This window comes from Balaenoptera borealis (assembly GCF_965194805.1).
Source record: "Balaenoptera borealis genome assembly, chromosome: 4".
NCBI lineage: Eukaryota > Metazoa > Chordata > Mammalia > Artiodactyla > Balaenopteridae > Balaenoptera > Balaenoptera borealis.
The window spans coordinates 133,598,764-133,670,852 of NC_138861.1; the positions used below are offsets into that span (position 1 = coordinate 133,598,764).

The following is a 72,089-nucleotide window of genomic DNA, read 5'->3' on the forward strand; positions in this document are numbered from 1 at the left end:
ATAGACACATAGACCAATAGAACAGAGTTGAGAGGGTAGAAATAAACTTCTCATTATATAGTCAACTAATATTTGACAAGGAAGCCAATAATACTCAATGGGGAAAGGGTGATCTCTTCAATAAATGGTGTTGGGAAAACTGGATAATCACATGCAAAAGAATGAAATTAGACCCCTGCCTTGCATCACTCACAAAAATTAACTCAAGATGGATTAAAGACTTAAACATAAGACCTGACACCATAAAACTCCTAGAAAAAAAACATAGGGAAGAAGCTCCTTGACATTAGTCTTGGAAATGATGTTTTGGGTATGATATCAAAAGAGTAAGAAACAAAAATAAAAACAAGTAGAGCTACATCAAATGAAATAGCTTCTGCACAGCAAAAGGAACAATTAACAAAATGTAAAGGAAACCTACAGAATAGTAGGAAATATTTTCAAATCATATTTCTGATTAGGGGTTAATATCCAAACTATATAAGGAACTAACTCATACAACTCAATATCAAAGAACAATCCAAATAAAAAATGGGCAGAGGAACTGAATAGATATTTTTCCAAAGGAGACATACAGATGGCCAACAGACACAGGAAAAGATATTCAACATCACTAATCATCAGGGAAATGCAAATCAAAACCACAATGAGGTGTCACCTCACATCTGTTAGAATGGCTATTATCAAACAGATAAGATATAACAAGTGTTGGTGAAGATGTAGAGAAAAGGGAACCCTTTTCTGCACCATTGGTGGGAATGCAAACTGGTACAGCCATTATGGAAAACAACATGGAGTTTCCCCCAAATTAAAAATAGAACTACCATATGATTCAGCAATTCCACTTCTGGGTATATACCTAAAGGAAATGAAATTAAGATCTTGAAGGGATATATATGCACTCCCATATTCATTGCAACATTATTCACAATAACCAAGATGTAAACAACCTAAGTGTCTATCTATCTATGGATGAATGGATAAGGGTGCGGTATATATATATACAGTGGAATGTTATTCAGCGATGGGAAAGAAGGAAATCCTGCCATTTGTGACAACACAGATGAAATATGTGCACATTATGCTAAAGGAAATAAGTCAAACAGGGAAAGACCAATACTGTATATCACTTATGTGTGGAATCTAAAGAAGCTGAACTCATAGAGTGGAACGATGGTTGCAGGGGCTGGGGAGTGGGAGAAATGGGGAGATGTTGGTCAAAGGTACAAACTTCCAGTCATAAGATGAATAAGTTCTAGGGATCTAATGTACAGCATAGTGATTATAATCAACAATACTGCATTATATACATCAAAATTGCTAAGAAAGTAGATCTTAAATGTTCTCACCACAAAAAAGAGGTGGTAATTATGTGAGGTGATGGAAGTATTAATAATGCTACTTTGGTAATCAGTTTATAATATATAAGTATCAAATCAACACAGTAAGTATATCTTAAACTTACACAACGTCGTATGTCGAGCATAGCTCTTTAAGTAAAGCTGGAAAAAATTATTGACAGGGGGTTGTTGAGCTGCACTTGGCATTGATTATATATGTATAAATGTCTGCTACTTGCTTCTCCTCAGTCCTATACTTTTATTGGTCACCTTTTCCTTTAATAGCAAAACAAAACAAAACAAAAAGTTGCAAATCCCATTCCACACTAGACTACAGCTGCCAAACTCTCCCTTTCCTTCCCGAAGAAAGGGTATAAATTGTCTTTAGAGCACACATTGTTCTGTTCAATTCATGCTGTTACAACTTCTCTCTTTTCACCTGGTTGCTTGTGGTTTTTCAGATTATTTTCTTCTCTCTATGCATGAAAGATAAAGCCCTCTCTGCCATTTCTTACACAGAGCTCTGCTGAACCAAGGCTAATACATAAGACAAGCTTTAATGAAGTTTTTGAGGTAAAGGAAACCAATTAAAATGCAAAATAACACATGACAGATTCTGTAAATGTACTTTTTTTAATGGAATTTATCATGGACTCTAGCCCCCAACTATGTTGCTGGGATTTTACTGTTTCTGGACTTTTTTCTTATCTTCTATGCCAAGACATTGCTTCTTTTTCTAGGTACCAGCAGAAAACTCCAAATTCCTTGTTATTATTAGTTATCTAAATGGCACCTATTTGGCTATACCTAATGGTCCTTGTTGTTCTTAACTGAAAACCAAACCAAGACTTTTGCCTGTTAAAAGAATTATCTCTTTTAGAGATAAATTATTGTCAGTCTTTTAGAAAGCATATACAACTATGATTTAACAAATACTACATTGTTTTTAGTATTTAAAAAAATACTAAATTGTTTCTCTTTACCTATTATTTTCATATTTCCAACTGCCTCTAGACTTTACCTCTTGGATGCCCTATAGTTAGCTCAAATTGACAGTGTTAAAGAATAAAATTCAAGATGTTAAAAACTAAGCTCATTATAAAGACCTTCAAAACCTCTTCCTCCCTTTTTGTCTCATATCTCAGTGATCAGCACCCACCTAATTGTCCAGATTTACAATCTGGGCATCATCCTAGATTCTTCCCTCTTAGTCAGTCCCCAAGTTCAATCATGATATTTTATGCATTCCACATGGTAGAAATTTCTGGAATCTGATAAAGTTTTCTTCACCTCTCCTGTCTTTGTGTAGGTTAGTATCAACTATACATCTCAACTCCATGTCTCCATTATTTTTTCCCTCCAACTGAGTGAGATTCTGGAAGGCAGAATCCAAGGTTGCCTCATGATATCCACCTCCGGGTGTTTGCAGCTTGTATAATCCCCTCACCTCGAGTTTGGTGGGATCTGTGACTTGCTTCACGATAACAGGGTAAATGATATGAATAACATGAATAACAAGAATACGGCAAATGTGATGGGATGTCACCACTTTGATTATGTTAACACACCTTAATTGAAGCCTTGTGAGACCCTAAGCAGAGGCCCCATCTAAGTCATACCTGGATTTATGAGCCACAAAACTGTGAGATAATAGTGTGCTTTGTTTTACACTGCTAAGTTTGTAGAAATTTATTATGTAGCAATAGATAGCTAATACATATTTCTTACGTAAACTATGTGATCAGGTTACTCCTCAGCAGAAAAAGTCTATTAATGACTTATCATTTCCCCCAGAACTAAGCCAAGACTCTTACCAAGACCCTTCCCTCCCTGACCCTTACCTAGATTTCTATGAATGCTGAATTTCTGTTAGCTTATTGAATGAGGCATTTTTCTCCTCTTTAGATCTTTGCACGTATTCCTCTTTCTACTTTGACTGTTCTCCCCTGGCTGCTTCTCTTTCCCTAATGGACTTCCTTCTTTTGTTAACTAATTCCTTCACTTTAATTCTGGTTTAGATCTGACTATTTCTGGAAAGCTTTCTCTGACCAAGGAAGCTGGAGGCACCCTTTCCTTGTTTTTTCTATCAAAATGCTTTCCATACATCATTATAATTGCTGGTTTAATTGTCTCTTCTTCTCACTGGAGTAAATGAACCATGAGAGAAAAGATCATGTCTGTTTTGCTCATAAATTGTATATCCTCTGCATCTGACCCAGAGTTAAGGCTCATTCATTATCTATTTCATGAATAAATGAATGACTTACTACAAAATAGAGACTAAATTTGGCAAATATCACATGTAGTACCAATAATTAGAACCACAGGACACTGTCTTGTTGGGGAGTCATAGAAGCATCTGTATTATGCAGCCTTAAGGTGACGCCTAAGGCTCAGACCAGTTTTCCATCCTCTCCTATCTTTCCTTGTAGCCTCGGTTAGCTTTTATCCTTGCCTCTAAAGCTTCTTACATCCACTCTGTTCTTTGGTGTTCTCCCTACTAAGGCACTATCCATTTCTCCTACAAAGCCATATCCATACATCCTTTTTTTTGTTGTTGTTACAATTATCAATAGTAACAAAACCTGGGAAGTTGCAAAACTTAGTCTGATTTATACAGTTCATACACTCATATTCCATGACGAAAATTTACGAACTCCCTTTTGGAATAATAACTGGAACTTCTAAAAGTTCCCTTTCTAGTCCACTTTGTACTTCTAACTTTCGAGTCTATTCTACAGACAATACTCAATGAAACATCCATCCTTAAATTCTGATTTCAAAGATAAGGATGTACAGATTCTTTCTCTTTTCCTGTCTTTACAATAAGAAATCAAAATAGATCATTAAGTGACTTTTTATCTTAATGGATAATTTGCATCTCTGAAGATTTCTGTTTTATCAGGACCTCTACTTTACCCAGAACAATCATTTTGAATCATTTGTCTTGAACATTTCCTGGAATTACTGCTAAAATTTATGATAAATGGCCTATCTAATCAGAATGTACTTAGAATTCTTTGAATAAACTGTGATTTTAGTTATATCTCAGTGATATTGTGATGATGGAATTATATTAAAGAATATAATTAACTAGCATAATTAGGGACAGATAGAAATACTGTCAAGCATATGATTTACCCCCCAGTGGTTAGAAATCAAAGGGCTATTAAATTAATAAAGTGATGAACTCACCTTTGAAAACAATAACATACTTTTCTATGAAATATAAAGGGAAAAAAATCACATTCTTTGTTATACGAGCAGAATGAACTATTCTCCTGGTAACTAACTGTGATGGTATTACAAATCAGTCAGGTCTGGGAAGGGCACGTTAAATCAGAAATAAATAAAAACCTCATTACAAAGAATTCCCTTTCCTATATGTTATTCTTGCAATATTTGAAAAATAAAAAATACTTATCTTAATCTTCTAAAGTGTCAAGAGTTTCATACTACAAAATAAAAATTACATATCTTATTTTTATTGCTATCATTTTTTTATTGGTGACATTTTTGAATATTATTTTTCTTTTTGACACTTACCAACATCTGATAGTCTAGCCAGTAAGATATTGTGTTTCCTTCTTTCCTGTTTCAATAGTTAAATATAGAGATGCATATTTTACCCTGCCTTTACTATGAAGGGCCTTCTGTGCCATGATTTATTTTATATATATAAAAGAGCCTTGGCCAGACCATGAGGGTTATATTTTTAAATAACAAAGGGATCAGTGTGAGTACCTTTAGTTTTCTACTTTGAAAATAAATCATGTGAGTCAGACTTCTTAAACCACATACTAAATTAAAAATATCATTGTCCTGGTAATGGATATTAAATAGCTTATTGACTTAGTTTCAACATTACCATTTTTTCCTAGAGGATTCAAATACCCTCAGTTGTGATTTGTAGGCAATATGCTAAGTATTGATTGCTACTATTATAATCTGTAAGTATGTTCATTACCTAGCATCAAAGAAAACAAAAACCCTACTAGAGTAAAATCTATTTTCAGATTGTTGTGATTTATTTCAAATAATATTTTATTTGAATATATTCACTGAGCACATATTTTATACCAGACACTCTGCTACCTATTGCAGATTTCAAGCCATATGGGACATGATTCAAGCATTGATGGGACTTTTTAATCTGGGGAAGTAGTAAAATTACTCTGATGAAAGGCAGTTCATACCTCTTGAGTAGTTTAAACTGTGCATACAGAAGAGAAGGAATGCATCTAACTATGACAATTCAGGAAGCTGCATTGAATCAATGATAATCTGAACATTCATGGCACCTTAAGAGAAAGGGATGGGACTTCAGTGGATGACTGTGGGAGCACAGTGACAATTCTAGGTAAAGAGAAAGGCGAAAGCAAAGACGTAGAAGTGGAAAACGTTGTGGAATGGTGGATTTCATTAACTGGTTGACACACAAGTTATTTGCTCTGACGTAGCATTTAAATGAATCATTTAAATATAATGGACAAAGCCTTATCCCAGCGCATAAACAGAAAAGCCTGTGTCAATGGCCTGATCCAGTATTTCCTGAGACTTAATCAAAAGAAATCCATGCTTTCTACATGGTAAGAAATCATTGTTTGTGTCTATAAATGCATACTTAGGCACAATTATAGAATATCAATAAAAAATGCAATAATCTATGGACTGATTGGGCATTTAGAAGTCAACAATTTGGTACTCAAACCCCAATTCTGAATTCACATCCCAAATCTTTCACAGGTTCAGACTAACACCAAGGCCTAATAAACCCATCTTGGTTGTTGTAGGATAAACCAAAATGTATGCCAGTTGAACAGCTGTTTTGAAATCTGTTACTTTGGAGACCCCAGGGGGCTTTCTGACCCCTAATCTTGCTGAGTTACAATGGATACCCTAACTGATGTCTGTGTTGCCAGTTCCCTTGTAAAGCAGGATAATAAATATCAGGATGAGGCAGGATGTTAACAAAGGTCATTAGCTATACTTATAGGATTGGAAAACATCCAATTGTCAAGCAGAAGTATGGCACTCCAACCAACACTATATCCTTTTTCCACATGGCAACTTCCTTGCTTTCTCATGGAAAAAGAACATTGGAACATCACATAAATTGGCTTGTTAAATCTAAAGGGATATGCAAATGCACAGTGATCCATCGAAATATTAATGTTCATGATTGTGGTCTGCCTGTGTGTTTTAAAACCATTAGCTGTAGAACAAGCCATTATATAGTAAATTCTGTATAATCAGGAGGTAGTCATAATAACCTAAAACTTCTATTTAGTTTATATTAAATTACGGAGATGGATGTAGTATTTGTACATACATACCCACCCAAGCTGAGATTTTTTTGTTTTAGAAAAAATAATTAGTTTAAAATTCCATTTTTTAACTAATATTTTACAGCTACTATGTCTTTTCACCAAAGTTAATTGCAAATTATTTTGCGCTACACAACATTAATTTGTCATGCTCTAGTTGGGCAAATAATAGTAAGGCTTATGCTTCTCTAAGTAGTAATTTTACAACCTATATCTGACAATGTCTTTTACTTTTGCCCCATCCTAAGTTCCCTAGGAAATATTTGAATTTAGGATTCATGCGTTTCTCAGATATGGAAATAAACAATTCATTTTGGCCTGACAAAAAATCATTAAGCTATATTCAGATTACCTAGTGAATAACTCACTTCAACTGAGTGGAAATTAAATTAATTGACATCAGGATTCATGAGTCCTTGCTTAAAATAGCTAACCTAATTAGGATCACTAATATTTTATAGTAAGCTAGAGATATGTATGTTTGCCAAATGGCATATTCATTCTTGACAAGTTCTTTTCATGTGAAAGCAATAAGATTCAGAAAGTGTTAAATCTAATTAGGATATAAATCTCTGGCAACATTGCAATATAATATATGTTATGATCCATAATTTTGCCTGAAATATTTTTATTATAAAGATTCAGGTTTCAACTTATATTCAGATTGAACTCTACCTCTACCATCTCCTTTTTAGTACTTTCAACTAATACAAAATAAGTTGCTATCCTTTCCCTTTTGCTCATTGTTACTTCTTGGAGAAGCTATTATTTATGAGTTTATAATGAATGAGTCTGTAGTTCTCAGAATATCCACCATGGTAAAATTGGTTAATTTAGTAGACATAATTTTAGTTATGAAACATCAACTTATTTATTAGCTAACACTGTGATGTCCCAAGGACAAGAGTCAGGTCTTTTTTGTCTTTGTGACTGAAGTCCATGCTAAGCACAAGGCCTGCCACATGGCAGACACATAATTTGAATATTCAAAATACCAGAGGCACACATGTTTAGCCTATTTCATAATATTTCTGAACCCATATAGGCTCAAGACAAAGCTGGCAATTGTCTTACTAATGTGATGGGTAATTATGGAGTCACCAGGAAGTAATTTAGAAAGAAACACTTTTAGACATAAGTCCAAGTCTTTGTTTCACAGATAAGGTTTTTTAATGTTTTCTGCTTCTTAGGTTGCTCAATTTCAAGGGCTCACTTAGAGAAAATACACTTCCTGTACTTCTACTTCAAGATAGCAGCAGTGAGAGTCTCTAAAACTTGGGTTTTATAAATTATTGTACTTGGATAAGAGCTTGATATTGGCAATGAAAATCTTTGATGAATTATCAATGACCTGATGTATATAATTACTCATTTCACAGTCAGTAACATAAATTGGAAAATATATTCTCTGGAATTAATAATCTTTATTATAAATATATGACATTTGCTTATGAAAAACCAGCTTTGAATCTGGTGCAACACAGGCTTATTTTTCTGCTTTTAATTTATTTAAGATATTTAAAATATAATTTCACCCAAGAGAGTATTTTATTGTTATAAATAACGTTGTATCATATTTCAAATAGCATATGATTATGATTAGTCAAATTCAGTAGATAGAATTCACTTAGAATTGTTATTTTTTAGAAATGACATGCCAAGTCATTTCAAAGGCTAATTTACCCTAGAAAACAGGGAAAAAAAGTTCATTTACAACTGCATGATAGTTTAATATTGTTTCAGTTTAACATTTTAACTCATCTAACCATATGCCTTTGTCTCTGACTCAAACAAAACAAAGCAGAATGAATAAACAAGAAAATGACGAATTCTTTTTTTGTGGAATTATTAAGGAGAGGAAGGTATTTTTGTTTGACTCATTAAACTTAAGGTGTCTTTGTTTTTTCAGTGAATCTCAGTCGTGTGTAGGTTGTAGGTGGTGCTGGGGACAGAGATGAACCTGCCTCGGTCCCGCTGAGAGTTCACACTACAGGAGGGACGCTTGCATACACATGACAATATTAATAGGCAGACTGTAAGGGCTTGATGGGGCCACAACAGATACTGTGAAAATGTGATAGAGAAGAATATGAAGTTATGTCAGGGAAATCAGAAAAAAACTTCTTGGAGGAGGTAGGGTATGAGTAATAATATATGTAAGGATAGTCAAATATAGAGTATGTTAAGCAAGTGAAAGCTATGATTCAGATTGGGAAAAAAACCCCAATGCATGTGTATTCTGTATTCTTCATTGGGACAAACAGCAATAAAAAGATATATAAACCATTATTTTCCAAAATCTAGCTTCCTTGCTGCTGAAGCAGCATAATTTGTTATTTTCCTAATAAAAAGAATTTGCATATGGTTGGGGAGGGTGAGAGGAGAGAGTTGAGTACACTGAGTTTAAAACCCAATAATTTTCAATAATTGCCACAATTTTCTCCCTACGTAGTGAATGCCAACTGGAATCAGCATTACCTATGAAGTACAATGGTGGAAAATGTAATGTGTTTTAGTCTAATTATTATGCTTTAAGCCTTTAGATAAAAAATTTATTCAAGCAAGTGTGGTTTTACTGTGTGCAGTCTATCAAGCAGAAACGAGCATGGTTCTTAACAAGTTACACTACAGGAATACTTTCCAAGACCAGAATAAGTACGTTATTTGGTCAAGTTCATTTTTTATGTACTTCTGCTTTCAGAACTCATGCCTCCCAATTTTTAAGCAGTTTTGTGAAAACTAAAATATTTAACAATTACTTATTTCCCAAATTCCTATTATATCTAAAGTATCATAAATTGTTCCTAACCCCAATATGACAACTACTTAAAGAACAAATAAATTGCACTCATTCATGCTATATGTAGAAAACATGATTGCTATTTAGTTTTTCCTGGTCTTTAGCCTGTGATAATTCATTGTATTCAATAGTTTCACTAATATCAATAGCTTCGATCTCCAAGGAAGAAGAAAATATGCTTATCCCACTTGAATAAATGTAAGAATAGTTATCAGCTTTCCACATACATTATTTCTCTCCAGTATTTTAAAAATGGTCTCATTTAGTGTTTCATTTGATTACCATTTATATATATACAAATATATTTATTTATAAATATATAATTTATGTATATACATATATGCATACACCTACATATATACATACATGCTTATACATATAAATATACATAACATATAAATATGTGTGTATATATGTAAGTGTATGCATATACATAAATCTATTTTAATATGTTATAAGTAATGAATATTTATATTTTCTGTATAAAACTTGGAAAGTTTGGATAAGCATGACAGATAATATAAAGGTCATACATATTCCTACCATCCAAAGATAACCAATCTAGACATTATATTAACCCAGGTAATGCAAATGGAAATCTCAGTATTAGAAATGGTATTTGATAACACAAGACCAAATGTGTTAAATCAGCTTCTTCTTTATGTTTAAAATAAGTTAAGAAGGAATTTTGGGCTAATTTAGATTAATATAGACTAATATTGTGTAGAATTTTCTTCCTGGTAGAAAATTTGACCAGTGTCCCAATGTGCAGTGATCAAAATTGCTTTAAGTGTGGACCAGCTGATTTTCACAGACATAATGACACTTTTATCCCAGCTGTATGTAATTTGTTGTAATTACAACTTCTATTTAATGAACAATATTTCTGACTGAAATGCATTGACTTTCAACTTTCCCATTATGGCATACTGTTTTTGTGTGTTTTTATCTTCTGTGACACGTGTCACAAATAATATGTTATTAATAGAAGTTAAAATACTTACAAGTACTATTCACAAACAACTTAAAGCTCACCCTAAAATAATGTCATTCTTAGTTTCATTCAAGTGTCCTTTCTTGAGAGTAAAAGAAGGAGTAACAGAAAGAGATGGAATGTAGTGTAATCCACAGCATGTCCTAATAACGCTACAGCTGTTAATATATCAATTGTATTGACAGTTGCTTACCAGTAGTGATAACTAATTATTACAGTGCTGGGTGTTCTGTTAAAATCTTGGAATGCTCATTGGATTACATTTGCTCCTTGTGACTATTATGTCATATGTATTGCAGTAGGAAATTCACTATTCATGAGTGCTTTTCAAAAAGATTGAATTTTGAAGGAATCAATACAGTGAACACAAGAGTTTAGTTGCACAGTGTTCACCATTCCTTTCTGAATTCAGATCAGGCTATTTTAAGTTGTGTCCTAACCGAAATGTAGAATGATCCAGGATAAGAAATAGCATGATGGTGCTTTTTAATGTATCTTTTTCAAAGCAGAAATATTATAATATTTGACTTGTTAGTCTTTTGTAATTTAATCTTATTTTCCATTATATGGCACAGAAATAACAAGTGTTCCCCTCATTTTGAGGTAATGAGACAGAATGCCCCTCATGCCTGTGTGATTAAGTCCTCCAAAGTAAAGATGATTTCACCAGAAATTTTAATCTCTATGTAAATCAAGCCATGGCACATGGTAAAAGGTAGTCCTTTCCCCTTGGACAAAAGAAGCCAAATAGTGGCCAGCTGTGTGTTGGTTTTCTCACTACATTCATTACTTAGTCATCTTTCGGACAGCCCTTAAACTTAGTGTCCCTTATTACGTTGAGTTATTTTCTGGCCAGTGTGGTAATCTCCTTTTCTCACCTTGGGTGTTACACCTTATTCTACATCCAATACTGTATTAATGTAAAATTTGAAATTTATTTCCTTGTGGCAAATTATTGAATACCTCAATAGAGTTACATAGATATGTTCAGATTTTCACCGGATTTACTCGAAACAACATCTGTGTGTTTTGTTTTTTTTATCTCTTAAAAGCACAACTTGAAGAAGTGTTCCATAAAAAGCAAACCAAGCTATCTCCACAAAAATCACAAGTCCCCAAATCCTATGGATATAATATCCATTTTTGTTAAGGAACATTCAGATGAAGAGAAAAGACTTTTCTTGAAGGATTCCTATAGTAAATGGGAAATAAAACTATTTTCTTTTTTGTGTGTACACACGACCTTTTCTATCATACACACAGTATCCTAGATATGATTGTTGTTTCTCTTATTCTGTCTCCTAGATTTAAAATATTACTCTAGAATACAGCATTTGATTTTCTTAGAATTATCATTTATTTCAAACTCATTCTGAATTGATGGTAAATTCAAGTCAGTTCAAGAAATATTTATTAAATGCCTTTATTTATGTACCAGCTATTGTTCATGGCATAGGGTGTGCACTAGCAAGATGAAGTCTCTGCTCTTACTATCTAAAAAGTTTTTAATTAAACGTTTTAAAAGTTATCCTACTGGGGTCTTCCCTGGTGGCGCAGTGGTTGAGAATCTGCCTGCCAATGCAGGGGACACGGGTTCAAGCCCTGGTCTGGGAAGATCCCACATGCCGCGGAGCGACTAGGCCCGTGAGCTACAACTACTGAGCCTGCGCGTCTGGAGCCTGTGCTCCGCAACAAGAGAGGCGACGAGAGTGAGAGGCCCGCGCACCACGATGAAGAGTGGCCCCCGCTCGCCGCAATTAGAGAAAGCCCTCGCACAGAAACGAAGACACAACACAGACATTAAAAAAAAAAAAAAAAAAAAAAAAAAAAAATCCTAATGTGATTTATTAAAAAAAAAAAAAGTTATCCCACTGAACATGTTACAAATCAAGTTATAGAAATGCTTATGATTTATTTGCTATAGTTTTATGATTTACAAGTAGCATAGAGAGAGCTTTTAAAAATTGATAAGTGGCTGCTTTTTAAAATAGAGGTTTACTCAAACAGTAGAAAGGAAACTGTCTTAAAGTGCAAATACCGTTTCAAGCTATTTGGCAATGTCTTGACACTCCCAAGGAAAGACTAAATATCTCTCGTTGACAGTTAAAGATGTTGAACTGGAATATCCAAGTTTAGAAACAGAAATAGTGCCAAATAGCACAGTTCTGAACACTGAGCAGATGCTCCACAAATACTTGTTGAAGCGGACTGCAAAGAATCCCCTCTTACCTTTAAAAGGGGAATTTCCCCCAGTATGATCCCAACAAATGTGCTTTACCTCTTCTATCATCTGTTTTTGCTTGGCTACACCCACAGTTACTACACAGGCACATATTCAAAATTACGGGGTGTTCAGAGACTGAGGGGGTGCTCAGATTATTTATATCCCTCCAATTAGTACATAAATAACATATCCCTAGGTGTTTCTAAGGTAACTGTGTGATTTGTGAAATAAATTTCACACCATTAGACCTGTCGTTTTGCAAAAGCAAATACATCTCATATGATTTTATATGATTAAAAAAAGAGTTATCAATACAGTTAGTACGTAAAGTAAATCTATAGTCCATATAGCTCAACTTTATTATTTTAGATACCTTATATTTAACAAATTAGTATGGCATTTTTTTTTCATCAAATTCTTTCCTTTTAATCTAAGTGACTCCTGGCTATTTCTTGTTTAAAAAAAAAAATCCACCCATAAAATGTGAATATTTAATACCACTGGACAACTTTAAAACAGTACTGTAAAGGAAATTCCAAATGAGAATTTTCAAAGTTATTTGCAAATGTCAATGTCATTGGAACACAAGTAGCCCCTAGTTTTTGAAAGTTCGCTTTATGCCACTTCACTTTTACGAAAGACCTATACAGTAAGTCCCTAACTTTCAAGTTTTGAGCTTTCAAAGTTGAACATGCATTTGGGTTCAGCAAGGAACCAGAACCTGTGCCATCAACATCAGGCGTGGGTGAAATTGCAGCTTGCCCTCCGTCTCCTATTGCTGACGATCCTTCAGCTCTACCATCTCCCACCTCCTCTCCCTCCTCTAGTCAATAACTCTTCTTGCCTGTTCACTTGATGCCAGCCCCTGTATGCCAGCTGTTGTACTGTCCTACTGTACATTTCAAGGTACTGAACTGTAAGATTAAAAGTGTTTTCTTTATTTTTTGTGTTTGTTTTTTATGTATTATTTGTGTGAGAAGTATTATAACCTATTACAGTACAGTACTATATAGCCGATTGTGTTATTTGGGTACCTAGGCTAACTTTGTTGGACTTACGAACAAATTGGACTTATGAACGTGCTCTGAGAGCAGAGCTTGCTCGTATGTAGGGGACTTACTGTATTAGTAGCTGTTTTGCTAACCAAAAGAACTCCAAAGAGGATTTTTGTTTGTCTGAAAAAAAGGCAAAAAGTGAAAATAGTATTCAGTGTTTGTTTTGCTGGGAGCCATCATAGAGGCGTGGCCAGCCCTGACCAGCGCTGAGATTGGCACCCCCAAGCCTCTCCAGGAACTGCACTCAACATGTCAACATCAGGCCGCCATACACTGAACTGTGTCTGTGAGCATCTGCTTTATGTCAATTTAGTATCCTAAGGTAAGGGCTTCTTTGCTCTATGTCATTTTGGCTTACTAAAGTTTTCATAGGAACACTCTACTTTCGAATAGCTGAGGAAACCTGTATATGACTAATGTCCTAAAGTGATAACTGAAGGTAGACTGAATAGCTGTTTGTGTGTGTGTTGAGTTTCATTACCTGTGTGTTGGTAAATAAAAGTAGTTAAAAAAAATTAAACCCATGGATTTCCAACCTGAAATTTGGATGATAGGATACCAAAATTGTTTAAAAAGTAAACAATAAAGAAAAGCACAAATTTTTCTCTATAGAAGGGAAGGATAGCTAATATTTATTGTGTGTTAGTTGTGTCAATTATCCTATTGTTCTGTTTGCCTTACAAATGCTTTTTCTTTTAATTACAAAGGGCGATTTTACCCTCCATTTTACTCTTGAGGTCTCAGATAGTTGTATGGGTACCTGTAGGCTGTATGAGTAACTGCAGCTAGTCATTGGAGCTAAGACTGAAACTCAGGTCTTTTGGTCTCTAAGACTCTTGTTCTTTGAAGTATCCCAAGGAACCCCTTGAAATGTGAATATATGAATCATTGACAAGCCTATACTTATTAATAGGTCCTGGGGTCTAGATGTATTAATTTTTTAAAAGTTGGCCTAAAATTTGACAGAAATACTTTAATAACAAAATCTTGCAATTAAACCTTGAATAGGTTTTAAAGGCTGGAATCCTAGATTTATAATGCAGAATATTCACATGTTAATATTTTATGTTGATCACCACATTCTCGTGATCTGATTATAAGAGCAAATTTTTCTGAGAAAAGGACAGCAGTCAGGCAGTAAAGCAATAGTCAGGATAAGAAATGAAGAATCCTTGAAAACCTTGAAGCTATATGTGATGACAATGGGTCAGCATAGGTGGAAGAAATAGAGAAACAACAATTACGATTTTATCTTGAAATTTTAACTAAAACCCCTTCTTGTCCAAAGCCAGGTTTCTTGGTCTGAACACGCAGGCTTCTGCTAATTTGCCTATCTCTTGTACTGAGTTTCCTTTCTAGAAAGATAATTTTAGGAGTTCTATAACACTGAAATCATTTTCACACATATACCATCAGGGAAATTCTGTGTATCAGCCTGTTTATTGCAAATGATATACCATATGTAAAAAAAAAAAAATCTGCTTTGAAATATTCTGAGTGATTTAGCATTCACTTAGTAAAAGTTGATGACAGCTTATATATCATATATATACGATTCAAATTTTTATTTCTGTCAGTCTTAATCAACGATGATTTCTTGTTACTGATTGGGATTGTGTAATCCAAACCTAAAAAATTCATATTCAAAAATTTATTTTATGTCTATGTTGAAATAGTTTAGATGTTCAGCACAGAAGTATGTTTTGAAATTTGTTAAGTGCTTGCTAAAATTAGTCCTGTATTTTCCAGTTTTAAATTATGTTCTGAGTTCGTGTTATTTTTCCATTAATTTTGAAAATATTTTTCTTAAAGCCCATGCTATTTGCCCTATGAGGAATTACTTTCCTATTTTTCTCCTTGTTTTGCTAGAATCATTTTAAACCCCACTGCTTTCAGGAAATCCCGACCCAGTTTCTTTAATCTCTTTTTTTTTTTTTCTAATTTCTCTAGTGCTTTGCCTATACTGTACTATCAAATTATTAGAAACTATTTTTAATTATACCAAATGGAGAAGTACAACTTTGAAATAACTTCATCTAATTAGAATAGGTTCTTCTCTACGGCCTTACCACCCTGAACACACCCTACCTCGTCTAATTAGAATAGCTTCTTGAAGAAGGAACTTTAGGAATCAAGAGAACTATAGGGAGACTTTGTAAGCTGTGTATATTGTTAGCCCCTGAGGACAAGGAAATTGTTTTGTATGTAATAGATTTCTAGTGTTCAGACTTCTGAAAATGTTGTCTATCCAGGAGTCTTTTAACCCAGAAGAAGATAAAAAGTCACATTGAAAACAAAGGCAAATAACTGTATAGAGAGGAAGAGAGTTAATCATTGAGAAGCAAATCATTCTCCAGAGTTTTTGACTTAGATTATATTAAGGAGTGTAGGAGTTTTAATTTTAGTTCTTCAGTACTCCAGCTAAAGGCTATAAATGATATTGCAGCTTTGAGGAATGGGAGTGGGCACTACTTGAAGCAGATAAAATGGCTGTACAGAGAAGTCTATGTAGAGTCTTTGTGTTTTTTCTACATGTTTCATGCAACTGTAGAGAATTTCACAATATAATTATTTTGTGATGACACTGATGGCAGTTTTATAATGATTATATGGTAATAAATGTATATCATATATTATTATATATAATAAATTATAATGAAAAATTTAACTATATATTAGATTATATATAATCTTAAAATTAATATTTTGAGGGTTTATATATAATCTTAAAATTAATATTTTGAGTGTTTATGAATTACCAGCTATAATCTTGAATTAGTATAGATTACTATTTCTGATACAGAGAAAGAAACAGAGTTGAAATTGTTTTGAAGAAGATAGCATTCTCCAATAAAATCATTAAGATCTATGGTGCTATTAGTCAAGGTAGAATATGAGTTGCTGTAAAGAGATTCCAAAGAATAATGGATTAACAGAGTGGAAATTTATTTCCTCTGATGTAACAGTTTGGCATCTCAGGCTTCTGGAACAACTCTGCTCCACAAGGTCATTCAGGATTTCAAGATTTCTCCATTGTATTATGTCTGTCTACACCTGGGCCATTGGCACCTCCATCTTGTTCAGTGAGAAGAAAGGAACAAAAATGGACCTCCAAGAAAAGTCATTTCTTCTTAAGCAAACAATGTGAAAATTGTAGATATCACTTTCCTTCCCATTCCACTGAAGAACTTACTCACATGGCTACGTCTTCAAAGGAGGCTTGAAAACATTTTGCCTGTAACTTGGTAATTATGGGAAAAGAAGTCAATAAACTTTGGAAAAAAACTAGTAATCTGGTAAAAGGAATATTGTTCATTTGCTTTCTCTCTTTAGAAGCTGTTAGTTCGAATTACAGTGTTGAAGATTGGGCAGAAAGCTTGTAATTCATTTTAACATACTTTTCTCCTGGGATGCCATTTTTAATTAAAATATTTAGGAAATCTATTTGATGTTCTTTGTTTCACGTTGTGTACCATAACTGCAATAGAAAAGTAGGAAAGAAAATGGTCACCTGGAAGACTACAGCCTCTTTTTATATATGGAATCCAAAGTGAGTTGTTTTATATCAATTGGACAGAAGAAAGCTTTTATATAATAAATTTTCTTGAAACATTATAATTATCTCCTTTAGCTCTAAGGTAACCCAGGAAAATCACTGTTAAAGGGACATCCTATAATTCTGTATTCAATTTTAAAATAAATAATAGGTTATAATAAGTTATAATTAACTTTTTGTGACTATGTTTCACTGTCATTCATAGATGTTCCTGAGTCTGTCTTTGAAAGCTATCAGTTCCCATGCTTGTTTTTAGCATGAAAAAGAGTCATTTGGCAACATTTCAGACAGAAATGGAAGTTCTAAAATAATAAAATACATTCTTATGCTTTCTATCTAAGCTGACTCAACTCTAATGGTAAAAACAAAGGTGAAACCATAAACAGTTGAAATGACTCACAGAAAAATAATAAGAAAGAAAATTGGGAAAATTAAAAGTTCAACGGAAAATAGTCTAATTAGAAAAATCAACAGAATGAGCTCTTATATAACTTAAGACCTAAAAAGTAAGCACAACCCTAAAAATATATGTATGTATAACTCTAAAAATATCTAATAAACCAAATGAAAACATAAAAGGATAGATTCCACATTCAGATAAACTTTCTACTTTGATATTTAAGGATCATAATCTGCTATATATAGTCTACCAAGAGTTCATCGTGAAAAATCAAATTATCAGAGTCATTTGGGAGAAACCAATCTAGATAAGTGAAATTATTCTAGAAACTTAATATGCAGATTTTTTTATTCTCAACATGTACATTGATTAAATAAGGTAAGCAATTTGGACTTTTATTTAACACAATAACATTTGTAACTACGGAATCTCTATTTACAAATATATCTCAGAGATATTGCAGGTTCAGTTCCAGACCACCCCAATAAACTGAATATTACAATAAAGCAAGTCACATGAATTTTCTGGTTTCATAATGAGTATAAAAGTTGTGTTTACACTATACTGTAGTCCATTAAGCATGCAATAACATTATGTCTAAGAAAACAATGTATACACCTTAATTAAAAAGCACTTTATTGCTAAAGGTTGTTAACTATCATCTGAGTCTTCAGTGAGTCCTAAACTTTTTGCAATTGTAATATTGAAGATCACTGATTACAGATCACCGTAACAAATACAATAATAGTGAAAAATTTGAAGAAATGCAAGAATTACCAAAATGTGACAGGAGACACAAAGTGAGTAAATGCTGTTGGAAGAATGGTGCTAACAGATTTACTTGACACAGGGTTGCCACACACTTTCAATCTGTAAAAAATGCAATGTATGCGAAGTGCAAGAAAGCACAGTAAAAATGAGGTCTGCCTGTACATGATTCCTGAAGGATAATTGTACACAATAACAAGAGTTGGAATAAATGTACTATGACACTCAAGAAGTAGAATAAGGTATAATATATAGTGGGAAATATTACAAAGAAAGGGACTAAACTTTGCTTTAGACACAAGAAGAAATGACCCTTGTCCTTATCAGGACTAATCCCTCAAGTGTTCTTCCCTCGATCTTCTTCCAGTGCCTGTCTCAGGAACCCTATCCCACTGGTCAGGACTTATTCAAGATGTTAACTGTTCCCTTTTTATTCCTCTCCCTCTGACTTTTAACATGAGTAGGTTCTCTGTTTTCATGAAGTGAAAGGACTTTGGAGGACTTTCACCAAATTTAAGCACCATTGTATGAAGGGCTTTCACTGTCTTGTTTACCAGCTGTATCCTCATCTCTCAGAACTTGACCTTCACTGTTCAGTTAATACTGAATTAGTAATACAATCTTACCATTCCTTCTTCCTTAATACTAATGCTGCTCACATGTATGCCTATACCTTCCGATTCCATTCATTCACAACCGATTCACTTCTGAGAGCGAATCTGGCGTTCCTCCTCCACTCAATGGGAAATGTGTTCTCCGCCATCACCCAAATCCTCATGAGTTACAAAAAACTTCTCAGCTCTCCTCCTCCAACGGTCCTGCTGCACTTGAAATTAAATTTAATTTTTCTAAATTATTTTCTATCTCCATGTTCCAACAGCCATTTCTTGTAGTTCGGTTTCTGATCTTTTGTTCTTCTCTGTATTATAAATAACTCAGAGTCCCTTTTATGTAGTTGTCTTTCAAATCTAAATGTCTTATTCTAGTACAAGTTGATGAAGCATTATGTATTTATATTTTTTCTACTAAAAATTCTATCTCTACATTGCAAATTCTTGCTTCTTCACTAAGATTTAGATCAAATAATTAAAGCATCAGTTTCATTATGAACCCCTTGCTTCATTATGGGAAATCTTGAAGGAGTTTTAAGCAAAGGCTTGCATTATCACATCCTCTGCTTCCTTTTGCTACCCTAGTGCTTCATTATTCCAGTGTCACTTTCTCCAGGATGCACCTGCAAAATTCTACAGCTTTTTCTTTATTTGGAAATTTATAACACTGATTGCCAGCAATGCTCTTTAGATATTTATTACAAAAAGCTTACATAGGGACTTCCCTGGTGGCGCAGTGGTTAAGAATCCACCTGCCAGTGCAGGGGACATGGGTTCGAGCCCTGGTCCGGGAAGATCCCACATGCCATGGAGCAACTAAGCCAACGCACCTACAGCCCGTGCTCTTCAACAAGAGAAGCCACCGCAATGAGAAGCCCGTGCACCTCAACGAAAACTAGCCCCCACAAGCTGCAACTAGAGAAAGCCCGCGTGCAGCAACGAAGACCCAACACAATGAAAAAAAAAAAAAAAAAGCTTACGTAGATTTTTAGTCATACCTGTCCTCTCTTTCTTAGTGAATTTTAAGTTTCTTAAAGTTTGTAAATCTTATAATGGATAGCAAATTCATACTAGCTTATCAGCTGATACTTCTTGTGTAAATTACTTAATGAATAAATGAGTGAAGGAACTCAAATGTTGGCCTCTGCTATTCTTTTTTTCTTACAATATAATATAACCTTATGGTTATGAATCACCTACCTCAGAAATACAGATCTTTAACCAGATCTGCCAGCTGGGCCTATGTACACACAGCTCAACACTGCTTTCCCCACATTTCTCTGGCAGTGAGTGAGAGGGAAGCAGAACCACCGCAGTGACTCACCCCATTCCCTACATGTCCTAATACAGCCCTAACAGTCAGGTTTAAAATCATATATATTCAGCCACCATTATTCCCACCTGACATGTCTTCGTTTCTCTCTCTATCATAGTGTAAGCTCTTGCTTATAATTTCCGAAGGTGATGGAAGGCTAGAATATTTCCTAAAGTAGGAGCAGGAATTCAGTAGCACTCAGTATCCTGCATAAAAAGGATGATTTCTTGGCCTCCTTTATTGTATTAATGTACCTATTCTTTTTTTAAAAAATAAATTTATTTATTTATTTTTTGGCTGCTTTGGGTCTTCGTTGCAGTTGCTGTGCACGGGCTTTCTCTATGGCGAGCGGGGGCTACTCTTCGTTGTGGTGCGCGGGCTTCTCATTGCAGTGGCTTCTCTTGTTGCGGAGCAGGGGATCTAGGTGCACGGGCTTCAGTAGTTGTGGCATGTGGGCTCAGTAGTTGTGGCGCACGGGCTTAGTTGCTCTGAGGCATGTGGGATCTTCCTGGACCAGGGCTCGAACCCGTGTCCCCTGCATTGGCAGGCAGATTCTTAACCACTGCACCACCAGAGAAGTCCCTAATGTATCCATTCTGATTCTCAAATTTTTCATGATTGTCAAAGCACCCATCATCAGAATAATTTAGGAATTATTTTCTATATTTCAGTAAGAATTGAGGTGGAGGCTTGCAGATAGATGTGTTCACAAATGCAAAATCGGAAATGTTACATTTCACAGCTCTGGGGGATGGAGGGTAATCAAGACCTGCCCATCACAGCTGCAGCTGTCCGCCAAGCTTTGTCCTCCTGGGAGGCTTCCTGGAAGGCCAAGCGAAACTCATGGCTATTGGACTCTTCTGCAGATATGACAAGAGCTTTGGGCCAATACAGCGTTGCATTGCAAGGCTTCCTAGGTGCTTGCACTTGAATTCCTTCTCTTGCCTGCTTTGCCTTTCGCTGACCTATGACTCATTTTGTTCTCAACAAAGGTCCTTTGATCTCCCATTTTGCTCTCTGTCTTCCTTGTTCACATCTATCTCCTAGTTTTTACCATTCACAAACACCCTGATTCTACAAGTTATTCAACTCTATGAAATGAGTCAGAGGCTCACATGCCTATAGGCGCTAGGTAGGTGATATAAATAAAGAAATTCGGCTTGAGTGAAAACAGTGGAAAACTAAAGGGGACATGACTGCATTTATTTCTGATTGATGGTTGCCACAGGGGAATATGGGCCAAATATAGCCAATATTAAAAAGGAATTTTTTAAACTCTGCAGACTAATTAGAACATGTTTGTGGGCACCTTTGGCCTGTAACCGGCCTTTTTTTTTTTTTTTTTAATTTGATACTCTGGGATTAATCCCTGAATTACACCAATACAACTGTAGGGATTTATGTCTCAATGCCAACTTTATTTTAGCCAATTCTCTTACTCTTATTGAGTCAGGCAATTAGGTTTCTCACTGTTCAAAATTATTTTTACCTTCATATTAGAATATCTTTTTGTGTCCAAATCAATAATTATGTACTTTAACTTAAACATAATTAGAGTTTCTGATACTCTGTTATAGGCACCACTTTAGCTAATATTTACTTCAGCTCTGATAATTGGCATCATAGTTGTATTTTTAGATGGGGAAGGGTGATTTTCAGTGTCACAGACCTGGCAGTACTAAAGACATCCTGTCTGAATCAAGGCTCAGAGCAAGGTCTTCTGTCTCTGGTCTACTGAGTTTTCTATTCTGCCACAGTAGTTTCTCAGCTATTACTTTCCAGAGTAATTTACCTTTTTGTTAGATCTTAAATATTGATACTGGAGCTCTGTCCTGTAATTCTCATGCTTTTTTTTTTTTTTAATTTCTCAAAAATTAAGATGAAAACATCCGTCATAGGTCTAAGACTCTTAATGATATTCAAGTCATTGACCCTGGTGATGAGATGTGTACAGATGAAGTTCTCATATCTGAAAACAAGCAAGATAAGTCAAAGATCTGATGCATGGAAATTGCTACATCCTTTGCTTTTGTGCTATAAGAGAGATTTCTAGTAAGAGTCTTTCATTCACAAGATAATGTGTTAGGTTGGATTTTAAAAATTCCTATCCAATAATAATTAAAGCCTTAAGTGAGCACCTATTATGTGCAAGGCATATGATACTTTGTAGAATTAGCTATTTTATCTTCACAACAACCCAGTAAAGATATGATATGATAAAGATATGAAGACTAATACTTTCAAAAGATAAGAGAGTTGCCAAAGAAGTTTGCTTAGTACCTGGAATTAGCCAAACTTGAGGTTAAGGGTACAGTCCTCCAGACCACTGAGTTTTCCCAAGACTTGTGACACCAACTGCAACTTTGGCAGTTTCCCAAAACCACAGAGAGTCTCTATAATTTGCTAGGACTCACAGAAATCACTGGAACCTACGATATTCGCAGTCCTGTTTATGACAAGCAAAGGATGCACATGAAACAGATGCCTAGGGTGGAATCTGGGACTGAGAAGGGTCCAAATGTGAAGCTTCTGAGTCATCAGGGAGGCTCTATCCTCCTGGCATCAATGTGTGGCAATACATGCATGCAATATTGCCAAGCCAAGAAGTTTTTATTGAGGCTTCATTATCTAGACAGGATGGATTGAATCTTTGTCCAAATGGTTGAACTCAATATCCAGCCACTCTGGAGGTCAGGCTGATATCACAGTAGCTCCAAACCCCATCTCTCTCTTTTTTTGTTTTTGGCCTGGCCAGCTCCACACCTGACACATCTCATTAGCATCCACTTTCCTTTCTAGGGGCCCTGGTCAGTGTAAACTTTCAGATGTGGTCCTAGGGGCCCACTGTAAATAACAGAGACACTCCTATCACTCAGGAAGTTCCAAGGGTTTAGAGGCTACCTTCCAAGAACCAGAAACAAAGATCAGACACATTCCTTATAACACACTCAGTTAATAAATATCAGAATCAAGATTTAATCTTAGATCTGTTGGACTCCAGATATTAATATGTGCATTTTCTTCTCATTCTCATCAGCATAGTACCTGACACATAGTAAGTGCCCAATAAATCTTAATTAAATGAATGAACGAGTCAGATATTTTTTCCTTTTGCACAGACAGGGTAAAATTTCATGGCAATGGTAGATACTCCCAAGGGTGGGTAATTTTGTCATTTTATGAATGATATTCTCACAGGCAGTTGTTAATTATAAAACCCTTAAAACGAGCTTTTGTCCTCCTGAAAACAGCTTGCTGTTGCTAAATAGAATCACCAAGAGATGAAAGAGGGGCTGGGAGCGGGTGTATAATGCTTGTGACTTAAGTGATTACATAAATTGGTTTAAGGCTATTCTTTTGTGGGAGAATATCATTTCTTAAGAGATGTTACTCTCCTGCGTAATGCTTGTGTGATCACATGAGATTTTCTTTTACATAAGATATAAGCTCTGCCATGTCTCTGAAAAAAGAGTACTTACACTGAAGTAAGATAAAAAGTATATTATGAAAAGCAAACTAAGAGTCAGCCAGTTAGGGTTTGTGTGTGAACACAACGGAGAAATGTGAGTGAGGAAAATATTTTTGGTGAGGGAAATCAGGATTTATTGAAATTACCAAATTCAAATCTATGTTAAAAATCTCTATATATTACTTTAAATAAAGGGTCTGATCCAATTTAATTAAATAAACTCTATTAAGTCCTTAGTCAAAAACAGATTATGGGAAAGCATTTGTAAAGCATTTGTCTTTTATCTTTTCTGTGTTTCATCTATTATCCTTTTCATTTTTCTGGATATTAAACTATCAAAATGGCATTAAAAAGGAAACAAAACCTAACCTGTAATTCAGAGTGGATGGCTCATTTTAAAGTAATGGCCTGAAAAAGAAGAAAGATGGATGGAATAACCTTTTTTGTGTGATATATCCTTGGAAAATTTTCTGACTATATAATCATGAACATGGGAAGTTAAAGAGATAGTGTCTCTTTGGGTGTGTTCCCAGACTTCTAATAGTTATGGTTTTTTATTTCTTAGTGTATTGAAATTATTTTATTTATGATTGCATCTAAAAATACATCTAAACATGAGGCTATGCTACTGCTATTTTGTTCACTTTGCCTACGACAGAGAATGGAAGTTGGAAATGTTGTAGTTACTGAACCATATCTCTTACACATTTCACATAATTGTACATTAACCTAATGCTGCTTTCACTGAAACAAAATGTAGTAATAGTATATTATTAGGAGGGAGTGAACTTATAATGTCAAAGTAGAGTCATATTCACTTAAATCTCATGTAAAGACAGAATTCACAGGACCACATTTACAAGTGCAACTACAGGAGATTTTAGGTCCTTGAAAATGTTAACTAGAAGGAAACGTAGTAAGATACACTCACATATTATTTTACCCAAAATGAAGAATCTGTTTTCCTTTAATGTTCAATAGATAGCTTAATTTCTGCCTGTGTTAGCAGATAATCTATGAGTATGCCTTTCTGTCAAGCTTCTTTCCTTTATTTCCGGGAACCACAAATCAATTCAGGACTGATTCCTCAGTCCTGACCTCCTGAAATGGCCTTCTAACCATAGTCTTGGACATACCTACCTTCTACTCTCCTATTGAAATGGCTTTATAAGTAGGCCTGTATTTAAAAAATCTGTAGTATCATCTCCCTCTACAAGAAATTGATCTTAGAAACATTCATATACCTCAGTATAGAATTTATTCAATAAATACAACAGTCCCCGCTTATTCACAGGACATACGTTCCAAAACCCCCAGGGGATGCCTGAAACTGCAGATAGTACTGAACTCTATACATATATTATGTTTTTTCCTATACATACATACCTACAATAAAGTTTAATTTATAAATGAGGCACAGCAAGATATTAACAACAATAACCAATAATAAAATAGAACAATTATAACAATATACTGTAATAAACGTCATGTGAATGTGCTCTCTCTCTCTCTCAACATATCTTATTGTACAAATTTGGCAACTTTTCCATCCTAACTAAGCACTTATCTGCACTGTAACATTTGCAGTTTGAGGTGCGACAGCAAAACTAACACACATTTCTTTTTCCCCTCCACAGTTTCACAGATAGAAAATTTGTTCTTACCATAGACCTTAGCAATCTCAACATACGATTTTTATCCTTTCCTTACTGGATAGAGAACTTTCACCTTTTCACTTAAAGGAGGCACTTCATGGCCTCTCTTTGGCATATGTAAATTGTCAACATCACTCATCTTGCACCTTGTGGTCATTATTAAGTAAAATAAGTGTTACTTGAACACAAGCACTGTGATACCTGGACACTTGATCTGATAAGTGAGATGTTTACTAAGTGAAAAATGGGTGGGATCCTCTGGACAGAGGGATGATTCACATCCCAGGCGGGATGACATGGGATGACGAGAGATTTCATCACACCACTTAAGATGGCACACTATTTAAAATGTATGAAATGTTCATTGCTGAAACTGTTCACGTAATATTTTCAGATTGCAACTGACCGAGGGTAACTGAAACCTCTGAAAGCGAAACCACAGATAAGAGAGGACTACTGTCCTAAGGAAAAATAATTATTTTAAAAAATACTATTTTAACAATTCCCCAAATTCTCATTAACTGATGCACCCTGCAATGACGTTTCAGATAGCTGCTACTACAGCCGTTAACAGGTATTTATTGCATTGTGCTAGGTATTTTAGAGTGCAAATAAAGATCTGTTCCCTGACCATAAGGAGCTTGCAGGGTTTATTTTGCTAAAGTATATGTCTTTAGTCTGAATCCAAATACAAAAAGTAAATTCTCAGTGCTAATGATACGTGATTTGGCGTCTGGGGTATGTAAAGGCATGGACAAACATTGGAGGGAGGTGTATTTTAACAACTAGGAGTACGTGTAGGGGAGGGAAAAAATATGTTTTTCATGTACGCAATTTAGGTTCTCTGGCTGGGACCTTGTAAATTAGACTATTGAAAGACAGATTAACGAGAGAAAAACAAGCAGAATTTGATTAACACGTGCATTACACATACGCATGGGAGCACATGGAGATGAGTAACCCAAAGGGCTTGTTAGCATTGTGCTTAAATACAGTCTTAGGCTAAACAAAGGAAAAGGGGTTTGGAACTTCTGGATGGAGAAAGCAAGTTGTGGGAAGGTGACCAGGAAGAGTATGGTAAAGACTGGTTGTTTAGTAAGGTTTGTTTTGCAGATTTAACTTGGTGCCTTCTCCATTAGTAAGTTATTAAGAGTTCTTCTCCTTCTAGGATAGGAGAGGGAGAGAGATACCTTTACAAATGTAAATTTCTTTTACTAAAGGAAAACTTAGGTACTGTTTTGAGAGCTTTTTCTGCATCCACCTCTTCTTCATGGCCCTTAGCTCAAAAAATCCATATGCCAAAGAGGCATGTTTTGGGGTAACATATTCTGGTACGCTTCATATGGAACTGGTAGAGTTGTTTGCCAGTTTATAATGAAGGGGCATAACTTTGGCCCAAACACAGTTCACCAATTAGAGTTTAATTCATCTTTTTTTCACTTTTATTTTCACAAGAGGTAAAGGATTTTTTTAATCTCAATCTTATTTTACATATGTGTTGTGTCCATTAAATTTATCTGAATCACTTGAAAATGAATAGAGAAATTTTGATTCTACACAGCTGATTGCATATACCAAACTACAACTGAATATTTAGCTAAAATGACTAATAGCATAATATAAATGTATGTGGCAAAGAGAAAGGAAACAGAAAACTGGACAGTTTCTATTGCAATATTTGCAAGTTTATCTTATGCAAAATATTCAGAGCAGTCTAGGTGCTTAGTGAGTACTGGTAAAAACCATATAAACAAAAACAAAATCAATAAATTATATTTAGATCATCACAAAGAAGAATGACACTTCAGAAATTGTTATTATTATTGCAGTTTTTAGTTGTCATCTTACCAGTAGGAGTAACAAGACTGATGAATATTGTTATTGAGACAAGGTATAATTTTTGTCTTATTAAAGGCATATTCTAGATGTTCATCAGACCGTATTAAGTCTGTTCCCTGGTGTTTCTGCTATAGTAATTTTTTCCCATTATTTTTCTGTTGCTAAGAATGCACACTGTGTAATGATGGTCTCTTTGTGACCACTGGCTGTCAGTGCCAATTATAATTTAAATAGCCCAGGCAAAGAAAATTTAAATTTGAACCAGCAAATAGCTGTCATCAGCACATAAAGTCATTTAGACTCAGCAGGCTAAAAATGAAAATAGCTGAATTTAAAATAACATTTTTTTCTTTTAGTAATCTTGATAAATGTATTCGTAAGTGAGATAATTGGGCTTTGATTAATCAAAAAATGTTATCCATAGCATGAAATAAATTCAGGTAGGCTTGAGGGATCTTAGTTCCCCGACCAGGGACGAACCCGTGCCCCTGCAGTGGAATCTCAGAGTCCTAACCACTAGATGGCCAGGGAATTCCCATGGGTAGGGAAATAAGAGGTTTAACATAGCAATATTCAAGGAATAATAATAATTTTCCTAAGTTTCCACAAACAAAGCTCGGTTTCTTTTTCTACCTATTAAAACAAACAAACACTGCTTTTAACAGTGAAAAGGATGCTTTGAATCTCTGTGTAGAAATGCTTTTAGCATCGTTTGTCCAGTAGGGGTGATGAATTTGCATTCAGCATCCCCAATCTCAACTCATTTCCCTCATTTTAAAGACCAATGGCTATGGAGAATCAGCTATTGAGTCAGGGGGGGCATCAAGAGATTGCAGAGGACCAGACTAGGCCACCCCAAATATGCCACTTTGGAATAAGGATTATGTTGAGCTAAAGGTCATTAAAAACCACAGGTGCAAGAAAAGCTCTTTACCTCCCTGCTAACTGCCTAAAAATAAAGCATAAATTTCCTCTTTTGTTAAGGACATTTACATTAGTAGTAAAATAAGTTTCCATTTGTAAATCTATCTCTGTACCAGGAGGAGTGCTTCTCTTGGAGACAACATTTAACACCTGAGAGGCTCCTACCTGCATAACAAGACAACAGTTACTTACCACCCATTTTCTCCCCTCACCTCCCCATAACTTGCCTCTCCCACCCCGAAACCCCAAACCCCTCTTCCTTTGTGTAGCCTATAGTGGTGTACTAGTATCAGTCATCTGGACTCCTCCATTTGTCTAATTTCTTTTTGAAACTCCCATGCATAAACACAAAATTAAACTTTTTTTTCCCCCTCTTGTTAATCTGTCTTTTAACAGTTTGGTTCTCAGGCCCCAGCTATTGAACCTAGGAGGGTAGAGGGAAAAAAGTTCCACCTCTCCTATGAGTTCAAAGCACACATGTTACATAAAAAGGGTGCTTCTAGAGGTTGTCAGGGAGGAGAAAAGGAATTCCTAAAGAAGAAACCCTCTGAGCTGGGTCTTCAAGATTGACTAGTTCTCCAGCAGGCATATTAGGGTAGGACCTAAGAGAGGAAAAGCATGTTGTAGTGGCATGAAATCATGCAAGGGCATGGTATGTTTAACCCGTTAAAGAGAAACACCACAGACCCCCAATGGCGTCACTTGCGCTAAAAACCCACGTTAAAATCTAGATTTAATACCTAACTTAATTAAGGTTTTCACCTTCCTCAGAAATGTAATCTTAATCAACCATTTTCGAATTTTCTGGTCAGCACCAACGTGGTGATCTGTCACATGGGCCCTCTCCATCCTCGAGGAAGAAGAGACCATCTGCATGATTAAACCCCTGCTGGTCCTTTCCCCACCCCCCGAGTAAGATGTCCTGGCCTAAAAATAATCCTTTCTTTTCTTTTCAGCTCCCTAACCCCACCCTTCTTCCTATAAAAACCTTCCATTTTGTACAATCCCTTGGAGTGCCCTTCTAGTTGCTAGATGGGATACTGCTGATTCATAAATCGTTGAATAAAACCAATTAGATCTTCACATTTACTCTGTTGATTTTGTTTCTTAACAAAAGAAAGCTGGCTGTAGTTGAGGGCCTCTGGGGTGGAGGGTGCTGGGAAAGCAGTAGAGACTTTTTAAGGTTATACGTGCTCATACAGCATCAAGAAGATAATAAGGTCTTTTGACCAAATTATGTGTGTAAGTGGTTATATGATAAATTTTTATTTTATGACTTTTATATTTTATTAAAGTTACATATATAAATGCTATTAAATGACAATATTTCTATAAAGCTTTCAGTAATAAACAAGTTATTCTTTGTTCCATCGTTCTCCACTACTCCTTTCCCCTCCCGTCTCTACCACTCCCTGGAAGTAACCCTGGAGGTGACCATCTTCAACTCTTAATTGTTTCCTTTTGCATTTGCTGTGCTTGCTCTAAATTCCTAAGTAATATGCTTATGTTAATTTTTAAAATTAGTTTTATATATTAACTTTTGATTTTTACTATGGAAGATGAAAATTTAAGAGTTGTCTTTTTTTTTTTGAGTTCTTGTGATATTTTATTTAGAAAAACATAGGACCCCCCCCCCCAACCGAAGCCACAAAATCTTAATTTTTCTCTTTTAAATGTCACACTAGTTAGATATAAGGCCGTCCCGAATAATAAAAGTATTTACACATTGAACATAAAATAAATATAAAACAACTGAGAACAAATTAGTTATCCATTGATTCATTTGGCATTCCCACGGTTCATCTTCTGTTTCATCTTCCTTTGCCTTTTATAAATCCTTTTCTTTCTTGCTTTCAAATCTACTTTTGGCTCTGGTTTTACCCGCTGTATTTCTATCGGCTTTTCCTCAGCTGATGTAACAAAAACATCTGCAGTGGGATTATGGGGAAGAATAGTCTTTGGTTGTTTCTTTCTCAGCTTCTGCACCTCTTTCACTTGCTGCTTCTCTCTGTATTTTGCAGCTGTGATGGATCTTATGACACGCCGACACATGTTTGGTGACTGGTAGTGAGGATTTTCATACAAAGTTGGTCCTCCAAAACTTCCCTGGAAAATCTTTATGAGATTTAAGACAAAACGGGGTCCTATTTCTACAAGAGCAGCATCTTCTTCTATGATCTGAAAGTTCCGAAACTATATCCTATTATCCAAAATAGTGAACGTAAACACATGGTCCACAAATGGTTGACTTTTGGGATGATACCGTGGTGTACTAAAGATCTGAATTAAGAGTTCTTTTAACAAAGCAAAATGTGGTAATTCATCAAAAGCAGGATCAAAAGACAAGAGGGGCCGAGAACCTTTCAAACAGTTTCCAGTCATCTTTAGCTCAGCTAGGGTATGAATATTTTGAACAAGGAATTTAGCAGATGGTCCATGAGGTGAATTTGAAAGCCACATATAGAGATCTTGTTTTTTCTTAGCTTCAAAATAGATACATTTATTGCAGTTTTTCATTTCACAAACCTCGTTAATCACAAATAACTTACCTTTACGATCCATTTTTGTATCTGCTTTAGAATGAGGCATCAACATTCTCAAGTCTTGCATTAAATGTCTTGTTCTGAAATTTATTGCTCTAGAAGAAAAGATGAGAATCCGTTCCTTATTTTTCTACTTGCCCTTGCAAACCGGGCCTGGGATCCCATCTCTCTCTTCCTCCTCCGCCTTCTCTGCTACGTCGCTCTGCTTAGCAGGCGGCTTAGCATCTTTTTCGTTTCTTTTTAGCTTTTTCGCCTGAAACGCCGGGCCTCCACGCTGCTTCCTCTTCATCACCGCCATCTTGCTCCAAGAGTTGTCTTAATTCATTCAGTCTGCTCTAACAAAACACCACAGACTGGGTGGCTTAAAAACAATAAACATTTATTTCGCACAGTTCTGGAGGCTGTAAATCCAAGATTAGGGTGTCAGCATGGTCCAGGGAGGGTCCTCTTCTGGGTCCTAGATTTATTGTCGTAGTCTCACATTGCAGAAGGGACAAGGGAGCTCTCTCAGACCTCTTCTATAAGGGCATTAATAATCCTAGTCACCCTCCAAATACCCCACCTACTAACGTTACTGAATGCAAGTTCGTGGGCCCAACGCACAGTGAGGCCAAACAAACCTAAATGTTGGAGTTTGCAGCAGAGAAAGGTTTATTGCAGGGCCAAGCAAGGAGAACAGGTGGCTCATGCTCAAAAACCCTGAACTCCTCAATGGTTTGTGGGGAGAGGTTTTTATAGGCAAAATTTGGGGTGAAGGTTGCAGGGTATGTGACTTTCTTCTGATAGGTTGGTGGTGAGGTAACAAGGTGATGATCCAGGACTCATGCTCAGCCAGGGTGCAGGCAGGTTCCTAAAAAAGAACTCAATGATTCTCTATTAAGTATATTCCTGGAGGGGGAACCAGGACCCTCCCTCTTTTCTGCACTATGGTTTATTGATTGCTCCTCCCTTGTTTCTACTTCTCGTTTCTTCCCTGATTAGCAGCTGTTTGAATCTGCCCATTGGAACTCAGGGAAGGTCAAGGAGGCTCCATGAAGCCTATTTCCTACAAAAAAGAAATTGGGGACATGGAAAGGGTTTGTACCCAAGAGGACCCCACAGGGTCCTGCTCAGTTTCAATCAGAGTAATAGTTTGTGGCGAATCCAATCTCTAATCTAGAAACATGAGTAGATAGTGTTTATACCTACTCTCATATTCAGCCTCATCCCAAATGTGCCTTTTACTACTCTATTCTGTTAAATTTTTCTTCCACCTCTAAGAAAGCAATGATCTTCTAAAATCAAATTCCTTCTTGGCTCATGATTCTCTCTTTTCCTGATTCCTGAGTAGACTTCTTTGATTCTAGCATCTTCAGGGACATGATTGGAACTATTTTTAATATTCAAAAAACATATTTCAAAAGCATAAACCTTTTGTTAAAAACTGTATATAGTAAAATCTCATAAGATGAAATGCAAATTTTATAGCCTGGCAATTGTAATATCTATAACTTCTTAAAAATTAACTTATTCTATGGATTTAACATATTGAAATTTCTATAGGGCCACTCAGGGTTTATAGATAAGTAAAACCTGTGGAGTGTAATAAAAATTGGTTGGAATAGTGGACAAGTGCAGAGTGAATGCTCCATCTAAGAGTGGACAGCCTCTGCTTAGTGCCAGCAGATTTTTGACATGTGGGAATTAAGCCTAATTTTTTCAGGTACTTTGAGAGCTAGGTAAAGTCTCTCTCTCTCTCTCTCTCTCTCTTTTTTAGACATGTGGGCAACTAGCAAATATTTGAAAACTACTGTGCTTGCCAACAAAACCAAAGGTAGGATTCAGCTACCAGTTGCATCTTCTGCCTGCTCAAAGTCGGTTTATTGACTCTACCCCAGGCAACTCTTCATTCTTGTTTCCTTAGCCTTTCTCATGATATTTATTTAACTTTAAGTATTCTTCCTCTGTACGTATTCAAATACACCATTTTTCAAGTTCTAGGTCAATTTTCACCTTCTCTCCCCTACACTTTCCGCTTCAATATCACCCTCCACTGGGATAATATACATTTATTACATGATGATCTAATTTGTGACTAATGAACTACCTTTAATTTTACTGTTAGTTCTGCCACGATTTTTTAATTAAAGGTGAAAAAAACTTTTTTTGTGGAAAAGACCTTAGGATATTGTAGCCCAACACTTATTATGTAGAGACTTGAAGAGGATAAGTAAATTCCCTAACATCATATTGTTAGTTGGTTACAGATTCCAGAGGCTGTTTTAATTGCCTTGAATATAGTAGGTGTTGGATACATATATGCTGATTGACTAAAAATTGTCTATCATTGTAATAAAGGCCTTCTTTAGACTTTTGTTGCAATTTCTTAACATTTAAACACAAAATCCTAGATTCAGCAATGAAATCATGTTTTATAGAGTGTTATCTTTAAACTATAATCTTCCTCAAAAAAAAAAACACAACGGTTATTTCTCAAAGAAAAAAAAAATCCAAAACAATGGTATGTGTTTGCATTCCATGTTAAACTGAAGAAAATAAGTGTGCAAATTGCTTTTGTTTATAAAATGCAGCTGTGCCTCTGTTTAGATTTAGGCAGTTTTAACTGAATTAACCATTTTTCCTTCAGAATTTTAAAGTTGCTTACCCATTGAAAATATTGGTATTGAATTTTTTCCCAGGTGACAATTTGGTAGTGATAGATGTTAGTTTTTAAATCATGAAATATTTCTAATGCATAGGAAATTATTAAAATCATATCACATACGCCCATATAAACACTACTCAGATCTAACATAAATTAAGATTTTGCAATATTTCCTCCAATCTGGAAAATTTAAGGAGACATTGTCATCCTGACTAATACTATCCTATTAAAACATATATTATGATTACCAAGGAAATACTGGTCATAATATTTAGGCAGGAAAGAATGGGCCTAAAGAACTGATTAGACTAAAGCCAAACACAGCATTATAGGATTCTCCATCCTTTAAAATCTGAATCCGATTTTTTTTTTTAATATCAGACACATACCCCTCAGCTCATGGCACATGATCATCTTTTTTTTTTCTAGACACCCTTTTATTTAATGTTCATATTCCCCTTTATCTCCATTCTGTACTCCCATTTCTCTTCCTCTATAATCAGCAGTGAGGAAGTACTGCTCTCGTGATCTGATTACTTTGCTGGAGAAACCACGTAGACAGGCTCTGAGTGTACAGTTTAGCAGGAGAGCATCCCAGTTGAGCCAAGACTTCTCTCGTGTCTCTGCCAAGGCATCAGAAATGCGAAAGAATAGGTCTTGGTCTCAGCTACTAATATAATAATGCTAATGCCCTCTCTGGATACCAAGTAGGCACAGGTGTCACCTACTTAAGCCACGCTTTGAGATCCTGACTCACAGACTTGTGAGCAAGATGAAAGATTGTTGTTGTTTTTAGCTGCTAAGTTTTAGAGGGGTTGGTTATGCAACAAAGATAACCAGAACAACCATATTATTATGTTTTAACAGACATCTTTTTTTCCCCAATGTGTGTGTTCTTACAAAATATGTGTGTTTTGTGTGCAGATATTTTGATTTTTTAAAATGTTATTATAAAATACATCTCATTTTCTTTTCAGTTAAGCACAATGTTTTCGATATTCATGCATGTTGCAACCTATACATCTATCTGTTACTTTTATTTGCTGTGTAAACTCGTGTGTTCATCCAGACATTTTATTTTTTTCTCCTAGTTGCCAGGTTGCCTCTAACTTCCAGCTGCTACACATAATGCTGTGATAGATATCCTGGCAAATTCTCTTTACCTACTTGTATGAGAGGTACTTTAAGTTTATAGGAGCAGAAAGACTCTATCATAGGTTGCGTCTACACTTTATTTGCCTAAGTAATGACAGATTCTCTCCAGTACGGTTGTACCAGTCCATCCTTCCACTAGCAATGTATTGGGGTCTTATATTACCACATTGTCTTCAATAATTGAAATTATCCAGCTTTCTCATTTTTTTCCTGTATAATATTTTAAAATGAGATCTATTTTTAATATACATGTTTCTGATTACAGTTGATTTTTTTTTTTTGATTTTTTTTTTAAATTTTTATTCTTGGCTGTGTTGGGTCTTCGTTTCTGTGCGAGGGCCTTCTCCAGTTGCGGCAAGCAGGGGCCACTCTTCATCGCGCTGCGCGGGCCTCTCACTATCGTGGCCCGCGGCCTGAACCCGTGTCCCCTGCATTAGCAGGCAGATTCTCAACCACTGCGCCACCAGGGAAGCCCTACAGTTGATTTTGAATGGCACTTTTGTGCATGTTGGCCTTTTGTATTTCCTTCTATTGACTTTATATTTTTACGTTTCTCACTTCAATATTTTTTTTGTCTAGAGTGCAGTGTAACACTATATAACATATATAACACTATATGTAGTGTTAGACTGGAATCTCATCTTATTTTTCTCCATACAGGGAGCACTTTCCATCCGCTCTTTCCACCCCACTAAACTCTACTAAACAATATGTCCTTCCTGCCTTGATGTGTGATGTCATTTCTATCTTATGTTGTTATATATATACAATGATATATCCCTAAACTCTGTTCTCTTCAACTAATATATTTTTCTATTCTTTAATCTTTTTAAAAGGTTGATTTATTTATTGCCAGAATGGTATTCTTTGTTATAAACATTTCAATAATTTTATCTTGTTTCTTGAAAAATTAACTGGAATTTTTATTTAGATTATATTGAATTTACATTTTAATTTGGGATGAATTGACATCTTTACAATTTCAAGTCAAGAGTATGTAATGCTGTTCATTTATTCAGAGCATCATCTTTGATCTTATATTAAAAAGTTCTTTCTGATTGGGTTTTCATATATCCTTCTGTAAGTTAATTTGTAAACACTATATATTTTGTTGTTGTTTTGAATGATATCTTAATTATTACTGCACTTTCTGGTTAGTGTACTGGTCAGCTGTTGTTACATAAGAAACAACTAAAAAAAAATCTCAAGGCATATAGCAGTAAGTATTTTCACTCATGTGTGTGTTGATTGGCTTGAGTGAAACTCACTCAGTGGGGGGCAGGGGCTCCCCAAGTCATAGGCGTCATATGGTGGAAGTTAGAAGCTCCCAGATGGGTGAGTGGAAACAAGCAATGCTCAGAACTGTCACACACATTGTCACGCACACTGTCACTTCTGCCCATACTTTATGGCCAAAGCATGTGGTCTAGCCCAATATCAATGGAATGGGAAAGTACACTTCTCCCATGAAGGTAGTTCAGTGTGGGAGTGAAAATTTGCTAAATAATAACTGAATCAAATACAATTAGCCAATTAGCCTTCTAAGTCAGCAAATGAGTTGAGATCATTATACTGTTAGTTTAGTAAAAAGATCATTTGAAGGAAAGCATTTGATTTCAATTAGGGAAATTTCTGAATGATATACATAAATTACATGCATTAAGTTTAATTAATTGATTCTTAGCTTTATTCCAAAAAGTATTTTCATTTTTAAACATAATGTTATTGAATGGTATATTATTATTGTGTGGTTATTTTATTTTTTTCAGGTTTATTTTGATCAATTTCACATAAGAGCTTGAAATTTTTATTTTAATATTTGCTTCACATTTTAGGATGTTTGTCACTGTATGCAGTATTCAGTTTTATATATATATATATTTTTTTTTTTTTCATTTTTTGGTTGGGGGGGGAATGAGTAAACATATCTGTCATCTAACCAAGAACTCAGGGACCCAAGACTTTCTCAATTTGATATTAGGCAGCTTAGTAGACAGTATTATGTCATATGCTCCCATATGTCTCAGCAAGTCTGTATAATGCTAGTTATAAAGTGAGTACTTTATTTTAAATTAAATTAAAATAACCTAGATAAATCAGAATCCTAGTAAAACAAAAAAATAACAAATCTTCTTAAATTTGATATAAGAAAATTTTATCTTTAACTAAAAGTCACAGTGGTAGATAATATCTTTGGACTTTGTTGCATATTTAATATACTATTGCTTCTTAAATATTGTTGCATAAGAAATTCAATGTGAGTTATTTTATTTGATAAATCATTGAGCCAAATTCCTTGAAGCAGTCTTATTTGTTGTTCTTATACTAAACTTTAAGATAATTAATTATTTTATTGGGCTATATATTGGTGTTTAGAGTCTCTGGCTGGGAAAATATTCTATTTTATTTATTTTATTTTTATTTGCCTTACTTGTGTTTATAGACATATTTGCTCACTTGTGAGCTCTAGAAATATCTTAGACCCAAATAAAAATGTACTTGGTAATAAATTTCAGCATATTTTAATAGAGAATTAAGAGGTGTTTTACCTATATACGTTATATATTTTATATGAAGGCATTATCAGAATCATTTAAGCATAATTAATCTACATATCATATATGAGAGCCCTATATGTTTAAATGGTACTTAATAATGCCTCCATATAGAGAAGACCAGTGAAAACACCTTAAAACAACAGCAAACAATTCTAGAAATACAAGTATAGCTTTGAAGAACAACAACAACAAAATCTGTATTGGAAATATCAGTTGATTTTTAGCAATAATTTGGGGAACACTGAAGACGTAACCTGAATTCATGTGTTTTCAGTTAAGTGAGGCATAAATAAAAGCACAAAATCTGGAAATTGGATTAATTTATTAGTAGTAATTCTAGCCTGCCAAATTCAAAATGCCCCAGAATCTTTCCTAACGTTGAGCTTTTGAACTTCAAAAATCCCATCTGCTGGGGCAAATGGGCAATATCTCTAAGTCTGTGGTCTCTAATCTGGTGACATGAAAGGGAGAATTTGGGGACATGAGGTCTAACTCTTAAGGCCTTATAACCTCCTGGAGGTCATCTCCAAAAGTATGTTATGAAAAAAAAACCCCTTTCATTGTCATATCTCTCGACGGTGCTAAAGATTAGTGTTTTTCAATCTTAATATTACATATTTGTTTTACACTTAAAAAAAGAAATAAACACTAATGTAATGCTTTGATGGCCTTGCTCTCCAGAGAATAAAATTTTATGCTGTTTGTTATCTTTGACAGCTTTCATTTTTCCTAAGAACAATAATGTTTGATGATAATGAATATCAATAACACTGGAGACCAAAAATCTATTCATCTATTGAATGTTCATGAATGAAACTGGGTTAAAAGGGTATATATTAGATTGTCTCCAGTTTAGATCTTTGCTATAGTAATCCTTCTTTATACAGGATCCTTCTTCTACAGGATTTAATACCAAATTGAAATCTAGGTAATGATAAGCAACTGTTTCCCATAAAAAATTACATGGTATGTCTTCAAGCTTGTGCTAAGTCACAAGAGACAGCAAATCTTAAGGTTTTATTTCTTTTTCCATGGAAGCATATGACTTTAATTCACATGTACCTTTGGAACATTGCCACTGTTTGAGTACTTCATCAGCAGCATTCCAATAGAGCATTAACTTATAGTATTTCTGTTTTATTATTATTTGCAGGATTAGAAACGAAATAAAATAGTGTAAATGTGCTGTATTTGGGAGTTATTTCAATAGAGCCAATTATACAGATTGTTTGCAAAAATATTTCTTTAAACTTGCAAAATAGTGTTGTTTATTGTTTTTCAATCTTATATGTTTTACAAGTAGCTGTGATTTTTTTCCCCTTTGCTTAGAAGCAGTCCAAACTGAAACTGGCTTTGTTTCAGCACTTCAAAATGAATTTCACCAAATGGAATATAAATTGAATTGCTCTCAGGAATAAAATCACTTAGCTGCCATGAATCACAATTTTAAAGAGCAAAACATTCTGATACGTGTGTGTGCGTGTGTGTGTGTTCTAACATGTGTTCCTGCTTATATACCAGAAGGAGAAATAATACATTGTTGACTGAACTTTGAAATTCACTTGGAATTCCACTTGCTGAGGTGGAAGACAAGTTTTATCTTTGCCATGACTGGTTTTGACAGTCAGAGATAGTATTGTGTGATGATATTTTATAAGATTCTCCACTCTCCACTCATTTCCCAAGCCTTAGTATAGCATATATTATATTATCACATTGTATTATTTTCAAATATTTAACATATTTGAAATATTTTAGTATGCAAATAACTTCAGCATCACCACTTCTTCCTTCTATTCAGGAATTTAAGTAATACTAATGTTTCACATTTTGGATTATCAACTTCATTTAATCACATACTACTCCCAAACTTGTGAAATACAAACGGTGCTACCAATGAAGTACCAGTATGCTATATTTAAAGTTATTTCAAGAGTGAAGTTCTTCAATAGATACTTGTATTTCTAGCAATTGGAGGTTCCTTTTCATTATACTATCTTCAAAGTTATTGTTTCTAATTTTTTCATTCCTCTTTCTTGGAGAAAGATTTGCAGGAAATATTTAGAAGAGGGTATCAACTAGCAGATTGAGTTACCTGGTTTCACTGCCTGAATCCCCAAAATCACCTGTGTCTTTCAAAACATATTGTAAACAGAATTAGGTACTTCAAAATTCTTAGACTGCATTTTATATATGTCCCGCATTATTGCTCAAGTAGTTTTTTGTGTTTTTTTTCTACTTTATTACTTTTCAGGTAATTAATGAATTACCTACACATGTAGTCAACCAAACTATAAGATACTACTATTGTAAAAATGCTTAATCTTTTGTATAGTTTTCCCCCTTTCTATAAAACATTTATTAATATTGCTTTACAACTTTATTTTGATTAGTGTTTGCACAGTGTGAATTTTTTCATCCTTTTGCTTTGAACTTATGTCTTTATATTTAGTGTGCATTTTTGTAGATAGCATGTAGTTGAATTTTTCTTTTTCAACTAACCTGATATCTGTGTTGTAGTTGGCTTGTATAGATAGTTTTTAATTAATGTTATTATTAAAGTGGTTAGAATAAATTCTACCATCCTGCTGCTATTTTCTATTAGTTCCATTTTTTGTTTATTTTATCTGTTTTTCTGCTATCTTTTAGCTTATACAATATGTAATTTTCAGGATTCCGTTTAATCTTCTCTATTATTTACATCTTCAAAAATTGTAATGATTGCCTTCAGGTTTACAGTATACATCTTTAATTAGAACATGCATTCAAATCATCTTATACAGATGTGGAGAAGAACCTTACAAACAGTATGTTCCAAATTCCTCCATCCCATTTCTTGTACTATTATCATCATATATTTTGGTTGTACATGTGCTATCAACTCAAAAAATCTTGTTAGCTATTTTAGCTTTTGAGGTTTTCTTTTAAAACAGTTAAAAATCAAAAATGAATTTTATAGTATCTTCACTTATTCCATTTTTAACACTCTCCCTTTCTTTTTATAGATCCAAGTTTTTGACATATCATATTGCTTTGCCTACAGAATTTCCTTTAACATTTCTTGTAGTACTGAATAGTATTGACAGTACTTTCAGCTTTTATTTATCTGAAAAAAGCTTTATTTTTTTCTTCCTTTTGAAATATATTTTCATTATGTATAAAATTTTGCATTGAAAGTTTTTTCTTTTCTTTTTTTCTATCAGCCCTTTAAAGAGTCACTTTATTGTTTTCTGGCTTGCATAGATTCTGGTGTAATATCTGCTATAATGTTATATATGATGTGCCTTTTTTCTCTGGCTTTTTAAAGATTTTTTTCTTTCTCGTTGGTTTGGAGGGAATACACCAATTTCTCTTTGTTGTTTTTTTGTTTGTTTTGATATTTATCCTATCTTTATCCTCTGAGATCCTGGGACCTGTGGTGTAGTCTCTGTCATTAATTTTCAGAAAATTCACAGCCATTATTTTTTCAAATATTTGTTCTCCCTGTTCTCTCTTTCTTCTCCTTCTGAGACTCCACATATATGTATTGCTATATTAGGTGACTTGAAAATATCTCACAGGTCTTAGATGATCTTTTCTTCTTTTTAAAAAGTTCACTGTTTTGTGTGTGTGTGTGTTGCTTTGAGTAAATTTGTTGACTTATTTTCAAGTTTATTGATTAACTCCTCAGTTATGCCCACCTACTGATATGCCTGTCAAAGGCATTCCTCATTTTTCTTGCTCTTTTTATTTATTCTAGCATTTTCATTTGATTCTTTCTTGTAGTTTTCATCTCTGCTGAATTTACACACCTGATCATCCATTTTGTTCACCTTTTCTTTTAGAGGTCTTAATCTATTAAAAGTAGTTATTTAAAATTCTGTGTCAAGCACGTCTCTGGTGGCACAGTGGTTAAGAGTCTGCCTACCAATGCAGGGGACACGGGTTCCATCCCTGCTCTGGGAAGATCCCACATGCAGTGGAGCAACTTAGCTGGTGCACCACAACTACTGAGCCTGCGCTCTAGAGCCCACAAGCCACAACTACTGAGCCAGCATGTCACAACTACTGAAGCCCATGCTCCACAACAAGAGAAGCCACTGCAATAAGAAGCCTGCACACTGCAATGAAGAGTAGCCCCTGCTAGCCACAGCTAGAAGAAGCCTGCGCACAGCAACAAAGACCAAACACAGTGAAAATTATATAAATAAATAAATAAATTTTAAAAAAAGAAGCAATCTAAAAGAGAATACTTTTTTATTTTTATTTTTTATTTTATTTTATCTTTTAAATTTAATTTTATTTATTTTTCTATACAGCAGGTTCTTATTAGTCATCCATTTTATACATATTAATGTATATATGTCAATCCCAATCTCCAAATTCATCCCACCTCCCCCCACTTTCCCCCCTTGGTGTCCATACATTTCTGACAGTCTCTAGATCCATCCACATCTCTACAAATGACCCAATTTCATTCCTTTTTATAGCTGAGTAATATTCCATTGTATATATGTACCACATCTTCTTTATCCATTCATCTGTTGATGGGCATTTAGGTTGCTTCCATGGCCTGGCTATTGTAAATAGTGCTGCAATGAACACTGGAGTGCATGTGTCTTTTTGAATTATGGTTTTCTCTGGGTATATGCCCAGAAGTGGGATTGCTGGGTCATATGGTAATTCTATTTTTAGTTTTTAAGGAACCTCCATACTGTTCTCCATAGTGGCTGTATCAATTTACATTCCCACCAACAGTGCAAGAGGGTTCCCTTTTCTCCACACCCTCTCCAGCATTTGTTGTTTGTAGATTTTCTGATGATGCCCATTCTAACTGGTGGGAGATGATACCTCATTGTAGTTTTGATTTGCATTTCTCTAATAATTAGTGATGTTGAGCAGGTTTTCATGTGCTTCTTGGCCATCTGTATGTCTTCTTTGGAGAAATGTCTATTTAAGTCTTCTGCTCACTTTTTGATTGGGTTGTTTGTTTTTTTAATATTGAGCTGCATGAGCTGTTTATATATTTTGGAGATTAATCCTTTGTCCATTCATTCGTTTGCAAATATTTTCTCCCATTCTGAGGGTTGTCTTTTTGTCTTGTTTGTAGTTTCCTTTGCTTTGCAAAAGCTTTTAAGTTTCATTAGGTCCCATTTTTTTGTTGTTTCTATTTCCATTACTCTAGGAGGTGGATCAAAAAAGATCTTGCTGTGATTTATGTCAAAGAGTGTTCTTCCTATGTTTTCCTCTAAGAGTTTTATAGTGTCCAGGCTTACATTTAAGTCTCTAATCCATTTTGAGTTTATTTTTGTGTATTATGGTGTTAGAGTGTGTTCTAATTTATTCTTTTACATGTAGCTGTCCAGTTTTCTCAGCACCACTTATTGAAGAGACTGTCTTTTCTCCATTGTATATCCTTCACTCCTTTGTCATAGATTAGTTGACCATAGGTGCATGGGTTTAATTCTGGGCTTTCTATCCTGTTCCATATTTCTCTTTTTTGTGCCAGTAACATACTGTCTTAATTACTGTAGCTTTGTAGTATACTCTGAAGTCAGGGAGTATGATTCTTCCAGCTCCATTTTTTCCCCTCAACACTGATTTGGCTATTCGGGGTCTTTCATGTCTCCATACAAATTTTAAGATTTTTTGTCTTAGTTCTGTAAAAAATGCCATTGGTAATTTGATAGGGATTGCATTGAATCTGTAGATTGCTTTGGGTAATATAGTCATTTTCACAATATTGATTCTTCCAATCCAGGAACATGGTATATCTCTCCATCTGTTTGTATCATCTTTAATTTCTTTCATCAGTGTCTCATAGTTTTCTGCATACAGGTCTTTTGTCTCCCTAGGTAGGTTTATTCCTAGGTATTTTATTCTTTTTGTTGCAATGGTAAATGGGAATGTTTCCTTAATTTCTCTTTCAAATTTTTCATCATTAGTGTATAGGAATGCAAGAGATTTCTGTGCATTAATTTTGTATCCTGCAACTTTACCAAATTCACTAATTAGCTCTAGTAGTTTTCTGGTGGCATCTTTAGGAATCTCTATGTATATTATCACATCATCGGCAAACAGTGACAGTTTTACTTCTTCTTATCCAATTTGTATTCTTTTTATATCTTTTTCTTCTCTGATTGCCATGGCTAGGACTTCCAAAACTATGTTGAATAATAGTGGTGAGCGTGAACATCCTTGTCTCGTTCTTGATCTTAGAGGAAATGGTTTCAGGTTTTCACCATTGAGAATGATGCTTGCTGTGGGTTTGTCGTATATGGCCTTTATTATGTTGAAGTAGGTTCCCTCTATGCCTACTTTCTGGAGAGTTTTTATCATAAATGGGTGTTGAATTTTGTCAAAAGCTTTTTCTGCATCTATTGAGATGATCATATGGTTTTTCTTCTTCAATTTGTTAATATGGTGTATCACGTTGATTGATTTGCATATATTGAAGAATCCTTGCGTCCCTGGGATAAATCCCACTTGATCATGGTGTATGATCCTTTTAATGTGTTGTTGGATTCTGTTCACTACTATTTTGCTGAGGATTTTTGAATCTATATTCATCAGTGATATTGGTCTGTAATTTTCTTTTTTTGTAGTATCTTTGTCTGGTTTTGGTATCAGGGTGATGGTGGCCTCATAGAATGAGTTTGGGAGTGTTCCTTCCTCTGCAGTTTTTTGGAAGAGTTTGAGAAGGATGGGTGTTGGCTTTTCTCTAAATGTTTGATAGAATTCACCTGTGAAGCCATCTGGTCCTGAACTTTGTTGGAAGATTTTTAATCACAGTTTCAATTTTATTACTTGTAATTGGTCTGTTCATATTTTCTATTTCTTCCTGGTTCAGTCTTGGAAGGTTATACCTTTCTAAGAATTTGTTCATTTCTTCCAGGTTGTTCATTTTATTGGCATAGAGTTGCCTGTAGTAGTCTCTTAGGATGCTTTGTATTTCTGCCATGTCTGTTGTAACTCCTCCTTTTTCATTTCTAATTTTATTGATTTGAGTCCTCTCCCTCTTTTGCTTGATGAGTCTGGCTAATGGTTTATCAATTTTGTTTATCTTCTCAAAGAACCAGCTTTTAGTTTTATTGATCTTTGCTATTGTTTTCTTTGTTTCTATTTCATTTATTTCTGCTCTGATCTTTATGATTTCTTTCCTTCTACTAACAGTGGGTTTTGTTTGTTCTTCTTTCTCTAGTTCCTTTAGGTGTAAGGTTAGATTGTTTATTGGAGATTTTCCTTGTTTCTTGAGGTAGACTTGTATTGCTATAAACTTCCCTCTTAGAACTGCTTTTCCTGCATCCCATAGGTTTTGGATTGTCGTGTTTTCATTGTCATTTGTCTCTAGGTATTTTTTGATTTCTTCAGTGATCTCTTCGTTATTTAGTAACGTATTGTTTAGCCTCCATGTGTTTGTGTTTTTTACATTTTTTCCCCGGTAATTGATTTCTAGTCTCATAGCATTGTGGTCAGAAAAGATGCTTGATATGCTTTCAAATTTTTTTAAATTTACTGAGGCTTGATTTGTGACCCAAGTTGTGACCTATCCTGTAGAATGTTCTGTGTGCATTTGAGAAGAAAGTGTAATCTGCTGTTTTGGATGGAATGTCTTATAAATATCAATTTAATCTATCTGGTCTATTGTGTCATTTAAAGCTTGTGTTTCCTTATTAATTTTCTGTTTGGGTGATCTGTCCATTGGTGTAAGTGAGGTGTTAAAGTCCCCCACTATTATTGTGTTACTGTCGATTTTCTCTTTTATAGCTGTTAGCAGTTGCCTTATGTATTGAGGTGCTCCTTTGTTGGGTGCATATATATTTATAATTGTTATATCTTCTTGGATTGATCCCTTGATCATTATGTAGTGTCCTTCCTTGTCTCTTGTAACATTTTTTATTTTAAAGTCTATTTTATCTGATATGAGTATAGCTACTCCAGCTTTCTTTTGATTTCCATTTGCATGGAATATCTTTTTCCATCCTCTCACTTTCAGTCTGTATGTGTCCCTAGGTCTGAAGTGGGTCTCTTATAGACAGCATATATATGGGTCATGTTTAAGGTAATTATCAATATGTATATTTCTATGACCATTTTCTTAATTGTTTTGGGTTTGTTTTTGTAGGTCCTCTTCTCCTCTTGTGTTTCCCACTTAGAGAAGTTCCTTTAGCATTTGTTGTAGAGCTGGTTTGGTGGTGCTGAATTCTCTTAGCTTTTGCTTGTCTGTAAAGCTTTTGATTTCTCTGTCAAATCTGAATGAGATCCTTGCCAGGTAGAGTAATCTTTTTTGTAGGTTCTTCCCTTTCATTACTTTAAATATGTCATGCCACTCCCTTCTGGCTTTTAGAGTTTCTGCTGAGAAATCAGCTGTTAACCTTGTGGGAGTTCCCTTGTATGCTATTTGTCATTTTTCCCTTGTTGTTTTCAATAATTTTTCTTTGTCTTTAATTTTTGTCAGTTCGATTACTATGTGTCTTGGCGTGTTTCTCCTTGGTTTTATCCTGCCTGGGACTCTCTGCACTTCCTGGACTTGATTAACTATTTCCTTTCCCATGTTAGGGAAGTTTTTGACTATAATCTCTTCAAATATTTTCTCGGGTCCTTTCTCTCTCTCGTCTCCTTCTGGGATCCTTGTAATGCGAATGTTGTTGCGTTTAATGTTGTCCCAGAGGCCTCTTAGGCTGTCTTCATTTTTTTCATTCTTTTTTCTTTATTCTATTCTGGGGCAGTGAATTCCACCATTCTGTCTTCCAGGTCACTTATCCGTTCTTCTGCCTCAGTTATTCTGCTATTGATTCCTTCTAGTGTATTTTTCATTTCAGTTATTGTATTGTTCATCTCTGTTTGTTTGTTCTTTAATTCTTCTAGGTGTTTGTTTTTTAATTCTTCTAGGTCTTGTTAAACATTTCTTGCATCTTCTCGATCTTTGCCTCCATTCTTTTTCCAAGGTCCTGGATCATCTTCACTATCATTATTCTGAATTCTTTTTCTGGAAGGTTGCCTATCTCCACTTCATTTAGTTGTTTTTCTGGGGTTTTGTCTTGCTCCTTTATCTGGTATATAGCCCTCTGCCTTTTCATCTTGTCTATCTTTCTGTGAATGTGGTTTTTGTTCCACAGGCTGCAGGACTATAGTTCTTCTTGCTTCTGCTGTCTGCCCTCTGGTGGATGAAGCTATCTAAGAGGCTTGTGCAAGTTTCCTGATGGTAGTGGCTGGTGGTCGGGTAGAGCTGTGTGTTGCTCTGGTGGGCAGAGCTCAGTAAAACGTTAATCCGCTTGTCTGCTGATGGGTGGGGCTGGGTTCCCTCCCTGTTGGTTGTTTGGCCTGAGGTGACCCAACACTGCAGCCTACCTGGGCTCTTTGGTGAGGTTAATGGTGGACTCTGGGAGGGTCACTCCAAGGAGTACAACCCAGAACTTCTGCTGCCAACGTCCTCGTCCTCATGATGAGCCACAGCCACACCCCGCCTCTGCAGGAGACCCTCCAACACTAGCAGGTAAGTCTGATTCAGTCTCCTATGTGGTCACTGCTCCTTCCTCTGGGTCCTGATGCGCACACTACTTTGTGTGTGCCCTCCAAGGTGGAGTCTCTGTTTCCTCCTGTCCTGTTGAAGTACTGCAATCAAATCCTGCTAGCCTTCAAAGTCTGATTCTCTAGGAATTCCTCCTCCTGTTGCCAGACCCCCAGGTTGGGAAGCCTGACGTGGGTCTCAGAACCTTCACTCCAGTGGGTGGACTTCTGTGGTATAAGTGTTCTCCAGTTTGTGAGTCACCCACCCAACAGGTATGGGATTTGATTTTATTGTGATTGTGCCCCTCCTACCATCTCATTTTGGCTTCTCCTTTGTCTTTGGATGTGGGGTATATTTTCTGGTGAGTTCCAGTGTCTTCCTGTCAATGATTGTTCAGCAGTTAGTTGTGATTCCGGTGCTCTTGCAAGAGCAAGTTAGCTCACCTCCTTCTACTCCCCATCTTGGACCAATCTTCTAAAAAAGAATACTTTAATAAAAAAAAAAAAAAATTCTGTGTCTAATGATTCCAGTATCTGTGTCATAACTGAATCTTGTCCTGATGATCGCTTTGCCTCTCAACAATGTGTTTTTGTTTTCTTGATTCTTTGCACATCTTGTGATTTTTTTGATGAAACTAGACATTTTATGCAGGACAGTAGAGATAGAGGTAAATAATTTGTAATCCCATTTCTTCTGTGGACTTTTCTTGGAGTATTTAGGAAATCTAATCAGTAGGTGATCGGGTTTGTTTTTTCTGTTTGTTTCTATAGTTATCCTCAGTTCACCACATGCTTCAAATTTCTCTAGCATTACCTTGTGTTTGAGTAGGGCTGGTTTTCTGAGGCATTTTCTTGATGCCTTTTCCACTCCCAGCTTTAAGTCTTCTCTTTGCCCTGTGCCTCAGAGGGGATTTCTCTCCATGCTTTTACCCCCCTCCCAGTAGTAAACCACTGTTAATCGATACTTGACTCTTGTTAACTTCGTGCAATAAGTGGTGGTGGTAGAGGGGTTGTTCTCTATTGTTCTGATTAATTTGAGCCTTAGACAGGAGCTGTATATCTGGGTCTTGATGGTGGGTCTTCTCAGTGGTTCTGTCCTGTCTCCAGATGCAAATCTTGGCCCAACATATATTCCTGCCCCTACCCCAGGGACAGAGAGTATTTTACTCTTCCCTTTCCTTAACTGCAATGGTTGTTCACCAGAGGCTAAAGGGACAGTGTTTTTGCCCTTCTCCCAAAGGTTGATCTATAGCAGGGGTAGACAAGGTTGCAGATGAGCAATGTGCCTTTCTGCCCATGGCTGTTTGCTCCTCTCCCCTAAGCCTGCATGACTGTAGTCACCCTGTCCCCAGCTGTTCCTGTGAGCGTCTAGTAAGATCCATGGCTGTGAGTGGGTACAAATTCCTCTTTTATCTTCTGTTTCCAGGAGTTCAATATTCTCTCAATCACTTACACTTTGCCATTAGTATTTTATTAAAATTTTAGCTAAATTCTTCATGCTGGTGTCCAGTGGCAGGTGCCCCAGTAAGCAAGTGCTCATGTCTAATCACTCATTTGAGGCACCTGACTTTCCCTTAGATTTCAGCTTAGTTTGTTGACTTGTGACCTAAGCTCTTTGAGAAAAGTTGTGAATTTGTAAGTTATCTTTTATTATTTTTGTCAAAATAGTGGGAGTTTTGCTCTTTCCATCTTTCCCTAAGCAGAAGCCAAGTAGCTAAACTAATTTTTTTAAAATTAAATTTAATGTGTTCTTGTAAGAAAAAAAACCCTCTTCTCCATTCAAGATATTCCTTACTTTGACCATAATAACGCCAATCACTCTTTATTGACTATTTACCTGTGTCAGGTATCTTATATATAATATCTCCTTTAATTACTTCTGATACCCTGTGATACAAGTGTATAGCATAAAACAATCTTTGTCACCCTTACAGTATCTCTACCATTTCCCAAGAATCACTTCCTGCAAGACTAGAAATATAGAGGAGCATGCAAATATGTCTCCTGGGTTTGAACACCATAGATACAAATTCCCACATATTAAAAAACATTATATATTTTGTCTTTTACATCTTCTAACACACCACAGAAAATGCAAGTCAAATTTTATGTGGTATTTTTCTCAGAGTCTCACACGGGAAGCTAATTCAATTCTTAATTACTTTATAAATTTCAGATTCAATTAACTTTTTAACAATTAAACTATTACTATCTTGACAAAGTTATTTTGAATACCAAATGGCAAATATGAAGAAAAAAAAATCTCCTTAAAATTCTTAGTCTGTAGTTTACAATAAAATTTTATTAGCTGAATTGTAGAATATTTTTTGTACCAAACAAGCAAAATTTTAAAGAAAATAAAGTCTGTTTTCCATATTAATATGCTATAATTTATTTCACTGGAATCCAAATGCAATCTAAAATAAACTTTAGAGCATTCATGGGAATTTAATGAGCAAACACATTCGTGATAGCCAGAGTTCCCTACAGCACAAATCATTATTGCTTAGTTGAGATTAATGTCCATCAAGTGAGAGCTTTCTGTAGGGTAGTTAGAATTATTTCACTTACGGAGAAATTGGAAAATTTATTGTGTTTATACATTTAATATTGCCTCAAGATATGATCTGTTTTAGTTTAGTTTTTTTTTTTTTTTTAAACACACACACGCTTAGGGAAAATGACTGGAACTATTTCTAATTATTTTTTTAATAGCACAGTGTTGGATTGTGCATTCTTTTTCCTGTTGGGAGAACACAGAATTGGTGTTTTGTTTTGTTTTATCTCTCAGGCAGATAGTTAGATGAATATATGAGCAATCAGGTGTGAGATAAAGCTCCATCATTTTCCCAACACTCCCAATGAACTCTTATTCAGTGTAACAAGAAGGGAGAAGATGGAAACATGCTTTCTTGTTATTCTTAAATCTTAAGTGGAATCTTCCTTGGTATAAATTTTGAACTGTTTTAATGTAGGGGAACAATTCCCAGCTTGACTTACTTCCTTGGCTACTCTACTTTCTTCTTCCAGTAGATTATTAACTCTAGGTTCCAGTTTTTTTTCTCCTTTTTCCTGTTTCTCTGAGACTGGCTGGGTTTTCATGTCCCACAGTTATTATCTGTCATAGGGTGAGTTCTCTGGAAGCAGATTCTATGATAAAGGTTATCATTCAGGAGATTTATTAAAGGTGCTCCTGGAACCAACACTTATTGAAAGGAGGGAGAGGAAGCAGGATTGGGGAAAGGAGAAAGTGGACTGTGTTGGGGTCTCCACAAAGGCCTCAGCGAATCCCATGGAGAGATCTGAATCTTGAATGGTCCTTCAGAGTTGTCATGCATTGGGGTGAGGAATTCAGCTTTAGACTCTTACGTTGGTTAATCATTGAATGTGAGCCAGCTGAGAAGTGAATTTGCCTTGGGTGAAGCAGATCTCTTTAACACGCATCTCCAGATTAGGGCTGACTGTTGAGGGATCTCTGTATGAAGCCCTCCCAGAAGGTGGAAGAGTAAGTCCTTCATCCCCAAAGGGGGATAGGTAACAGTCACAGCATGCATAAGAGTCCACCTCTTGTGCCACTCAGAAACACATCTTTGTATGAAATTTGGGAGCAGATCTTTCAGGTTTCTGGGGGCTCTTAATCCTGTAAAAATTAATGAGAGGAACTATAGGTCCCACCACTGTAGTTGGTCTATGGGCTACAACTGATACTCACTGTTTCCCTGCTCTACTATCCTTTTCAGATTTCTTTGACCCTAAGCTAGTACCTCTACTGTTCTTGGTGGCTTACCTGGTGATATGACCCAGACCCACATCCTTGAAAAGTTTCACCCCTGTATAATGCATTTTTCTGAATCATGACTGCTGCATTTTTTTCTATTTACCATAAAAGTTGTGGATAGATTGCAAGATGTACCCAAGTAGATTACCTTGGTTGAAACATATTTCTCCCTGACTCATTGTGTAACACAGCTGTATCTGGTGATCAGGATCAATTATCCTTTCTAATATGGTGAGTCCTATTCCTAATTACTGGTCTTTTGGCACAAGGAGCCCAAAGTGACCCAGTTGCAACTGACCTTTATAGTTAAATAGAACTATTTTTTGTTCCCTTATTGCAGTGTTCCCCCTTTGGGAACCAGAACTTCTAAACCCTCACAGTTCAGAGTTGTAGGAATAGAAAGCACACATTCTCCAATAATGCCACTAGTAGTGATAGTAGCAGAGGGTTTCCTCTTCCTACCACTTACATTCTGGGTCCAAGTAGTCCACCCATTGAAGACACAGCACCATATAAAAGTTGTTGATTTAGAATGTGCATTGCATCCTGGAAGATGGCACCAAATCCTCTCAAGTTACCTTCTCCAGGCTGGTGCTTCAGCTGTGTTTTTACCATCTCTTTCTGTCATTTCATTAGGCCAGAAGCTTCTGGGTGGTATATTATGTAATAGAACGAGTGAACCCCATGGTCAAGCTCACACTAACACTTCCTTTGCTATGAAATAGTACCCTGTGCTGGTAAACTAAGCAGTCTTTAAATCCTGGGAAAGTATTGTTGACTGAGACCCTGTAGTCAGAAAGTGTAAATCCATAATGAGAATGTAAGTCTATTCTTATCAAAATCAATCATGGCTGCTTCCTCCATAGAAGGTGTCCAATGTACTCAGTTTGCCACCATGGGGCTAATTGGTGACCTTGAAGGTCTGTGCCATATTAGGACTCATCTTTGGTCTCCATCACTGGTTTTTGACCATTCAGCAGTGCAGTATTTAACCTACTGCTGTAAGTGGAAGCTAGTGCTGTTTGATCCTTCACAGTCTCCATCCCTGCCATTATGATTATTTAGTTATGCATGTATTGTTTAATCACTGGAATGGCTGATGACCAGGAATAGCTAAGGCCACTGGTTGGTAGTTTTGTCTACTTGGTTTTTTAATGCCTGTTCTCCTTCCACACAGTGTGGATGACCAGCTGTACTGCCTAGAATTCTGCTTTTTGGAAACATTTTCTCTTACCACCTTCTTTCAAGGTTACCTTCTTTTAAGTGCAACCTCTTGCCATTTCCAACTTGCATCCTTATTACTGAGCTAAGCCATCCATGATTCATGATTGCTTTCTGCTTCCTCTGTCAGTTGCTCACAAGGGAACTCCTTCATCCGTCATTAAATATAAGCTGCCTCTGGGCCTGTAAATTTGGGAGAAGAAGCTCTTCTTAACAGAGGCAATTCCCCAAATGGCAAACAGTTAATGAATGCTGCCATCAGCACTCCTGCAGCGGGGGAAATAAATCCTTCATTCTTGAAGGGAGATCTAGGTGGTTGAGATATTATATATATTTGCACCTAGAATATAATTTCCCAGAATAAGAAAGCAGAAAATATGACTAAGTTTTATCCTAAGATGACAGGTGTCTTGATGTTTTGCCCCACTAAACTTCAAATTCAAGAGGTTCACAATGAACAATTACACTCAAACTGTAATTATAATAAAATATAGAACACTGGGCCCTCTGAGCCATAGAATTTCTGTATTAATGTTCTTCCTTACCTAAAAATCAAGCACAAACTTCCATAGTTTGGACATCGAAAACTCTCTATAGTCTTGTCCCAATGGATTTCAAACTAATTTCTCATTTGTCTCAGCCATTTACTTTATATTCTCAGTGCCATCAATTTCATCCTCACAACAACCCTATGAATTAGATTTTATTACCTACATTTTACAGACAAGGAAGAAAAGGCTTAGAGAGGTTCAGTAAATTGCCTGCAGCTACACATTTGTTGTAGTGGCAGAACTGGGATGTTTACCATTCTTCATAACTCCAAATTTTATTCATGGTGCCTTCCATGTTTGGTAAATACGTGACTGACTTAGAAATGGATCAGTAGTCCAACCAATAAACAAAAATATTTAACTGTAAGAGATACCTTCTCCCAATTTATTAATCCATTTATCTTTCTAATCGAACTAACAAAATCAATCCATTCCAGTAGTCTTTTAATAAACTAACCATGTGTAAAGTAATTTATGAATAGGTATTTATATATTGTTTTTAAAGTTCCGTAGTTCAATAAATAGCTGCTTATTTCATACCTCTGACTTTATACAATGTATCCAAAGTAAATTCCCTGCAGAATTTATATGCTATGAGGTACAGAATGATAATAGAAAGAGCAGGGTTTTGGTTTTGTTTTTTAAATATTACTTAAGTGAATCTCTATCGTGATTTGAACTGATGACAGAACATATATTCTTCTGGTCTCCAAGAGGTTCAGTTTTGAGAGGTTTAACCATAGTCAGTTTGTAAATCAATGCTAGTCCTTTTTTCCTCCAAATGTCATCTTGTGCTTAGGATAGTTTATTAGTTTGCTAAGGCTGCCATAACGAGGTATCACAAACTGGGTGTTGTAAACAATAGAAATTATTTTCTCACAGTTCTAGAGACTTGAAGTCTGAGATCAAGGTGTCTGGTAGGGTTAGTTTCTTCTGAGGCTTCTCTCGTTGTCTCCCAGATAGCTGTCTTCATGTTCACAAGGTGTGCTTCCTCTATGCATGTCTGTGTCCAAATTTCCTCTTATAAGGACACCTGCCATATTGGATTAGGAGCCACCCTAATGAGTTCATTTTAACTTAATTACCTCATAAAAACACCTATCTCTAAATACAGCCACACTCTAAGGTAATGGGGGTTAGGACTTCAATATTTTAATTTTGGGGGGATAACAAGAGTGGAGTACTTGTGGAAGCCACAGTATTGGTAGGCAATGCTGGGTCTTTGTTGGCTACTAGGCTCTCTGGCATGCCTTGAGGTGCATATTGTCAAGTCTGGCCATCAGCCACTCTTTAAGCTCTAGTTATAAGATCCACATGTCTTTCTGCTGACACCTTGTCTCTCCATGAGACTGCTGGGTCTGTGGACTCTCTATCTTTGTTAACTTGTACATCTATCTGGAGTCTGGGGGAAGGTTTTAATCTTATGCAGATTGCGCAGGCTACAGGAAAGTCTCCAATTCTGCCTTGTTTCTTCTCTTTTTGCAATACTCCAGGTAGCCTTTGCAGCCCTTTAACCCAGGGAGCTCCTTCAAGGCTACTGCCTTCCTGTGAGTAGGCACCAGACCCCCTTGCTTTAAAATCCCTGGACTTGTCTGCCCACTTATCATTTTCCTTTTGGAGTGAATATTGATCAAGTCTGTTTCTTAATTGTTATCCTCTCCAAGACTTTCCTTTCTTCCTCATCTTGAAGGATATTTTTCCTCTCTCTATATATAAGGACAGAAGAGGGAATGGAGAAATGAAGAACAAGAGCTCTAGTATCTGATTGCAGCTCTCCTAGTGAGTTTAGGCTTAGCACTTATGTTTTTATGGACCTCAGTTACTCATTTATAAAATGAAGAGGTTGGTGTAGATAATGTCTGAAGTCCTTCCCACCATTAAATTTCTATGCTTCTGTGATGATATATTTAAATTTACTTAGTCTTCTAAAGGGCTATTTTCTATTGGCACTTTAAAATGAATAGAAATGAGATGCCTTATGTTTCTCCAGTTTTTAATTTCATGATTGCCCATGGGTTTTAACAAATACTCTTTTTCTTTGACTGTTAGAGTTACAAATGATTATAATTTTATGTGACTTACCAGGCAATTCCACTGCCCTCAAAGTTTTTCATGACCTATCATTTAAGAAAAAAAAATAATACATTATCAATACACAAAGCTCTGAGAGGCTTTTTCTCTGAGAGAGCCCAGATAAATAAAATTACATGTGGTCAGTAATTCCAAAATCAGCTATAAAAAAGTCATATTGCAAAATAGTACCTTATTCAGTTACTTGTTTTGAATATCTTGGAGACCAGCCCTGCTTTTGTTGACAGTATTTCTGAGAATGTTGACATTCCAACAGCAGCACCCATCAATTTGGGGGTAAGTGTTTGGAGTATGGGACAGTGTAGGAGATTGTAATTCGTCCTCTACAAAATCTGCTTAACTGGTTTTACCTGATTCTAGTTCTTATGAAGTTTTGAAGGGAAAGCCCAAGTGTCCGCCCTAAGCAAAATTTTAGGGTTGAACTATAAAGCCTTCAAAAACATATAGAATTGTAATTAGCGATGATGAGTGAAATTTTATATGGTTTAAGGCTCACTTTGTGCAAGCACGTTGAAACCTGACGTGATGTATGCCATTCCTCTTGATGATTGCCAGAAAACTTCACCATGTCAGATTTCTGTTGTCACATCTACTATTGCCATTTGCTGGCCAAAGAGTTGGCAAAATTTCAATGAGAGATTTGCCTGAGTCCAAAAGTTGTCCCTGAGGATACAGTGGAAAAACATAATGAGACCATGTGTTGTGTTATTTGGAGGAAAGCAATGTAAAAATTTAACAGTTAACAACAAGTTGACACTTTTTTATTGGTTCTATTAGTAAAGATAATAAAAACTTGTCAACTGGTCCTTATTTTTCTCCTCACTTGAAAGCCTGGTCGACTGTTCATTGATAGGCTAATACGTTTCTCCATGCTTCTGTCCATGCTGGCCTTATACACATCTTTCCATCCTCTATCATCTCTTCCTCTGTTCTCTGCGTGACTAATTCCACTCACTCTTCAAGATCTAGGAAGTTGCTTCTGGTAGGTGATGACTTTCCCAAACAGACTTCGTTGTTTTTTTCCCCCATTGTGTTTTCATAGCATTTTTACACCTATTTTGAAACAGGTATCACATCGTGCTACAGTAGATCTCTTTATTTTTTCCCTTTCTTCCTCACTAGACTGGGAAACTTCTCAAAGGTAAAGCCATGTCACTCCCTGCCTTTCTTGTAGTGTCTTGAATTTAGCCGACACTCAAAATGCTGATGGAGTGAATGACTTCTTTCACAGCGATGGTCTGCATGTCTGATCAAAAACTAGTTCTGGGGACTTCCCTGGTGGCGCAGTGGTTAAGAATCCACCTGCCAATGCAGGGGACACGGGTTCGAGCCCTGGTCTAGGAAGATCCCGCATGCCACGGAGCAACTAAGCCCCTGAGCCTCAACTACTAAGCCTGAGCCCTAGAGCTGGTGAGCCACAACTACCAAGCCCACGCACCTACAGCCCGTGCTCTGCAACAAGAGAAGTCACCACAATGAGACGCCTGTGCACTGCAACCAAGAATAACCCCCGCTTGCTGCAACTAGAGAAAGCCCGTGCGCAGCAACAAAGACCCAACGCAGCCATAAATAAATAAATAAATAAATAAATAAATAAATAAATTTATTTAAAAAAAAAACTAGTTCTGCATAACGGTAGAAAAATGGTTAGGTTCATGATAGTACTTAGTAACCATAGAACTCTCTGTGTAGTCTTAGGGCTGGAAAAGGAGAAGGAACAGAAAAGTGAGTGATGATATACCAGATTTCATTCGGTTTTAATGTGTTCATGGGTGTGAATACAGCCCAAGAGCACAATTCTTTTTTTTTTTTTTATTATTGGAAGGAACACAATTCTTGAACTTGGCATAAACCATAACAAAGAAATGCAACATAGAAATAAAAGTTTTACACTAAATTTATAAAATTCAGTTCAATTCTTCCTTATGGAAATAACTTTAAATATCATTTAATTTACTGTTTTTCACATTGTTTTCCTTGGAGGATCCATAAAGATGGTTCAGGAGCCACCCAGATAGACTGAGCCTGACCAATGGATAGATGTCTAGGCCCCGACATACATTTCCAACGGAGAGGTCAGCTTTCATTACTTATTTTGAATGTTAGCTTAGGCCTACCTCCCACTCAAAACCTAAGTAAAATTGGCTCAAGCCCACACCAAGTCAAGAGCCTCTTGTCATTTAAAACCTGTTATATATTTTTAAAAATTCCCAAAGCTATCTCCATCTCTGGGCTCTTGAGTACCTGTGTGCTGATTCTGACCTCCATGTGATAGTAAGATTCATTGATTTATGTAATTAAAAAAAATAGAACCCAAGCATTTATGACTACAGTAGGTCTTCTCTCTCCTCTTTTTCCTCCCCAGATTGTCCTAGGAGCACAAACCTCTTTCATTGCTTCTGCGTCGGCTTGGCTCCAGCCAATGCCCAAATCTTCTGTAGGAGCAGGGGAAGTGGCAAATTCCCCAGCATTGGTCATAGTCTATTTCTCAATAAAACAGAGAGTGAGCCTGCTCCCTAACTCTGTCACACTTTGTCACTTGAGCCAAGAAACCTTGCTAGCACTTAGAGATGCATAAAATGTCACGTAAACACCTTCCTCAGTCTTTGCTTTGATCTCTACCCCACTGGGGATATAAACCTTCTCATACTGAGTGAGAATATGTTATTCACTCGATTCTTTTGCCTTTACTTCCTACCCCAGACTAGCTCTAGTACTAGTGCTTGATACACACACATACACACACACACACACATTTTCTTTTCTCCTTCAGCCTGAAAATAAAATTCCTCCCCCACAATAACATATATAAATAGATTTCTGGAGTAGTCATCATCTCTCTGATTTGGCAAAGTTATTCTAAGTTAGTCTGGGCAGGGTACAACTGGGACATCCTTTTGCATTTATGTTTTTATAGCATACTTCCATTTATAAAGTGCCTTCACATACTCAATTCTCTTATTAACCCTAAAAATACTATGTCCTTATCTATCACCAATTTACAGATTAGGAAACTGGCCAAGAAGATTGCCAAGGTCACAGAAGGACGCTATGTGTGATGTGTTATTTTTATGTGACTGGGCTAAGGGATGCCCAGATAACTGGTAGGACATTATTTCTGGGCATATCTGTGAAGGTGTTTCTGGAAGAGATTAGCCTTTGAATATGTCAAATGAGTAAAGAAGATCACCCCCATTACCAATGTGCTGGCATCATCTAGTCTGTTGAAGGCCTGAACAGAACAAAAAGGTAGAGGAAGGGCAAATCCTCTCTCTCTGCTTGAGCTGAGATAGCCATCTTTTCCTGCCCTCAGACATCAGAGCTCCTGGCTCTTGGACTTATGGACTTTAACCAGGACTTACACCATCAGCCCCCAAATTTCAGGCTTTCAGACTCACTGAATTACACCACTGTCTTTCTTGGTCTTCCAACTCACAGATGGCAGACTGTGGGACTTCTTGGCCTCCAAAACCATGTAAGCCAACTGCTATAGTAAGTATTTTCTATCTCTATCTCTATCTATCCTATTGGTTCTGTTTCTCTGGAGAACCCTGACTAATACATGGTGCATCTGCAGCTTTGACTCAGGTCTCCTGGCACCGCCCCCCCCCCCCCCAAGGAGTTAATGATGATGATGGGATGACTTTAACACAGGTTAGTCTTTAAGGACTAGATTTACTTACATGTAGTCTATTTTCTTTTCTGCCAAGTTTTCTTTCTCCTTCCTCTCTTCTTCTCCTATATTCTCCTTTTTTAGTTTTAACCACTTAAAGCATGGTGGGAGGGAAGAAGAAGAGTGGAGGAAGAAGAATCATCTGCTGAACCTCAATATTTTCCTATCCTTTGAGGACTAGGCAAGCTTCTTGGACCATTATTTTGAGACATGCAAGTTGGGCTTTAGTAGTACATAATAAGTTGCAAGGGGGTGCCCTTAGGAGAGACCCCGGCTAGTAGTTCCCCGTGGATCATCTGCTATTGTCAGACACACTGGCTTCTGGGGGCTACTTTATTACCAGCAACTCTGAGCTCACTGGGAGCAGGCCCATTTCAAGGATTTTCCACAGTGCCTTGTACAGTGTTAGGCAAAATAATTATTTGCTAAGCTAATGGAAATTAAAAATGAATTAATTTTAAAAATTAAAAATGAAGCTAATGATATTAGAAATGAGAGTGAGTGATGTTCATACCCTCTATAAGATTGGGAAAGTGAGAATACATGGCAGTGAAAATTTTAAAAATACATGTTTTTCATTTGTCACTAATACTATCTAGATTATATACCTATATAAATGTTTCAGACATTGCATGAAATTTCTAAAAATCTTATATGTTCTGGTATAATGTTATAAGTAATAATCCTAGTTATTACTTTAAAATGTATATCTCAGAAATAACTAATTTTCTTGTCAACTGCATTATTATGAACTTTCATCAAATCTTTAACCGTGGTCATTTTTAAGTCTTTTGTCATTTACAGACAGTTCTGGGTGTACTCTGATGATTTTGCAAATATGTTCCTATAAAAGGGTTTCATCTTCAAGAAATTCATGGAAAAGACTCTGACAAGTACAGGTTTCTGGTAACTGACTGTACTGCTGAACTGAATGAATAAGCATTTTCAGAACTCTAATGAAAAACTGATGAACTCATAAAAGTACTAACAAAAGATGAAGATGAAAAAAAAAAATTAATTACATGGGACTGAGTGAACTGATGAGGATGAGTATAATTTGTGTGACTTTCTGTCTGAATTTAAAAAAAAAAAAAATCCCACAAGGACTGAGAGGCAAAGAATATACAAATCAATTTTCACTGCAAAGTAAAGGAGCTGTTACAGTGGAGGATTACTGGACTGAATGTCAATATTATGACATAGTATGAGTGTGTTTCATGTTTGGTAATTGCAATCAGTGTTGCTTTTGTTGTGGTCATCCATGTACAATGCTTGGTGTCAGTCTATTTATCTCTTGTAAAAATAAAATACAGTGTGTGTGTGTGAAAAAAAAAAAAAAAAAGAATTAGAAGCTTGAGAAATCGCAGCATCTCAAAGGAAGAGGGAATTTAAAGTTCATCTGTTCCTGAGATTCTTAGGCTAAGTGGTGTATTAAACTCATGTAGGAAACTTTTAAAAAACTGGTGCTCTAGTCTCATCTGAATCAGAATCTCAGGTGGTGGGACATGGGTATTAGTAACTTATGAAAAATCCTCAGATGATTATAAGATTGGGACTGAGATTTGGTTCTCAAATTTCACCAAAGATAGTGTCATCTGAATTGTTTTTTTTTTTAATATAGATTATATACCTATAGAAAAAAAAAAGATGTAACATAAAGGTCTTAGGGAGAGGAGAGTTATTGTTTCAATGTTTACTGCTTAAATAAAACAGAATAATAAGGTGATGTGTAAGAGATAGTCTCATCTCTTTAGAATAAATTCATACAGAAAAATGACATAGTGTAATTTTTATTACTTGTTTTAAATCAAACCATTCTCTTTTGGAAGTATGTCTGTTGAAGGTCTGGTGAACAAAAAAAATAAATTGGCCAAGTTCAACTCTCTTCCCATGGATTGTCCTGATGCCCTTAAGTGGGCACTGTTTATGTAACACATAGGGTAATTTTTCTTATTTTGTTTTTTTTTCACATAAATTATTCCAATTTAAATAAAAATAATATATGCTCACTCATTATTTTAAAAAATCAAACTGTGTAGAGAGCAGAGAGAGAAAAAAAAAAAAATCAAAAGCATTGCCTACTTCTCCCCAGTCCACATTACTCCTAATGGAAGATTTTAGTGAGAGTTCAGAGAATTTTGTAGAGTCATTTTCTTTTTTTAGGGGGTTGATTCTGGGAGCAAGGAAGCTGGCTCAGGGGCCCACACCACACCACCTGTCATATCAGAATTCTGTTTCTTTCCTTAGCTCTGCTTTTTGAGGTGAATGGCTTTCATTTGTTCTTATTTCCTTATTTGATTGTTGCTTGTGAAGGAACTTTTTCTTCTTTTTTTCTTTCTTCATTTAAAAACTATTTTTGTTCATTTTATTAGTATGGGGGAGGGTAATTTTTTGCTGTTGTGTCACTCAGCTAGTAAACCTCAAAACTCCTGCTTGGTTTATAAAGCTAAAATGTGAGGTAGATTAAGATTTCTAAAGAATTTTTGCCCTGTGTTTTGCTTCTTCAGAGTTTGAGATTGATATGGCATGATTGGACAAGTAAAGGAAAAACGTTACATTTTGTTTTAATCTAACTCTGATGAGCTGGAAGAATGTAGAATTAATCAAAACACTCTTTGAGTTCCATTACCAAACTTGGCAAGTAATTAGCTTTCAGAGTTCAACCAGTACACGCAATATATTCATGAATATACAGTTCCTTCAGGAATTGTCTCCCCTGCAGAGAGCTGCCAAAGCCATGCCCCTTTCCCTGCAGCCACATCCAGTGGCGGGTCTCACTGGGAGCATATACGCCTGGCTATTCTTCCACCCAGTTGAGAACAACTCTGAAGGGCCATTCTAGCTTCAGACCTCCTCATGGGAGCAGCAAAACTTGCCATTGGTCTCACTGCTCTGCCCACACTTGCTTCCTTCCCCTCCCTATGCAGGTATTGATCCCAAGGATACTCCCTAAGAAAACCATCTTGAATACTAAGCCATCTCTCAGAATTTGCATCCAAGGAACCCACTCTGTGACAGTGGATACTGTGAGTTTTCTCACCAACATCTACTGAATCCCTATCCCACTATGTTGCAACATTTCTTTTGGTGGGGTTAGCTTAACACTCAGCGCTGGGGTGAGTGCTTTATCTAAAACAGTCAGTGTATCCTACCTAGTTTGCCACAGTCAAAGGTTCAGATATTCAAGGGCCAACAGATTAGCACATTACAGTCACCTGATCATAGGGAATGACTCAGGGACAGTTTGATCAGTGAATTTCAGGACTTGGGTAATTACGGGAATTAATGCTACTCTCTACCTAGGTGTAACCATATTGCCTTCAATGGCTGCTAGTATTCAACTTCCAACAATGATGGAAACCAACTTGTGATGCTAAGACACAAAGGGCAGAACTGAAGAAGATATTAAGAAAATGAGCCCAGCCTGGAATGCAGCTATGCCTGAATCCTGTCCTACAGGTGGGTGTAGGTGCAGATGATTTGTCAGGATGCCAGTCTTCTTCTTCTAAGAAAAACCACTTCAGAAACAGCATATTAAATGGGTCTGAGTATTCTTAAAGGGTAATTGACTCTCAGAGTGAAAACTTTAGCCTGACCATAAGTTGGTTTATGAAACAAACCTGTTTGAGTTCAGGATGATTCTTGTTGCCCTATTATTTGAGTTAGACCCACATAAAGAAACAAAACATTGGGGATAGTTGGTATTTCAAGTAACTTGGCCACATATATCTGTATATGTTGGTCATAATTTTATTGCTTAAAGCCATTGCAAATGCATGGTGATTATGTTAGTGAGATAACGGATTTTTCTTTTCATTCTCTTTCACCCGTTAAAATAAACCAGCAATTACTAAAAAACAGCTCAAATCTTAGAAGAGCAGTATGGGTACATTATAGTAATTTCTGTGAAGTTTAGTGACACTGGAACAATGCAGACTGTGTCATTTGCATTCTCAATTGAACATCACTTAAACGGAAATTTATTAGTGGGTTTTTATGTAATGAATGAGGCATATAGATTCAGGCCCGAGATCTTGCTCAACCTTTGGGTACGTTTTGCAGTATTGTATTTTTAACTTTATTCTGTCTCATTTATTGTAAGAAAATGTATAATACAAATGGAAAATACTGGCTGCTTAGTAATATTCACATGACAAAATTCAGCTGACAAATGAGAATGATATTTCTGGATATCTAGCTCAAAATTATGTATGTAAACCCACTAAGGACAGAAAAGAAAATAACAGTAGCAGGGATACAAAAGTATTCACTTATTCTTGAGTGTGTATATGATATATATATATAAATGATATAAAAATCTACAAGAACTATTCTCATTTTAACACTAGCGAAGATCTAAAATCAGAGAGGAACAATAACCCTTGTTCACTGACCATTCAACAGACTGCAAATAACTTTGTTATTTGGGAATGTATTTGGGAATTTATAGACAGAAAATTGTTTCAACTATTTTCTAAATGAATTCCCATATGAGCTCTGACATGGCAAACTAACATATCACTGAATATTGCTCCCCAAAACTTAAGAGTACATCATATGTAAATTTTTCTAAATAGTCCACTCATATTTTATTTATTTTATTTACACTGGAAACAAAATTCTGGTTATCTGTAGGGATAAAATAGAAACTAAGGTTGTATTACTACTTCAGAAATTTTTTGTTTTGTTTTGTTGTAATTTTTTTTTTGGCTGTCTTGCAATAGTATTTTTTTCAAATAAAAAGGAGATATACAATATATTGGACAGTAAATTTCCTGATAATAAGATAATTCATAAAAATCACTCAAGAAACTTAATTTACATTTCTTGTCAGTTTAAAACTACTCTAGATAATGAAAAGAAAAAAAAGAAGGTACAATACAATTTCTAACATGGAGACTTTTGCACTACTATAAAGTATTGAGAATATATTTTAGCTTAATGAATGAGAAAGTGATATAAGCTGAAATAATTAAAATACAGCAAGTCCCCTACATACAAAACTTCAAGTTGCAAACTTTCAAAGATGCAAACGTGCTACAACCCAGACATCGCTGGATCATTTTTTCAGGAGGGTAGATAGAATTGAATCCAGCAAGGAACCAGAACCTGTACCATCAACGTCAGGCGTGACTGAAATTGCAGCTTGCCCTCCGTCTCCTATTGCTGACGATCCTTCGGTCTACCATCTCCCACCTCCTCTCCCTCCTCCAGTCAGTAACTCTTCTTGCCTGTTCACTCGATGCCAGCCCCTGTATGCCAGCTGCTGTACTGCACTACTGTACTTTTCAAGGTACTGTACTATAAGATTAAAAATGTTTTCTTTATTTTTTGTGTGTTTGTTTTTTTATGTATTATTTGTGTGAAAAGTATTATAAACCTATTACAGTACAGTACTATATAGCCGACTGTGTTAGTTGGGTACCTAGGCTAACTTTGTTGGACTTAACGAACAAATTGGCCTTACGAACGTGCTCTCGGAAGGGAACTCGTTCGTATGTAGGGGCTTACTGTAAAGGGGAAATAATTGTTTATTGACTTAATATGTAAAATTTTCTTTTTAATTATATCACTCCATTGCTTAAAATCACTTGATAGCTTCTAACTGCCTATGAGATAAATTTTCAAGTGTGTGTCTGGGCATTTAAGCTTCTCCCTAATGTATTCCCCATCTAAACTTCTACAATTATTTCTCCCTCCACAGATCCTTCTCTAGAGCCATAAACATCTCCTTGTCATTCCCTCAAATTGCCCAGCATCATCTCATTCCCACACCTTTGCTTTTCCTGTCTCCTCTTGGCAAGAAAGTCTTCTGCAGTGTCCCAGCCAGAACACATTCTTCTTTCTCGTCCAAATCCCCATCCTATGTTGGAAAGGGCAAAAGAAACATTATCTTACTACATAGTCCAGAATTCATCTGAGGAAGATAACTGGCTTTGCATAGAAACAAACAAACCAACTTTATAAAATTACTGAGGAAAAAGGCGAGACTCTGAAGTTATGGAAATAAATACCCAAACAAAATACTTTGCTCAAGTATAAACAGGAAGAGAGGGGAATGAGAAGGATGTGTGTGCATGGTAGTGGGGGGAAGGGTAGTGACAGAAGAGAGAAAATACATAGATGCGCAACACGGTAGCTTTACTTTGGACATTTTAGAAGCCAGAATATATGCTAGTCTATGTTAGTGTTTCTGTGATATTCTAATCTCTTAAGTCTTTGGTAGATTCTGCCACACACAAAAGGCCTTTTGAGCATTTTCTTTGTCTTTTCTTTTGAAATAGGAGAAAGAGTATAAAGTCTACATTTGTTTAAATGTCAGTGAGGAGATGAGTGAGAGCGTCAAGATTTAGGGCAAAATATAAAACTTCAGGGTGAGCAGGAAACAGGAGCAAGAGGTGGCTAGAGAAATATCTTTTCCTTAGGATTTAGCAGAATTCTTAGGGATGGCATGGACTTTCTACAAGGCATATAATGGGAGTGCTGCTCAGGCTTACTGTAAGGTGACCAGTCATCCAGTTTGTCCAGCACTGAAGGCTTTCCCGGCATGGGGACAGTCAGTGCTGAAAAGTCCCAGGCAAACTGAGATGGGTTATCCACTCTCATAAAGAACGGAAAGCCACTAACCTACATCCTTGTGCCACAGACACTCTCTCCGGTACACATATGGCACGTAACACACAATATCATGAATTATTAGTTATCATTCTCTTTGTAAAATATGTAATGAAAAGGTTATATATATATATATTTTTTTGGTTCAAAAGAACTCACACACCTGATCTATAATCTAAATCTGCATCCCCCCCCAATACTTACCTAAAAATATTTTAACCTTAATAATTCCCCTGATAATTTATTCAGTGCATTTTTGTCACTCTCTTTTTGGTGTTACCTTTGGGTCACTCATTCTCATCTGGTAGTGATTTTGCCCTCTTCCCCCCAAAAAAATTCTGGCAATGTCTGGAGAAATCCATGACTGTCACAACTCATGTGTGAGGGGGCCGGTGAGGGGGTGACCAATGGCACTGAGTGACTAGAGACCAGGGTGTTGCTAAACCTCCTACAATGTACAAGATAGCACACCCCACTCCCTGCCACCAACACCACCCTCACAAAGAATTTTCTGGCAAAAAAGTATCAGTGATACCCAGATTGACAACCCCTGATTTAGACCCTGAATCATATATTTTTTTTTATCACAGTGTTGGCAAATACTTGGCTGGACATGAGGATTTGATATTTGAAAACTATCAAAATCATTTGAGGAGAAACTGGCACTGTGAAAGCTTGTTTTAAAAAGCCCCTTTTCCATGCCAAGCACAGGGCAATGACAGGTAAAATAATTTTAAAACATCAAAAGTAGTGTCCGTAAACAAGATAACGATCTTTATGGACCAGAAATGGAATAGAAACACACAGCTGTAGCCCGGGCTTGCTGGGATCTGGCTCCAAAAGCAAACAAAGGCAGCCAGAGTTCAATTCTGCGGGGAAACAGGATCCCAAAAGCCCTATGCCTGGCAGGGGACCAGAGCCAGATTCAGCTCCAAAAGCAGTGAGGCAGTGGTTGTCGCAGCATTCCATGAGAAAGAGAAAAAAACCTCTTGCTATAGCTTGTATAAGAGCTGTATGAGTCATATAGCTTAGCTTATGCTGTCGACAAGCGGCTCCAAAGTCTATTGGTCTAAAGCAATGAAAGCTTATATCTGCTCAGCTACATGTACATCAGAGGTTGATAAGGAGTCTGTGCCCATTGCAGTTTATGTCATTCCAGACTTAGGTTGACAAAGAAGCCACCACTTGCATATGTGCTGACATGCAGGTCAAGTGCTAAAGGGCTCTAGAAGGTCTGGTATCAGTGAAATCTATGCTCTGGCTTGGTAGGAAAACATATCACGTCAGGCCAAAAGTTATTGGCTAACATTAGTCACCCGGCTTCAGGAAGTGCAATTCTATCGCGTGCCTGGAAAAAGGGTCAACTACACTAATAAATTCCACAGTCTCTTTATCTAAGTTCTGAGAAGAAGCATAAAAAGCCAAGAACAAGGTCGCCAGCCAAGTTGCTTGCTTGTTCATTGACCACATCTCTGATAACTCCAATTTCATGATGGGTTAGAAAAAGAGCTGTCAGATGAGATCTGGGCATCATGAGAGGGCTCTTGATGAGGCCAGGAGGAAGCCGGCTATATACCATTTATACAGGTAGGGAAGAGTGAACAGAGAGAAAGAAAATATCTCCACTTAAGGTTAGCCCTCGTTTAATCTCAAGGCACACGAGGAAGCATAGCAATATTTGCGGTTCCCCTCCTTCTGGACAAACGGTAGGATTTCACAACCTTGCTCTCTTACAGTTAGGGCTGGCCTGTAAGGAGAAGGATGTGTTTCAATTCCAGATTGAAGACTGTAAGAGCTGGTGCATGATGTTTCTTTCTTTCCTCCATAGAAACGGGTGTATGGCAAATAGCATAGGGTCTGATAGCCTGGTATCTGAGTGAGGATAAGGTAGAGCGGATCCCCCTCCAGACTTGAGATGGACATACAGCGTAAGTGAGTTATCTACCTATATTATTTTAATCCACTGAGATTTTGATGTTATGCAGCAAAATTTATCTTATCCTGACTAATATACTAGTTATTCCAGAAATATTTATTGAGTGCTTAGAAAATCTTAAAGCTGGTGAGTGTTCAGTTGGGCTTTTAATAGAGTGTAAACTGAATTGATGAAGATCATGGTGGAAGACATTCCAGACTCTGAATAGCAGAGACAGAGTGCTAGCATAGCGTACTGAGGTGATAGAACAAACAAGGGTGTTTTGCTTGGGTGTGCAGGTGAGGAGCAGCTGGAAAGAAAATTTCATGGGAGAAGAAATATGATGTAAGTTACAGCAGGTAAAGTGGTATCAGTCAATATAGCACTTTTCATTCCAGTTTGAAGAATTTGAATCTTACCTTCTTGAGAATAATTTAGGTTATTTTAAAGGTGAATGCCACATTGAATGTTAGTTGTTTTTAATGATGATTAATCTAGTAGTCATATTTAGGATGGTTTCGGATGTGGAAAAGTAGGCAAAGAAATTACTATAATAAGCTAAATGTGAAATAAAGAGCACAGTTTCTGTATTGATAGTGGGAATGGTATAAACTTGAGAGCGATTGACAAAAGGGAATATTAACAGAATGTTTTGATTAGTATACATGAGAAAGTTAGGGGGGTAAGTTTAAGAAAATCAATCAAAATCAGAATCAGGGTCACACACCTGGGAGATGAACAGGTGTTTGGACTGCAGGAGAAGATGACAGATTGAACTACAGATTTTAGGGGTGGGAGGACATTTTGTAATGATATCTGGAATGCAGTTATAATTCTGTGGCTTGTATGGGAGGTTAGGTCTGAAGATGTAGATTTATTTACAAACATTCCATTTATTCCATCGGTGTGGTTCATATTCACTAGACAGGCGAGCAAAAGTTTTGGTGAGTCATTTATGCAATACTCAGCAAAAGTAAGAGCGATGCCAAGTTTGTAATTATGTTGTTAGATTTATCACTGACAGGCTTTAGAGTTTCAGTATTTTAAAAAATGGCTACCATGCAGACAAAGGAGAAAAGGGATTGCCAAAATATATGGATTTTTACAATTTATACTTGCTCCTTTTCACCCAGCTTTAAGGAGCTTAACTTTCAGCTACAGAATTGGCTTCAGGGTGATCTGAAGAACAAATACAAACTTACTCTGGGAGATGGTCTTTTTTTATTAGCCCCTTTAACGGTTTTAGGTTATATGTGTGCATCGTGAAATCTAGTCACTGTAGCTACTGCTTTTGAAAACTTTTGATCCCTTTTAATTCAAGACTAGATTTATTGTCATTATAAGTATCCAGAAATAGGCTGTGCTTAAGTGAATTTATTTGAGTTCACAAATGTTAAAAAAATGAATATTTTCTTCTGGAGTCATGGCATTTTATGATCTTTGTTGCTATGGTTAGAAGCTCAAAAGCACAATGTTAGCTTTATATAAAATACTTAATGCAAAATAGTATAGTCTTAAAAGTGCTTCCTGTGAACTCGATAGCATGGAACGAATTAAGAAGCAAACAAGAAATCCATGCAGATTTTGCTACTCCACCAAAGGAACTAGCATATATACAGGCAATATATGGCAATCAATGTTAAAGTATTTTTTATTATTTTCATAATATTTTTATTGGATCAAAACATAGACCAATTTCCACATTAAGATTTCAGGAATCTTGACAAAAGCTGCACTATCATATAGAAACTAAAATAAATGTTGCTGACAGTACCATAAATTATTTAAAGTTTAATAATGTGCCCGTAATTGAATGTATATTAATTTTGCTTTTGGGAAAAAATGTATTTCTGACAGAATTACTATAATTAGTGAAGAAAAAATTCTAAACTATAAAATCTAAAAAATAAGTAAATCATGCAGGATCCAAGTATTTAGGATTCCTAGTTTAAACATTTTACTGAGTTTTTACACATAGTAAATTATACAACAATTTCCAAATATGTTCCCACCTATTAACACAGTTTCCAAACAGTGAAAACTTCTTGAGGATTGCATGTATTTTTTCCTCCAAATTTCCTAACAAATTTATACTTAGCCATCAGGGCAATTGAAATGCTGCTAGACCCAGATAGACCAGATTCTGCTCCTCCGTAATCCTCTAAAAATTGTCCTATTTTCACACAGTCTGGGAATCTGTTTGAGGAGTTTTAAACTATTAAGAAACAAGCGCTTAAACCATGTCTGAAAGCAAGTGCTTGGAAAACTGATGGCTAATTTCTCATCCTATGTGGGAGAATTCTCTGTGTGTGATGTAGGATGAGGGACAAGCCAAATGATCTCAAAACAGCATCATTGGAACATTTTAACTCCATGAAACACTTAGCTCCAAAGGGAGATTCTGAACACTGTGGAATTTGGTTTTCCTCCTTTGTGGGGCAAAGAAAATATTTTCCTTTTTCTTCCTTTTTTTTCCCTTTAATGTTTTAAAAAACAACTAAAAAGAAGCCATGCGTGTTTTTCTAGTAGTATCATTTTTCTGGTAGCTGAGACATTCTTAAGTCTTACACTACAGCACTACAGAAAGAACATTATTGATTTTATATTTCAGGTATGTTTATGATTTAGGCTTCACGTCGGCTGAGGGAGGAACTTGAAAAATGTTATGCCAACAAGGATTACTGTGAAAGTCAAGAATCTTTCTGATTGCTTAATGAGGTTCTCCATTTTGAATCATAAAAGAAATATGGAACTTTGTCAAAACAGGATGGAAATACCAATCATGTTTTCTGTTGCTAAGCTAAATGCCTAGATATTTAGTTGCAGAAGCACTCTGGCTCCAGCTGGTTGTCATGATGATTGGGGAGAAACTGCCAGGAGTCAAATCTTATAAATGTAGAAGAGTGATGAATACTTCTAAATCAGAATTTACTGATTACATAGCATTTATATAGCACTGTTTTAAGTAGTTTAAAATATTAAATCATAACAACCCTATGAAATAGTTACTCTCATCCCTGTTTTAGAGAGAAGGAAGCTGCTTCTCATAGCAGTTAAGTGACATGCTTAGGTCCTAAGGTCAGGAACCAGCCAGGTAATATTTGAATTGGGCAGATCAGGCCCACAGTCTACACTTTGAACCAGTATGCAGGCTGCCTCAGAAGAAAGTTGTAGTGTATCATGCAGACACCATTGTTAGGGCTCCTACTGCGTTCATCACCTTTGAAAGCAAATACTTTTCCCCTCAGTTTTGTACAGTATAAGGAGAAAATTGCTGTCAAACAATATGTAAAGCTTCTTTATTTTTGATCAATGTGGAAAAGAGAATGATTGTCAGTTTTCCTGGTTAACAAAGACAACTGAGAATGTGTTAAGTTGGACTGAGACTTCATCATTCTAGAATATTTAAAGGCATAGAGAAGTATGGTCTGTACAGAGAAAAGTCATTTCAAAGTAAGTGTTAAGTCTTGAAATTATAGAATTATCTAAGAGAAGATAAAAACTTATGAAGAAAATGTATCATCTTGGTGCTAATCTTGACAGAATTTTATCTGTAACTGTTTATGGGCCAGTGGGAATGATTTCTGATGAGTTGCCTTATATATTACCACACATATATCATATACTGTACATGCGTATACACTGACACCCAATCATTTATATAGCTAATGTAATGCAATGTTTTCCTATTAACTTTTATGGGAAAATTCTGTGACAGAAATTTTATTCTCATAAATATATTATGAGAGCGTTTTGTTTCCAAGGACTATAGTCTGAATCCATGTGGCTCTTGGAGCCTTACCAGAAAACAACACGATTTCCAACCTCGCTGAATATTCTATGCTGTCAGCAATTGCGTTATATATGAAGCCACAGGCTGAACTATTTCAAACTATTCAAATGGAAGTCCATATGAACCAGTTATCTCATGGAAATTGCCTCATGTATCAGGTGAATGATATCTAGATAATTCTGTAGTTACAACTCCAGCAAACTAATGATGCCAAGGCATATATAATATTGTTCAACATATAAGATTCATTGTATTTTTTTAAGAAGCAAAGTCCCTGTTCTCCTCAATCAAAGCAACTTCTCAAAATAGCAGGAGTTTCTAGTTCTCCTTGGAATTGAAGGCAGGAAAGGGTAGGACATGTATGTACCAACTTCTGAAAATTGTCTCCTGGGAGATCTGAAATATGTTTATTTTAGAATCTTAAAAATAACATGTCTATTGATGAAACAAATGTGATCCAGAAATACTTAGTGTGAAAACTGAAATCATAATTCTGAAGAAATGGGGGTACGTTATCTCCATTGTTCACCAGTGGAAGCAGATATTGGAAGGGTGGTTGGGAGGAGCTCCTAGGTGCAGTGCTGCAGGAAAGGAAACTATTTTCTGCTTGTCTCTCAATTGCAAAGTTCTTCTTCTGATGCAAATGTTCTCATCACAGCATCTTGGGATAACGCAGAAGCAGTTGCTGAAGAAACTTAAAGCCCTAAAATTAGAGAAAGATGGAAAACTTGAGGACCACACAAATAGAGAATAGTGAGTTCTGTGGTTATAAATATTCAGTGACAGGCATTTTGCAGAGAAAATGAGAAGAAGCCATGTCCCGCCCACCCTTAAGAATAGAATTAGTAAAATATGTTATCAATATACGCAACTGGAAAACTTGTAAAACTTCAGAAAATGAAGAATCCCACACAAAGATCATTCACCTAACAACACCAGGCAGAGAGAGAGAGAGAGAGAGACTCATTTTTAACTTACTAAAGAAGAAATGAGAAATCAGAACCCCATACCATAGGATCAGAAGTTTGTGGTATATAGTTTTTCTTAATGTTAACTGAAGTAAAATCGATGTCGTTCTCTTCATGTGTGCTGCCCAGGGGTGGGACAATATCCAGATGGCGCACTCAGAAGGGACAATTGAAGAGAGTTTTATAAAAGGGACTATTTACAAAGTGTGGTGAGGACCGGGGGAACCCACGCTGCCTGGGTAAGCGCCCTGGTGCTAGAACCAGCGGGACAGTTACGAGACCCATTGAGAAGATTAGCTGTGGGAGAGCAGCCACCCGGCAGGAGGTGTGGCTAAAATTAGAAAAAATCAGCTTGTGCCTGACCAAGTGTCCACGGGGAGGTAGCCTAAAGAATAAATGTCCAGTGTGTCTCTCTTTCTCTGATCTCTTATATGTGCCCCCTATTGCTTAAACCCAAGTAAAATCCGGAAGGAAAGGGAATTTGGTTGGTATAGTAAATAGAAGTGAGAATACCCAGTGCTACAAGAGGGTGGACAAAGTTGAGAGTAGATTTGGAGGGGAGACTCTTGGACACGTTCAAAAAGCATGTTTTTAGTTTTCATGTCTTGAATCAAGATAGGCTCAGTGGGGGAAATCCAATGATGTCAAGAGTCTGGTACTCAGAACGTGTAAATCCAGTCAGCAGCAACTTTTATAGAAAAATTGCTTTCACAAGACTACTTCTACCTAGGTGTACTTCAACATTCAAGGGGCATTTTTTATGCCCTGCAAAAGTCAGAATTTAGCCTTAAGTATTCTGGAAAAAGACTTCCAGTTCT

At 36.1% G+C, this 72,089-nt stretch overlaps 1 pseudogene across 1 annotated transcript; it reads right to left on the reverse strand.

Moving 5' to 3' along the window:
• Positions 1-20,786: 20,786 nt before the first annotated feature.
• Positions 20,787-34,885, reverse strand: LOC309627807 (ribosome biogenesis protein BRX1 homolog pseudogene; annotated as a pseudogene). Its single transcript has one exon. The product of its transcript is annotated as a ribosome biogenesis protein BRX1 homolog pseudogene (transcript).
• Positions 34,886-72,089: the final 37,204 nt, after the last annotated feature.